Source organism: Rhinoderma darwinii, chromosome 4, assembly GCF_050947455.1.
Source record: "Rhinoderma darwinii isolate aRhiDar2 chromosome 4, aRhiDar2.hap1, whole genome shotgun sequence".
Taxonomy (NCBI): domain Eukaryota; kingdom Metazoa; phylum Chordata; class Amphibia; order Anura; family Rhinodermatidae; genus Rhinoderma; species Rhinoderma darwinii.
The window spans coordinates 378527262-378599350 of NC_134690.1; the positions used below are offsets into that span (position 1 = coordinate 378527262).

General features: G+C 42.8%; 1 protein-coding gene across 4 annotated transcripts; it reads right to left on the reverse strand.

Moving 5' to 3' along the window:
- Positions 1 to 1424: 1424 nt before the first annotated feature.
- FOXN2 (forkhead box N2) lies at positions 1425 to 44212 on the reverse strand. 4 transcript variants are annotated; one of them, XM_075863196.1, is made up of 6 exons: positions 43855 to 44212; positions 16497 to 17032; positions 10398 to 10522; positions 9451 to 9509; positions 6144 to 6212; positions 1425 to 5339 (listed from the first exon to the last, which is right to left on the reverse strand). In XM_075863196.1, exons 2-6 carry the CDS (start codon positions 17016 to 17018, stop codon positions 4819 to 4821), a joined length of 1296 nt encoding a protein of 431 aa, XP_075719311.1. In that variant the 5' UTR covers positions 17019 to 17032; positions 43855 to 44212; the 3' UTR covers positions 1425 to 4818. The 4 variants fall into 4 exon arrangements, with proteins under 4 accessions (XP_075719311.1, XP_075719310.1, XP_075719312.1 ...); XM_075863195.1 differs by lacking the exon at positions 43855 to 44212 and adding an exon at positions 43517 to 43784; XM_075863197.1 differs by lacking the exon at positions 43855 to 44212 and adding an exon at positions 21076 to 21123.
- Positions 44213 to 72089: the final 27877 nt, after the last annotated feature.

The window sequence follows — 72089 nt, forward strand, 5'->3', positions numbered from 1 at the left end:
TGTCATCCAAAACGACACCAGTCACAGACCAACCATGAACGACAAGTCATTCAGAAAATGCAGGAAAACCACTGATGTATGGCCAATTTAAGTTCTTAGCATCACCGCCATTATCACGTGTATATGTACTACCGCACAGGTGACAAATGATATGTGGGGCAATGCACAAGAACAAATTCCCCCACGTAAATACTGTTCCAATCTTTTCAAATATCTCAACCTGTATGTTCTCTCACCCACAGGCGGGGAAGAAGTGATGAAAAACCATTAAATAGCCATTAAAAATTAGCAATTTATAAAAAAAAAAAAAAAAAAAACCTTTTCACCAAGAAAGATTTTAGGATTAATGTATCAGGAGCCTACAGTATAATACCTAAAAAGTGATATTGCATGTCCTAAACAAGGACACCCATATGGGGGGAGCTGGGGGTAGAAAAATCCTTTGATTTGACGTTATGCCAGCAAACACAAAATGTAAAGCTAAGCCTATGACAGGGACGTATGATATTTAAAAAATTATTTTGCCACATTTTTATTTTTTGGTCGCCGCAGGGGTGCGGACGACTATCAGTGTGTTTGAAATGTTTCTTTATTGCAATGATTTCAGCATGTAAATGATGATTGTACAGAAGACCCCCAATATGGGAATAGAACGGCATTAAAGAGGCTCTGTCACCAGATTTTGCAACCCCTATCTGCTATTGCAGCAGATCGGCGCTGCAATGTAGATAAGAGTAACGTTGTTGTTTTTTTAAAAACGAGCATTTTTGGCCAAGTTATGGCCATTTTTATATTTATGTAAATGAGGCTTTCTAAAGTACAACTGGGCGTGTATTATGTGTGTTACATCTGGGCGTGTTTACTTCTTTTACTAGCTGGGCGTTCTGACGAGAAGTATCATCCACTTCAGAACGCCCAGCTTCTGGCAGTGCAGACACAGAGCGTGTTCTCGAGAGATCACGCTGTGTCTTCACTCACTTCCTGCCCCAGGTCCTGCATCGTGTCGGCCACATCGGCACCAGAGGCTACAGTTGATTCTGAAGCAGCATCAGCGTTTGCAGGTAAGTAGCTACATCGACTTACCTGCAAACGCTGATGCTGCTGCAGAATCAACTGTAGCCTCTGGTGCCGACACAGGATGCAGGACCTGGGGCAGGAAGTGAGTGACGTCACAGCGTGATCTCTCGAGAACACGCTGTGTGTCTGCACTGCCAGAAGCTGGGTGTTAACGAACAGAAGTGGATGATGCGGATTCGTCAGCATCATACGCTCCCATTCCCAACGCCCAGCTAGTAAAAAGAATTAAAAACGCCCCGATGTACGCACATAATACACGCCCAGTTGTACTTTTGCAAGCCTCATTTGCATAAATATAAAAATGGTCATATCTTGGCCAAAAATGCTCGTTTTTAAAAAATAAAAACGTTACTGTAATCTCCATTGCAGCGCCGATCTGCTGCAATAGGAGATAGGGGCTGCAAAATCTGGTGACAGAGCCTCTTTAAGCCTTGTTTACATCAATTTCTTGCCCCATGTTAGACATAAGTCTGTATACCAATTAGGTCACATCTGCATCTATTGTGCAGACATATGGCAAAATTGTATCCATACATTTTTTGATAGGTTCAGTTTAGGACTTTTTTTTTTTTTTTTTGTGGAAACCTTTTCCTTATCAAAAAAAATAAGAAAGAATTATATGTCTGACGTAGGGCACACACGGTGTAATTCATGTACTCTGTAAGCAAGGTTTACACGTAATGTTTTTACCTGCACACAAAGAATGTCCACCTTCAATCGGAATAGGTCTAAAAGATGTGTTCGTACATTTCTTAATGAACATCTATAGAGGTTGGCGCTGTGTTTCTCATAAATAGTTCCAAATTGCTTGAATTAATCTAAAATTATTTAAAAAAAATGCTGGTTGACTACAGCCAGCACTAGAGGGAGCATAGGAGCTTACTGAATACGGTTATACATTGAACTAAACACAGTATGCAGTAATCTCCTGAGCTCCCTCTAGTGGTGGCTGCAGGCAGACATAATTTTATTATGTAACTGTGTATACACTTGAGAACTGGAGCTCTGTATCAGAAATAAATAAATAAATCAGCTTTGTCTGCTATAAAGATATATTAAGAAATTTATTGGCACAGAATTTTTAGACCTAAAAATGGCCTGGTGTTAAAAGGTAGATATTTTAGAAAGTGAATGGGGCAGTGGCGGGGCGTGCGTAGTACTCACATACAGCACCTTGGGACCCCCGTTCTCGGTGGGGTTCTGAGCGATTAGACATCACCTATCCTGTGGATATGTGATAAATGCAGATTATGGAAAACCCCTGTAAGAGCACAACAAGTATTTGAGTCATAAAACTGAAATCATAAATAGTTGATCTGCTTTTTACATGTAATGGGCAGTGGTGAAAAAATAACATACAGACTGAATGCAAAGAACATAGTCTCACTTAATATTTACATGTATACATGGATTTAAGGAAGCACCCAAAACAGATAGTTTATAAACGGCAGCCACTAATATGATGATTATCACGGTGATGAATATACATAATGTTATTCTATATGCTGCTTAAGCTAGAACACAGTTTATTGTAAAGTATCACGTTAAACACCAACATGGCATCATGCATGCAAATAATTCCCCCCAAAAAAAAAAAAAAGGAGGACTAAATGCTGAGAGGTTTGGGGAATAGGCCACAGCTAAAATCTGAGAAAAAAATCCTACAATAGTTCATTTGGAAGCATCTTTTACAATATTTTAGTGGGTCACTCACAATTACAACCAAATTACACAGTGGAGGGGTTATGTTGGAGATGATGCAATGATGGGATGTGAGATTTTCCCAGTGGTATTGTGAAGCTATTGTACATTTTATCAAGGTAAACCCGGTTACGAATGATGAGCTATGAGAGTCGAGCTAGTGGGCATAAAAGGATTCCTTAATTGGCTCCTGAAGTGCCAACCAGGGGTCAGAAAAAGTGTACCCTGTGCCTAGCTCCTTACAAACTGGGTTCTTCCTTTGAGGAGTCATGACTCCAAGTGTGTAAGTGTCACCCCTCTAGTTTCTGCTGAATGTGTGCAGAATTATTTCTACATAATCCTAATTGGCACTTCGGAAGACTGTTTAGTGGTCATAATTTCTGGGCATCTGTAAGATAAAAAGGGACCTGGTCCTGGTGATAGGTTTCCTTTAAAGTCAGCCACAGTATGCGCACGCACGCACGCACACCTATCCATACAATCTTGTGGGATCAAAAATCAGATGCCCATGACTTATAAGGACGGAGATGGTACTACTGCCATCACATATAAAATTCAAAAGTGTCAATTAACCGATTCCTCCAACTTCTCCAGGAACACATTGCAGATTCTGAGCATTTTCGGTGCTTCCATAGAATAGTGAACGATGAAAACTAGCAATATTACCTGATCAACAAAACACTAGGATTGTGGAATCAGCTTGATTCTACCCATATATACAGAACTTACAAAAATAAAGCCACTACAGATGATTATTAGAAACCAAGTACATAAACGTATATCAAAGGCTTCAACTGTTCACAAATGTTGGATTTATGGTTAATGCTGCAAAGCAATAGTTCACCAGTATCTACATAGCACGCATTATTGTGTACTCGATTATACGATGTGTATCTTAAGATTCATGCAAGGAGGTGGATCTCTGTTACATATACAATGACCAGTATCACAAGGCGGCCGGATTAAAGCCCATCTCCACTTCTCTACAAAGTGATTTTACTAACATACGGCTTAGAAGATTTCCTGCTCCTGTACCTTTTACCCCTTTGCTTGCTTGTTTTCCTCTTGAAGCTGCACAATTTCTTCTGCCATCTTCTTGTGCTTTAAGCTTGCAATGCATTGTTCTAGAAGACCAAACTTCATGTGACCACTTCTGCACACGTAGATGTAATGAAATGGTGGTCACCCAATCAGGAAGTCAAATGGTTGCCAGGGTAACCTGAAGTACAGCTGCCTGTAGAGGACACTAAGGGGAGGCTGCAAGAAGAGATAAAGATTCTGCAAAGGTCAGTGATGCTAATGAACGTATGTGTATTTAGTGGAGTTAGGCTTTAACCCTGTTTAGGAAACAAAACGTATGGGATGCAGGAGGATGGGTATGGTAGTATAACTTTAAAGTTTCAAGGGACCATTTTAATATTAGCAGAGAACGTTCTAATTGGGTCACAAAAGTTGAAGACTCCTTGTCTCAAACCCACATGTAAAGCACAAGAAAGGGGCAATATATTACTCATGTGCATTATGCACCAGTTTTAACCGACTCTACATATAAATAGTTGGCAATAAAGTGTCACTAATACTGCAATGTTTTATCACTTCGTTGCACAGTGGCCAAAATAAAAGCACGTACAGCAGTCCATGTTGCGCCAGCAGCCTTTTGGTGAAGTTTTTGCAATTCGAGGAATCCTTGCAGTCACTAAATTTATTTTTCCCCCAAAAAAATTAAATAGCTTATTTTTGTTGTTGCAGGGAGTTTGCATGTCATGCGTTTCTGGTATGGTATAAAAAAAAAATAATAATCTAAGGCAGTAATTTTGGGGAAAAAGGAAAAAAATAAAATAGCTTAATAAAAATAAAAGCTTGCAAAAATCAAAAACAAGCGGGGGGAAAAAAAAGCCTCACGTCTTTTATGGCTTTGATCTCCTAAAGAACAAATAAAAGCTGAAGAATATTGCCACACTAAGTGGATCAAGGCAGAAGGAAAACAAAAAAAAGGTGAAACCAGGTAAAGCAAAAGAAAAAACGAGACTGGCAGAATCACTATTTTCTATGCTTTTGTGACTGGGCTTTTGCAGTTTTCAAAAGGGAATCCAGACAAGTGCGAATCCCGGCCAAATGGAGCAGAGAGCCGGCCGCTTCTTTCAACTCGTCGTCAATATCTTGGCATGCTTCTTTTCGGAGCTTCTTGCTTTGCAAATCTTTGCCCGAGGAATTCACGCAGGGTTGGGAAGCATAACCACTATCACCAAGTGCATCTTCTTCATAGTCAATATCAGTCTCATCCTCACTGTGAAACCCTTCGCTGCCGTCACTTCCGGCCCGACTGTTCTTTGGGATGAACTCGTAGACCTCATCTACAGACGACAAGGAAGACACACTGGATCGGGATTCACATCGCTGAGAGTCGGTGCCGCTCGCACTGTAGTTGTGATCCTCCTTGGGATCGATGTTGATGACAGTAGAATCGTTTTCATGAAGACTCAGAGAAGTACAATGCTTGAATGCGCTGGTATAATTGCGTTTCTTAGGTAACGCCACCTTGAGAGGCTGAGGTTTCTGGTCTAAATAAAAACAGGGGCAAAAAATGACATTGAAATTAACCAGTTGAAAGGCCATTATATCAAATTTTTCCTAATTTTAAAGTGCACACCAGGAACGTTCCCTACATACATGCTAATCATGTCCATTGGGTAACATAAGCCTGACAGAAACCAAAAGAGTGTTCTTCTGTCCTCAGTCAGCCCGGTATACCGCAAATAATAAAAGTATAGAATAGCTTCGTAGACTAGGTTATGCCATACACCGGCATCCCGTAAATAAATTTATACTGCACGGCATCAGTGTTTTGATAGGGAGGGGAGCCTTTGGATGATGGATGCCACTGTAAAGCATATATCACAGACCTCCGTTAAACCTAGCCTATAAGTGACACTGTTAGACCTCCGTCCAAGCCTACATTTAATGTATACGTCAGCAACTGTTCCAGTGTAGAAGTTAAAAGGTAGCCATAAACGTGTGAACAGGGACTAACCTGGGTGGAACACCTAACAAGTGACACACATGAAGAGAAGGAAGGGTTATTAACATAAAGCATAGAATTTATGGTCACCATTTCCAACCTAAATATCTAAGTGTGTTGGTGGAAAGGATGGGAAGGTGGTGTGTATGCAAGATATGTTCATGGCATATGGAATTCCAAGTGTTAATATTAGTGGGTGCAAATAACACCCACGTGTGAAGGATGTTCTTATTTAGAAAGTCCCGTTAGTGACAAGGTCCCATTAAATAATACAGATAAAATAACATGAAATTTTATGAATGAAAAAGAAAAGAAAAATAAATAAAAATAAAAAAGCTATTCTTACAATCCAAAGCTTCCTGCTTGATAGAGCTGTTTAAGAGCATCATTGCAGTGGCAGCGTCAATATCAGAATCTGCAAGACACGAAGAAAAGCTCTGGAGGTCAGAAAGTCCTTTTCTCTATGATCCCATTTATAACGTGAAATATGTGGTGCGCATTCCTTATCCCGATTCCAGGCAACACAAAATTAGGGATAGTAAAATAAAGAATCTCGAATTTACAGTGAGATTACGGCATGGTCTACATACAAAATAAAGATAACTTGTTACCCAAAGAGTCTAAAATACAGCATGCCCCATCATTGAGCAGCCTTAGCCAAATTATCAACATAAGAGACTATGCATGGCAGTCCCAGGCATCCGGGAGAATGTCATACGAGCAGTCTCATTTGACCGGTCAAGAGGGCTCATGGTTTGGAGCGGAGTTGCGCCATATATAAGCTCATACGCAGACTTTAGTGAACCGTCTATGCTGATTGAGCATGTGAAGGACCTCACTATTAAGATACTGTGGATGGGTCAACATTGCACCGCTCAGCCAATCAGCAGAGGAGAACGGTCAATTAGCATAGAAGGCGTGCTTCTTTGTGAAGTCTTAATCATGGGGCCACTTGACAGGAGCTCAAGGAGTTGTATAAAGTGGGATTGTCAGATTCAGATTTCCAGTTCTCCTCACATCAAGACCTATCTAACTAGGTAAGCATACTAATATCAATAGCATACTCGTAGGCTCAGTTCACACTTGCGTTGAAGGGTTGTCTCAGCGGCAGCACTCCTATTTAAAGAGGCTCTGTCACTACATTATAAGTGGCCTATGTTCTACATAATGTGATCGGCGCTGTAATGTACAGTAGATTACAGCAGCGTTTTTTATTTAGAAAAACAATCATTTTTGACGGAGTTATGACCTATTTTAGCTTTATGCTAAGGAGTTTCTCAATGGACAACTGTGCGTGTTTTACTATTGACCAAGTGGGCATTGTACAGAGGAGTGTATGACGCTGACTAATCAGTGACCAATCAGCGTCATACACTTCTCCCCATTCATTTACTATAGCTATATCGCTATGTGCAGCCACATACACAAACATTACTGCAGTGTCCTGACAATGAATATACATTACCTCCAGCCGGGACGTTAGGTGTATTCAGAATCCTGACCACTTCTCTGCACGTCTCTGATTTACAGCACAGCAGGCGTAGTCTCACGAGATTACACTGTAAGCGGTCATTCACAGCGATATCTCGATGTGCTCTGCTGTAAATCAGAGACGCTACAGAAGTGGTCAGGATTCTGAATACACATCATGTCCTGGCTGGAGGTAATGTATATTCATTGTCAGGACACTGCAGTAACGTTATAGTGTGTGTATGTAGCTGCACATAGTGATATAGCTATATCAATATCTGCAGAGTAAATGAATAGGGAGAAGTGTATGACGCCGATTGGTCACTGATTGGTCAGCGACATACACTTCTCTCCACAACGCCCACTTGGTCAAAAAGTAAAAAACACGTCCAGTTGTCCATTGAGAAACTCATTAGCATAAAGCTAAAATAGGTCATAACACACTGCTGTAATCTACATTACAGCGCCGATCACATCATGTACAATATAGGCCACTTCTAATGTGGTGACAGAGTCTATTTAAGGCTCTATTCACTTGACAGGGTCCGAGTGTCGGCCGATTAAAACGGCCGTTCCGGGCCGTGTTGCGGTTTTGAACGGCCGATTTTGACCCATTTTGCATCCGTTTTTTTCCCTGTCCGTTTTAAAATCGGATGGATTTAATTTGTAAATTTTTTGCCACACACTTGCCTCTGTAGATACTGCCACACACAGCTCCCCTCTAGGTAATGCCACACAGACCCCCTGCAGGTAGTGCCACACAGACGCCCTGCAGGTAATGCCACACAGACGCCCTGCAGGTAATGCCACACAGACGCCCTGCAGGTAGTTCTACACAGGAACCTTTTACATAGCACCCCCAGCCCCCCGTTCCAGGAGAAGTCACTGACTTCAATGTCCATATATGGACAGTGTCAGGAACTTCTCCTGGAGCGGAAACACCGGCCACAGGGTCAGGGATTCCGCTTCAGAAGTGCCTGACGTCGCTGTGTCCATATATGGACAGTGAAGTCAGGGACTTCTCCTGAAGCGGAATCCCCGGCCACAGCGTTGCCAAAGCTGTGGCCGGGGATCGGGGATTCCGTTCCTACAGGGAGCAAAAAAATACCACCCTCCTCCTCACATGCACTTCGCACTGTGTGGAGAAGGAGAGAGAGCGAGCGACGGAAGACACTGCCGTCACTTGGGACACATTCCAGTGATGGCCATGTAATACCTGGCCCCATAGACTTCTATGGGAACCGGGCGGCCGGGAGAACGGCCGAAAATAGGGCATGTCCCATTTTTCGATGGCCGGGTTTCCCGGGCCGTCAAAAAAATAAATAAAACAACGGTCGTGTGAATAGACCCATTTGGGGCCTATTGTTCCCACTCTGGCCGTGCAGCCGGGAAACCCTGTCGTGTGAATAGGGCCTTAGGGAATGTCTGTGAGCAATATTTAGAAAGTCCTGTTAACTTTATTATTGACCGCAAGAGATGCGCTGTCTGCAGTCGATGGGGTCAGTCAGGATTCGCAGATATTGAAAACTAATGGAAGATAATGTAAACCCTAACGATAATGTGAACACATCCGTATCCACGATTTTGTGTTGCCTTGAATATTACTATCACCTTATGGGAGGTTTTTGTAGTCCCAATCCCTTTAATACTGAAGAAACATGAAGATAACAAAAATATGAAGACAAATGAGTAAATATGATTATTAAAAGTACCAGTACAAAAACATAATGGTCTAAAATTTAGGGGCAATACAAAAACATACTGGCTTCACCTCAAATATAATGGAGAAGCATATGAATGTGTCCTGTAATACACAGTTACAAGTAATGTGCACAAGGTTAGGGAAGTTCGCGGATAGCAATGTAGCTAGGAGTTGTCACACCGCCTTTTGCTAAATTCTAGCTGAAGTTTAAGGGCCAATAAAGGGATCGTCTAACCACTAACTGGGTATATGGCCAGAGTGGAGCGCCTCTCAGCTCAAAGAACAGCTCTTGCTTTGGCAAGCTTGGTCCATCCATGTATTACATGGTTCACCATTCATTTCAATGCATGTAATAATAAATCTCCTGTACTGCCAAACGCAAATCCCGCCAACAATATCAGTTGTTCTACGAGGTCTCAGAAGCCAAAACATGCAACAGTCAGCGGATCACCCGGAATAAATCCTGTAAAAATCAACATACCTTTCACAGAGTGCCCTTGAGTCTGTTTCAATGCAGACGATAAACAAAGAGGTGATGCCCTGAAAGAAAGAAAAATATATTAACGTATTATAGAGAGAGGACCACACACACACCTTGGTGTTTTGCATCTCCAAGAATTAGGGGGGTGGGGGGGGGCCTGCATTGATGTAATTCCCCTCCTTTACACTATACGGTCAAAAGTATTGGGACAACTCTTAATCATTGAATTCAGGTGTCTCATTCAGTCCCATTGCCACAGGTGTATAAAATCCACACCTTGCCATGAAGTCTACTTTACAACGACCCATTCTTTCACAAATCTTTGTAAAGAGCTCATTAAATTCCAGCGCGGTCCTGTAATAGGACGCCATGGTTGTAAAGTCAGTTTGTTAAATTTTTCCCTCCTAGATATTCCACCATCAGCTGTGAGTGGTATTATTTCAAAGAGAAAGCGTTTAGCAGCCTCAGCAACGCGGTGAACTTGACTGACGGCATAGAGCCCTGACCTCAACCCCATCCAAGACCTTTGGGATGAACTAGAACGGAGATTGCAAGCCAGGCCCCCTCCCCCAACAACAGTGTCTGACCTCACAAATGTTCTTCTGGATGGACAAAAATTCCCACAGACCCGCTCCAAAATCCTTCCCAGAAAAGTAGAGGGTGTTTTACGGCAAAAGGCGAACCAAATCCACAATAATGCCTATGGATTTATATGGACTTTTAGATAGATATACACAGGTGTGCTTCTTGTCTGGGGCACTTTTCATACCGATTGTGGACAACCCCTTTAATGCATCATTACTGGTGTACAGAAGGCATGGCAGTATATTGGATTTCCCTGGCAGGTTAAAAAGTTGAACTTCTCGGCTTTAATAAATACTACTTCGAAGATATCTAACCAGAGACACCAAGTATGTCACTTATGACAAGTCTCCAAGTTAGCTTACCTCGTAGGGGAGTCAGGAGGGGTGTACGAAGCAAGTGCTGCAGAAAACGGCTGCTTCTTCAGAGCTTGTACAAGATTGGGTTTATACTCCGGGTCAACACACCATAAGGAGCCTTTTCCATTTACCTAGAAAAAAAAAAAAATGAAAAAAATATATATAGGAGATGTCCATTTTAAGTATAAATGTAATTAAAAAAAACAGCGAGTACCCCCTTTAAAACACAGAGAGAATCCCCTGGAGATCATGTACCACAAGCTGAGAACTCTAAAAAGATACCAAAAGACCTTTGGCAAAAGCAGACAACAATCTTCAGACCTCTAACCTCAGGCGGGTTCATTAGAGAATATGAATCAGAGTTGCACTTTTTATATTAAGTTATTGTTTCTGTTTGATGGAGAAGACAAAGCTATGCTTCCTAAACCTAGTTAGAACACGTTTCGGTATATACGTTAAATACTCGACGGAACATCGATCCATTTAAAGCGGATCTGTGACACTAGGCTGCCCTATGTATCGTGTACCATATATGTACCGGGTGTTATTTTCCCCTGATTGCTCCTATTAGCGAAACGGCACAATATTTCGTCCCCGTACTATGCTGCTGTTACATAGGGCAGAATTTTCTGATGACAGATCCATTTTAAAGTCCTGTTTTGACCAGGAGAACATTGAACTTGACGTTCTTCTCATCTCCAATGTCATGACCATGGAAAAGGGTTACGGAAACCTTTGGAGACATGTTTTTGGATGGTAATGTATGTATATGTTAATTACAAATCGCTTTCCAAATATACATTAACAATGTTGCTTTGTTTCAGCGCTGCAATTTCTATGTATCTACTTTACATAAAAGCTGCAGAACGCCGCTATAAGCCGAAACTATCAGTGAGCTGGACTGACGGCTCGGCTGATAGCGGCTCCCATGTGCCTAAAATTTAAAAAAAACCGCAAACTAATCCGAATACAAATTAGATCTAAGGGATATGCAAGGTGGATACATGAAAGCTGCAGCACGAACACAAAGCTACAATTTTATTTAAAGGTGCAATAATTTAGTAACAAAAAAAATAAAAATAAATCTATAATATATATATACATAATATAGATTTTATTTTTTTTTGGTTACAAAATTATTACACCTTAAAAAAAAAAAATATTGAAAACAAAAAAAAATATATATATATATATATATATATATATATATATATATATATATATATATATATATATATATAGAGTTTATGCTGTTCCACTCGGGATTGGATCCAAAAGAGAAGTCCTTCCTTTACACACATCGTGTTTAGGATCCACTCCTGTTTCTTTAGCTTAGAAAAAAAATAACGAAAAACAGCAGTACTGACTAGACTACCAAATGACAGAATAAAGAAAGGGGTACAATGACACCCACTTTCCACAGACGAATTAAACTCCAGATGTTTGCCATTGAACGCTGTTAGATCACACAAAGCTTTGACACAATTTCGCTTTTTAGACAGCAAATATTTGAAAAAACAACAAAGTGGAAATTACAACGTAAAGAGATTACAGCAAACATAGAAATAATTAAGCTTTTCACTAGACAAAGTACAATTGTGTTATATGGTAGAAATGTGAATTTAGAGGTAATCTGTCACTGGGACAGACTCCTTTAACTTGCGACTGAATTCATAAGAGTAGATTACATTTTGCTGTTGATCAGATTTTGACATCCATGTTTGTGCCTAAAAAAAAAAAACAAAAAAAAAAAAAAAAAAGCCATGGATGCAGCACTGGGAGGGCTGACACTATAAATTAGACTGCATTTTAAGCAGGTGTTTAGGGTACGCCTCAACAATTACTTGGCACCCGCTAAATGGTTTCTTATATAGGAGGTTCTAATAAATAGGACTGTCCTCGAGCCGAATTCGCTTTAAAGCACAGTTAACTTTTTTTTTTTCTTTAAACACAAAAGATTTAACAATATCAGTTTCAATCTCAAGGAAAAGATAATTTAAAAAAAAAAAAAAAAAAGAAGGATTAGGCAAGGCTACATTTATGGATAGTGGCGGATCTTTCGCATGACGGACAGAAGCAGCCCCCTGATGGACCTCATTATAGGTCAATCGAGTTATGTCAAGGTGCCCGTTGTTTGGACAGGTAAGACTCCACTGCATGGAGCAATATTTTTTCTGTCAAGATCAACACAGATGTGAACATGGCCTAGTCAGCTACTTCCTCCCTTAAGGAGTTCACCATGGAACTACACTTAACTGAATTCCTTGTTTTTTTCTAATTGGACAAAAACTGAAGAAAAAAAGAAACAAAACCACAAAACAGATTTTAGCTTTATGGCCTGTAAATGAAGTTGAAGGCAAGGATCAGGCCAGAAAAACGTGTTGTAAATGGGGCCTATGTTTGACATATGCGCCAGGAAAAACTCTTGACTTAAGCATTTGTCACAGCCTACGTCTAACGTTTAACAGTGGCATCAGTCACCATAGGCTACATCTCTGACAAGCAGGATCGAGCGGTTACCGATCACATCTAAGTTCATAACTTAGATATGATCAATAACATGTGGATCCTGTGTGTCATGGACATGCATGACCCGCTGCCACTGAACCAATCAGTGCAGCGGACCTGACGTATAACGGTCTCAGCGCAAGATAAAGCTGCTCTGTACACAGGATACAAAGTAGCTGTATCTCAAAAATGTTCATGATTTTTAATAGAAAAACTATTTAGAAAGTTGCAAACGCACCCATGTATAGTGTGAGGTAATCGGCGCTTGCGCAATACAGCTGATAAAACTTCAGGGATGTACTGCGCACGCGCCAATTCAGAAGAAGAGACGCGGTCGCGCTCAGTAGAACATGGTCAGGTGTGAACACTGCTTTTACACTGCCTGGCCCCTGTTAAATCAAAGCAAGAAGGGAGGGAGGGACGGACAGATGGCCTGGGGATAAAGTCAGAGCGGTTTGGAGCAACGGTGACACCCTCGATGCTCCAAAAAGCTAAATTTGCATATATTGAATAAAGTGATTTTTGCTGCACAGGAGGCAAAAAGCGTTAGATTTAGGTGAGGCTACACTAGATTACTCTTTTGCTGGTTTGATAGGCAAACTTCTGGTGACAAACTCCCTTTAAAACTTAATTAGGCACCCAGTATGCTATGACAACCATCAGCATCCTGAGATAATGGTGGGGGGGGGGGGGTGGAGTGACAGAGGGACCCACGGCATCTATGTGGTTAAACAGTCGGGATCAGAGTTATTTCTGAGCCCCGTGGTTAGTGCAGGGTGTCCACTTTAATACACAGCTAAGCCCTTGAGTTGCTCCGTACTTTCCCTTCCAACTACTGCAGTACATGTACGGCGAATGTCAGGAAGGGGTAACGATCTTTTCATGATGTAACCATTAAACCAATACCATTGTAGCCTATGGGTGACAGATGCCACTGTTCGTGTAGAAGATATATGTGATATATGCTATTAAACAGATGCCTGTAATGACAAAAACAAAAAACAAAAAACACAGCGAATGTGCGGTATAGGCCAAAAGGACACTTTTAGCCTCCATCGGGCTATTGGAACCTTATGGACAAGTTTATCATGTACGTCAGGATCTTTCCTAATGTACATACTAAATGTAGGGCAAAAAGGTGATGTGAACAGGGTCTCAGTCTGACATCTTTATTCAACATTTGGTCATGGATATCAGATCAGGTTTTACTCAATCATATACATGCACAGTAAGATGGATAAATGGGGGTTCCCTTAATGTATATGATTGCCAGGCAGACCTGAGAGGAGAGGGGGATAGAGCCCACTGGGTGACCAGATGACAGAAAAAGCAGCTTGTTAAAAGCGAACATGGCTAACAATGGTATTTGTCAGACCGTTACTTCCTGAAACTGAAAGCTGGAGCAGACAGAAGACAAGTTTACATGAACGGCTGGAGGTAAACTTAATCGTGAAGTTTATCGCAAAAAAACGTTTTTCCTTTGGTTGGCATTACACATTAGCAATCAGGCCGTTGTCCTAATAATTTGCTATTGAGAGAGATTGTCTGAGCTAATCATTTAAAAAAATGGAAGTATTTTAAATTTTGAAAAAAAATAAAATAAATCTAGCCTGCAATCTCCTGGAGCTATGGTTGGAAAAGAAGACGACCTGCAGTATTGCATATAATTATTGGGAGCGATTCCAGTAAAATTGCTCTTGATGCATTTCTCCAATATATTCTTCAACGTAACCCTGCGTTATAATGCGCATACAAGTTTAAGGTATTTGGGACATCAGAGGGTGTTCATCTTTTTAATCTGTGATAAAAGAACACAGCTTTAAGTTTAGCAAGGACAGAGTATGGTCTCGCATTACGAAGAGCTGAAGAATAGCGCCAGGAGAAGGAAGTGCTACCATGACAACCCAAACCAGACGGTTATCCGAGACCACAGCAAGACGTGCAAGTGTACAGTGACTGGTTACGTGCAGCTGGTGGGGAACACTTCCAAATATACCCTTACCTTTATAGTGACAAGCCTGATTTTTCTTTTCGATGACACACATTTGAACAATTAAAAATGTATTTTTGCCAGTATGACCGGAGCTATTCTTTTCCCCCCAAAAAAGCGGCACTCTTATCCATGGGCTGTGTCTAGCACAGCAGCTCAGCCTCATTCATTTCAATGGGGATGAGCTGCAATACAATAAACCACCAGCAAGCAAGAGTGGCACTGTTCCTGAGAAAAACAAATAAAAAAACAAAAACAAAAAAAAAAGAGACCAAACGAAAAACAGAAACCGCACCTTTTTCCTAATCTAAGAAAACCCCTTTAAAAGCTGCAGCATGAAATCCACACGCTCAGGCACTTTTTGGAAATATCAATGGTTATGGTAGACTGTATTCTGTGAGTTTACTGCTCAGAGGAGCCGTTATGATTATGTTTCCCGACTGGCATTTCAAATGCCCACCTGTCCTATGGATTATCATCAGGATTCTACCATGGCTACAGAGAGCAACTCTTATAACATTAAGGTGAAGACCATTTATGAAACGCAACCTTAAACGTTTGCCAATTGTGTAGATCGGTGTTTCTCAACCAGATCCTCTGGAACCTACCTGGTCATGGGTTCCCCCAAAAGACAGCAGAAGCAAGACCGGTCGCTTTTACAGCAGGGAGGTAAAAGGATTTAAAAAGGGATTTTCCGGTTTAAGCAAATTAATGTTATTGTTTTGTATTATTAAAAGTTAGACAATTTTCCAATCTACTTTCTGTAATAATTCCTCCCGGTTTTCAAGATCTCTTCAGTAGTAACATTCCTGGTTTTCTACCAGTGGATACAAGTTTGTCCACGGTCATGTGATTGACACACAGGTGCACAGCTCGTTACAGTTAGAGTATATGTATCAGAGCTGTGTCATCTAACGAGCCATGCACCTGTGTGTACATCACATGACCATGTAACGAGCCGTGCACCTGTGTGTACATCACATGACCATGTAACGAGCCGTGCACCTGTGTGTACATCACATGACCATGTAACGAGCCGTGCACCTGTGTGTACATCACATGACCATGTAACGAGCCGTGCACCTGTGTGTACATCACATGACCATGTAACGAGCCGTGCACCTGTGTGTACATCACATGACCATGTAACGAGCCGTGCACCTGTGTGTACATCACATGACCAGGGCAGCATTGCATCCACCGGGAATAAACAATGAATGTTACATAACAACAAGCAGAGACCTTGAAAACCGTGACGAATTAATACAAATGGTATATTAGAAAATTGGATATATTTCAAGTATAAAATCTGCTCAGTGATGCTTGGTACAGGGGCAGGCAAAGCAGCCAACAAATCTTGGCCAGAATATATACTATAGGAGACTTTACCTGCCAAGCTCCTTTAAGAGGAGTATGGGAATATGGGTTTCCTGATAGTTTCAGGAGTTCCCTTATGGTATAATATTGGGCACCACTGGTTTAGATCAATACCAAAATACATTCATATAATTGCAGGTTTATGTACAATCTATCAGGCTTGGCGTTTTAAATTTGGCATTACTTTAGTGCATCTGGTATTACTTTTGTAGTGTGAATTGTACACTTACTTTCCCATGGCTGCGTTCAACTTTCCGAAAGCATTTATTTAATGACAGGTTGTGTCTGACGGAGTTCTTCCAGCCAGTTGGGGCAGTAGCAAAGTACGGAAACCTGTCAAGGATCCAGCTGTATATTTCTTTCACTGGCAGACATTTGTTGGGAGAGTGTTCAATAGCCATATAAATTAAGAGGCTGAACGAATATGGAGGTTTTGAGGAGGCAGATTTCTCTGGGTTTCGACAACCGGTTGGTGAACTGTCACCTTCAATGTCATATAGTGGATTATTTGCTGCCTGCCCCTCACTTCCGAGGCTGAAGTTGTTCAGTAAATTTGTACTCTCATGAAGCCAGTTTAAGTTTGTAAGTTCTTCGTCCGCAGAACCACAGTCCACTGCAGAGGCCTTTGGTCGATCTGCTCCAACCTCTTCCGGTAGACTACCCATCGTGTCAAGCGGACTTAATCCTGCAACTTTCTCTCCCCCAGGGGTTTCTACGTTCTTATCTGGAGTCATTCCTGTAACCGGACCCATTCAACCTGATCTCTCTGCAGAAGAGAAAAGAAAAAAGAAAGAAACATGAATATATATGCATCTTAAAATTTCTCACAAGATACGGTTTAAATACCTTTAAATCACTCAATGTAGCTTTTCAAGCTGGGCCATTGTGTATTTTTTATTCTTTTTTTTCTTACTATTTTTACCCATTTGGCTTCCATTGGAGTGTTAGCCGTTCACAACGACGTAAATATTCTCCCCTGATCCCGCAAGTGTACTGATATGTTTGCGATCGCAATATTTGTTGGTAAAGGGGCATACACACAGATATATCCCATGATCTAAACAACTGGAAATCATTCATATTGTGGCACTGCCCATTATATTATTCTGTGATGATCAAAGTAAAATTCTAGAATCATTGAAATTTTTCTATGACATTTTTGGCAAATTCTAAGGACATGAACTCTTTTGCAACAATTTTTCAAAAGCTTTAAAAATAAATAAATAAAAGCAACTTTGCAAATAGTCTTGATTATAATTCTACTACTATCTTGTGTATACAGCTCCTATGTGTCTCCATGTGTAGAAAGACTGATCATGCAGTCGTGTTACTCTCTTCTACTGTCTGTAGGTTAGCAAAACTGGGACAGAGAGGAGTAAAACATGACTGCAGGATCTGACCAACCATGGAGGCACATGGGTCTGCATAGGAGCTGTATACCTTAAATGGTAGGATATTTTTAATACTGTTTGCAAACTTGCTCCATTGTTTATTTCAGATGTAAAAAAGAAAAAAAATAATTTTATATATATATATATATATATATATATATATTATTATGAGAAAAAGAATAAAACAGCACAGCGACAGCAGTGGGTGCAGGCCTTCTAGGTTCCTACCCTTGTTAATGAAATCCCATAAAAATGAAGAGGCAGCACTCCAAGCTTGAGAAAGGTTCCAGATTAGGAACCGAAACGTAGCGCATGGAATAAACCCACTAGATTTATTTTCATTTTTTGGCGTTCTGCCTCTTTTTAACGTATAAGACTTTCTCCTATGGATAAAATAAAGGATTTAGATATTTTTCCACAGCCCGTGAACCTTTAAATATCTATCTATGTACGTCATCCCAAACTTTAGCTGTTGCTCTAACTTTTGCCATTTTAATATTTTGGGTGGAAATCCTATGTAATGGTTCTTAAACTACAACATAAATGTATAATTCTTTTTGTAAAGCGCAATAAGAATATCCTGTTTTTTTTGTCATAAAGATATTATATCAATTTCCCGCTGATGTCAATCTGTAGAAGCTTTGTCACTGTATATATACATATACACAAGTCTGTTTTGAATGATTGCTGCTGCTCCAATCTGTGGATTCCATGGAAACAGTGACAGAAATAAATGCCACCCCTCACATTCGTGTAAAAAACAAAAACAAGGAGGGAGTCAGACATTTGCCACCAGACGCTGTCTCAAAGAACATTTGCATTTATCCCCCCATGAACAAAAATGCACAGCCATATGGTCACTGCGCTGACCTGCCCGACAGACAGTTGGGAAATGTGAAATGGACACAATACCCTAGACTCACAAAAACAATCTCCACTATGTCTAAAATGATGACACGAATAAATGCATATGAAACGCTACTCGCCTTTTTGTTACCATGAAAAAAAAAAGACACCAACTATTACATATGTATCACTGCTACAACCCAGCACCAGCCAAGAGGTAACATTTACTAAACAAGGCGAAAGTCAAATAGGAGTATAATACAGGGTTAACACCCTAAACAATTTCTTCTTACTAAATTGACCGACAACCCCCAGCAACTTGTGACACATAAGCGAGGAAATGGAATGGCAGGATATAGTATAAAGAAGGAAACCAAACATGTAAAAAAGGAATAAAACCAAAAATCTTCCACTAAAAGCTACAGGACCAACGTCATCTCATAGCACCTGTGTATTTCAGAAGTTTTGATTGGCAGTCGTCCGGGTACAGAAATCCTCACCCCTTGCTATAACAGAGGGGGACTGCTCAGTGCTGTGCTCCGCACTTCTCTGTATCTCCTCGGAGAACCATGGACAGACTAAACTTTCTACTTTAAAAGCTCAATGTTTCACCAACGGACATTGGAAAAAAGTTCAACACCAGCACCAAGTGCTTGTCCACCAAATATTTTGTCACTGCCCCAGATCGTCCAGCACCTGCAATAGCCACATTCAAAAGTCCTCCACCTTTGACAGTGCCCCACGTAACCTTAGTCTACCAACACTCCTGTTTAACAGAACAGTCGCACAAAGCGTAACAGCTTGTACCACACGTTGAAGCACCTGGACCTCCACCAATCCAAACATCTGGTATGTCTCTAAGAAGTTTTATGAAAGGACAAATTAAAAATCAGGCTGATCTTCTACTGGCCATCCTTATCAGGGGTTTTCCCCATAATCATTATTTGTCACCTATCCATTAAATAGGTGATCAGTATTTGATCGGTGGGGGTCAGACCACTGGGACCCCCCACCGATCAGACGAGCAAGGGCTTACCATGCCGTTTTTGGGAACCCCAAAGGAATGGAGCAGTAGTGCGCATGCTCAGCCACCGCTGAATTCCTTTCTATGATGCTGCAGCCCTGCTATCTTCTGAAGTCCCAGAGAAATTAATGGAGTGGTGGCCAAGCATGTGCACTATCGCTCCATTCAATGGGACTACCAGGAACGGCAAGGTAAGCCTGTTCTAGTGATCGGTGGGGGTGCCAGCGGTCAGACCCCCACCAATCATTTATCACTTATTTAATGGATAGGTGATAAATATTGATTATGGGAAAACCCCTTTAAGATAGACTGCCCCATAAAACATGCATTCTTGTGTCAGTTATTTCCAGTGATAAAGAATTGGGTCGGGTAAAATCCAACACGCCCAATCCTTGTTTAAGCCAACAGAATTAAGGGACAGTCATGATGCCCCTATAAACATTAGATAGTGGTAGACCTCACAAAAATTGTCCAAAACTTATCTAGCATGTATGGCCAAGCTTTACTATACCAAGGTCGTCATGTAGAATATTAGTTGGCATTTCTGCTTTAATAATACCTTTCATGTACTTCATATGCTGCACAGTATTATAATTGTTAAAGCAGCAGGCAGTTGCACCCACTGAGAACCATTTTGTACAGAGTGAAATCTTCTGGTCACTCGGTCACCCACCAGCATCTGTATGCGGATTCTACTCCGTTCAATAGGAGCTGATGCGTGTGAGGGAGAATGGAGTAGGGAAAATGACCATCTAATCAGTAGTTTAGTAACTACACCATCATAATGGGGTCAAGACCCGTGCGGCTCTGCTAAATGGTTGAGAGTGCTCATAGGGAAGATAAGTCTCTAGTTAGGTAGCGATCCTCTCATTAAACTTTGTTGGGGCATCTTACCAATATCTCTACTTTAACCAAAAAGCACAATGCAAGTCTAAAGGCCCTGTTCAGTTTTTTTGAAGGCGGAAAAACCTGCCTCAAGATTTTGACCTGCCTGCACTCTTCGCCATGTTTTTTGCAGCGTTTTTCGTCTGCGGCCATTGAGCGTCGCAGGCAAAAAACTTTGCGAAAACAGTTTTCTTTGCCTTCCATTGATGTCAATGGGAGGGTAGAGACAGAAATGCCTAAAGGGCATGTCACTTCTTTTTCCCGCTCGCAGGAAAAACAGCCTCCACCTCCCATTGAAATCAATGGGAAGCAATTTCAAGCGTTTTTTTTTGCGGTTTCAGATGCGGTTTTCAAATAAAAAACAGCGCTAAAATACTACTTTTGAACTAGCCCTAAAAAAGCCAAAGAAAATTATTTGGTTCCATAGTTCTCATACATAAGGATACTGCATGAACGCCTACAAGCATAACAACCCCATAACTCAGTCCATGCTCTTCACCTCCACCATCAATGGCCCCAGAGACCCCCATTCACATTTTACTTGTAATATTATGCAGGATAAGCATTTCTAGTAATTTTTTTTTGCCTTTTCTAAAATCCTAGAAAACCCCTTTAAGATGTTATATTGAGGAAATAATGATATTGTGCAATGAAGCTTCAGACCCTTTTGTGTACATTTCCCCCACAGCAGGGCATTGTCCATCGTTCTAGAGCAGCTGCTAAGATTGGAGGTCAGATCTGAATCCCCAAACACCCAACAAAAAGCTGAGATTTGATTACAATGCAGCATGATGTCAGTATCCAGGACAACTGAGGCATTAGTGTCTTTCACTGCTCGGGCTGCTCCGTGGTAAAAGCTTTAGGCCACACCAAAGTGCAGCTGCCGTTTTTTTTATCAAAGCATGACAGAAGGGAAAACAGATCTGGTTTTATGTACTTAACTTTTACATTAAAAATAACACTATTAGCCTTTATCTATGTGCAATCTATATGTTAAATTCTACTGAACTATATAAAAGGAGTATTTATTTTGTAATGACCATATTTCATACACAAAAAAAAAAAAAATGGGACCCGTCGGCTCTCCTGAAAAGATTGCTCAGGCAGCACTCTCATTAGTGATGCTTTTAAAGCTTTTTTGGGTGCCAAGCCCTAATTCTTAGCCTTCCTACCACCAAGAAATGCTCCAACGAAAAGAAATGGTTTAGCACTCCAATCTGTAGGTGCAACTAAATCATATAAGGTTTATTGATCCACGTCGGATAGAACACCACTGTGGGACTTGTAGCAACGTATATGGCATATGCCCTTTATCAGGCTTGAACTTGAGGAATCATGTGGCACTGTACAGGAGAGCTCACAGGTCCTCTTTACTGCGCCACACAGGAGAGCTCACTGGTCCTCTTTACTATGCCATACCGGAGAGCTCACTGGTCCTCTTTACTGCGCCATACAGGAGAGCTCATAGGTCCTCTTTATTGCGCCATACAGGAGAGTTCACAGATCCTCTTTACTGCGCCATACAGGAGAGCTCACTGGTTCTCTTTACTGCGTCATCCCGGAGAGCTCACAGGTCTTCTTTACTGCGCCATCCCGGAGAGCTCACAGGTCCTCTTTACTGCGCCATCCCGGAGAGCTCACAGGTCCTCTTTACTGCGCCATACAGGAGAGCTCACAGGTCCTCTTTACTGCGCCATACAGGAGAGCTCACAGGTCCTCTTTACTGCGCCATACAGGAGAGCTCACAGGTCCTCTTTACTGCGCCATACAGGAGAGCTGACCAGTTCTCTTTAATGAAAAACATTGCTAGCACAGGACTTATTCAATCCCAGGGTCCAAGTAATCAATCAGACTAGAAATCTGTTAACAGGCCCTAATGTACCATTTTGTGTTATTTTTTTCTCTATTGCTGGAAAAGATCTTCTTCGCCACTAAAAATTTCAAATTGGCCCTTGGTGGGATCTAATTTGCTCCTCTTCAGTAAGCTAAAATACGATTTACGTCTATAAAAGGGGTCTGTACTGTTCTAGATTGATGGCTTACAAAGTAGAACACGCCACAGATCATGAGACCGTTGCTGCACCAGATATTGTCCGATCCTCCCACACAAAACACACTGACTGTGTGTGCCATCAATATTTAAAAGTTCAGAACCCCTTTAACGACTGCGTACATATAAACTTGTGTCCCAGCAGCTGTTTTAGAAGTTTAGTGTGAAAACAAACTGCTAGTGTCTAGAAGACATCTGTCGATATTTTACATTTGTTCATTTGGTTACCAGCTAGTTATTTACTTTAGGAGTATCAATACAACATTGCGAGTATGAGTTCTCAAGTGGAGTTATTAGAAAGCCAAAATATGTACTATATAACTAATATTTATATATATACACACACACATATATATATATATATATATATATATATAACACACAACAGAAAGCAGCAGCACTCGCTAAGTATAGATGTATAGGTGCCAAGCAAGTCGTCCCGATCCAAGGACAGAGCAATATACAAAAGTAGATATCTTGCAGCACTCCAAATGTGAAAAAAAAATTGTGGTTTTATTCAGCCAACAAACAGAGACGTTTCTGTCCAACAATAGGACCTTTATCAAGCATGATAAAGGTCCTATTGTTGGACAGAAACGTCGCTGTTTGTTGGCTGAATAAAACCACAATTTTTTTACATTTGGAGTGCTGCAAGATTTCTACTTATATATATATATATGTCTGTGGCCGCGGACCGTCGTCATGACTTACTCCGACGGCCGCGGCCATGGACTTCTCTCTCCTGGGAGACGTCGGCACTCACTTCCGCGTTCTGAGACTGGCTCCCGCAGGGTGCGCGCACCCATGTGTGCTCGGTCTTAAAGAGCCAGTACACAAACATGCAGAATAGCTGCAATTTTAGCCCAGAATGCCTCTGGACTATAAAAGGGGCTATGCCCTCCCAATCATTGCCTGAGCATTGTTGCGTTACCCTAGTTTGTCTTTGCAAATGGTCTCCTAAGTTTTTCCCAGTTCCCAGTGTTTCCCGTTCCTGCTGCCTGTACTCTCCGCTGCATCTATTGTGTCACACTCCACCGGGTGTCTGTCTACTGCCGGAGCCTCATCTTAGCCTGAAACCACCGCTACGGTCTACATTGCCTCAGGTGTCCTTTCCATAACTATAGACATTGAATATACCTGTTGGGCCAGCTGCTATCCCGCTACGCGGTACGGCCCAGTGGGTCCACACCCCGCACAGTGACAGTGTGTGTGACTATCTATTTATCCATCTATCAGCTGTGTGTTGACTGAATAAACCACGTCTTTTTGCTACATCGGAATGCTGTGAGATTTCTTCTACAATATTCTAAAAATCCTTGGATCAGGATTACCCGCTACCATTTTGTGTTTTGACTATCTGACCAAATGGAGCACTGGCCAGTAAACTCATCCATGGTCTTTTAAGCACGTAAAAAAATTAGTTTTGAGGTTGATTTGCTGCTACAAATAACTGCAGAATTTGACTAGTCCAGAGTCTACAGATCAATGTAAGAACATGAGGCCACTATAGCTTAGTTTGGCAATTATTTAGTATTGTATTACCCCTCCCTACTGAAGATATGGGCTACCATCAAATAAGTAGCACTCACTGGAAATTATTCTTAGTTATTAAAGTGGTTTCAGCAAGTGGATGTTATTTTTTGTAGAATTAAAAGTTATACAAATTTTCTAATATACTTTCTGTATTAATTGCTCACGGTTTTCAAGATCTCTGCTTGTTGTTATTCAGTAGTAACATTCATGGTTTACTACCAGTGGAGAAAATTCTGTTCATGGTCATGTGATTGATCACGATGTGTTAACAGAGCTTAAAAGGGCCTTTAACGCCTGACGATATTTGGTCGGTGCAGCAAGCGCCGATCAACGAGACATAGTTGATCGGCGCTCGTTTGCTCCTGTCACACAGAGCTATGTATGGGGACGAGCTGTCGTTACTCTGATCGCTCCTCCCGATACGTTATGTCGGCAGCGCGTCTCCCTTTACACAGGGAGATGTGCTGCCGATAACGATAATATTTCAGTTTTAAAACTATACAATCAGCAGATGATCGAGCATTTGCTCGTTAATCTGCTGATCGCTGCTGCGTTTACACAGGGCAATTATCGGGAACGAGCATTATATGAACGCTTGTCCGCCCGATAATAGCCCAGTGTAAAAGGGACTTTACAGTTCTGAGTGAGGGACCCTCCTCAATTAACTCATTTGTTAGAGGTCGTACATGATTCTAATACATGACTTATGACTGTAACCTGTGATATGTGGAGGGCTCGTGTACAAGCAACTCACTGTTGTTGACATGCATCACATTTCTAAATTTAGATACATATTGGAATTTTTTTTTCTCCGGCTTTAAAATTTAATTCCAGAGAGAATAGTGATACCTGTAGATTATGACATATTAATGCACTACTTTGCCTGCACACATATCCAGCCTTTTAACATCCATTAAAAAAACTATGCATTGGATCACTGCATTTTCTTTTAGTTCATTGTATTTCTATTAGGCCGGATTCACACAAGCGTGTTCGGTCCGTGATATCTCTGAAAAAAGGACTACAGTACAGGACAGTTTTCCTGCACAAGGCAGGGACTCCTGGCGTCATTGATAACGGACGCTAGGAGCTCGGCTCCCTGAAGTGTGTTCGGTACGGGAAATCCTGCCGACATATGGTCCATATATCATGGACCGAACAAGCTTACGTGAATCTAGCCTTAAAATAGGCAAAAAAGACAAAACAAACAAATTAAAAAAATAGGCTACACAAAGTGACTAGGGTGCATAGTGTATTTATAACAGACCAATCACTGGCTACATCAGGTGTATTTAGTGCAGTATTCTCTAGATCTTGTCATTTTTAAGAGGGGAACGGGATCCCAGTCATGAGTCATCTCCTTGTCGGTCATCAGATGAAAGTACGGGTCCTCTTACACGGTCCGACATTCACAAGGAGCAACGAATGGGGACGAGCAAACGTTAATTCGATCACTCGACACCATACATATTTCCATGTCGGCAGCGCATCTCCGTTTACACAGAGAGATGTGCTGCCGACAACGATAATATTTCATGCCGCATAAACGATACGATCAGCCTACAAACGAGCGTTGGCTCATTCATCGGTTGATCAATGCCCTGTTTACACCATTTTTCGTGAAGAAGTTTTTCCATGCAGTTTTAAGTGCGGCCAGATGTGACATTAACGTCTATAGTAAAAAAATCAAATATACACAACTGCGTTTTGATTTGTGGCAATTTTGTGGTCAGTGACATTTTTATTTCCTATACGCAGCATGCTCCAGGTATGGTGGTTTTTGTTTCTTTTCAGACATTTTTTTCCATAGGTTTCACTATAGGATTTAAAAAACACCAGGAAACTGCGGTTTTCTAAAATACGCACCACGGGTCAATTTACGTCCTGAAAAATACTGCAGCGTAGACCTGGATTCTCAGACTTTGCTGGTACTGTATTACGCTAAAACGTAATACGAAAAGTGCGCATTCGGCCTAAAGCTGTGGTAGGGAAGCAGTGGTGGAAATCATTCTCTCAGTAGGAAATGCAAATTTAAAAAACTATTCACTGCTCTAATCACAGCAGTCCACAGGACCCAGATGTTACCAATATCAACATTTGTTGCGTGTTACACTCGATATTCCCTTTTTACTTACCTTGTGGGGGAATTCTGAGTTAAAGGGGATATTTCAAGAACACAACCCCCTCTTTGTATAGAAACCAGCAGATCGTCGCAGGTCCAGCTTTTACAGCTGGAAGAAGCCACGTCTGGCCATACATTTTCCATGCAGCGGATGCCCCAATGTAGCTCTGCATTCTGGCTCATAGAAGGGGGTCCCAAATGGGGGCCCCCACTAATCACTAAAATATTGGGGCAGGGGGTGTCATCTTCATGAGACAACCCCTTAAAGGGGGACATTCCTATTAAAGGCCCCCCCCCCCCATTTATAATGCAGAGTGGAATGTCGCTCACATATCAATGTAAATCCGCATGTGTTTTTGTATGTGGATCCAGCAGAAATTTTTCTCGTTTAACTAAAATTCGTTAAATCTGCAAAACATACACAATTGTTGACATGACGTGGACTTTAAAATCTCTACCGGTTAACGGTAAATGTTGCGCGCAACGGTATTTATTTCTGTTGCCTATAGAACGCCAATATATTCAGCAGCGGTGTATAGAGATTGTCATTATTCACATCAGCCCCTGTCCCCAATGGAGCGCACAATTTTCCATAACACACAAATGGGGTTAATTTCATAGAAATTCAATCACTATGTTTTTGGAGTCACCATAACCAAGATATTAAATAGTAAAAAATGTGTAGCCATTCACATAGTAACACAGGTAGCCAGGTGACAAGATGTGACTGTAAGAGGCTGATGGGATTGTGGTGAGGTAACTGCTAGTGATAATTATATCTATCAATGAATGATCAGGTACAGAGCTTCTTAACCAGTGCAGCGCCCCCTAGTTGTGGGGGAGGCAGTATTGACAGAAGTGGTCACAAGCTGCACAGTCCATTCTAAGGCGGCAGCAATCTGTGGTCTTGTGCTTATTTTAATGTTATTCCTGGTTGAGGAGACAAATGAAAGATTAACTGAGCAACATTTTTAATTTTGCCATGGACTTCGACCGATGGTGGTGAGGCCCAGGCATCACCATGTTTAGGCAGGTATAGCCCCAATAGATTGAGATTGAAAATCCTGTTCTAGTAATTAGCACTGAGCATGGCCAGTCTAAGAAGGGAATCACGTGCACTGCAAAACAAAGGATGTGTTTTCCGGTAATAGAAAAACAGAGATTTAGGCTGGCCATACACATTAGATCGCTGTTGGTAGATAGCAAATCCTCCAGCTGCCCCCCCCCCCCCCCCCCCCATGGCCAACATTATTCAAATGTGAATGGCCACCTTAAAGAGGACCTGACGGGGGCGTGGCTTGGCTATGGCGGAGTGAGCACGCATCTCGGGGGAGCTCTGTGCAGCCGAGTCCTCAATAGCAGATGGAGCCCGTTTAGAACCGGCGGGAGATGCCGGGGAAACATCGGGGACAAAGCTCTACACCCTCCCGATCCTTACCTCGCTCCTTGACACGCAGCGCCAGCATGGACCGGTTCCTCTCAGCACCACAAGCCGCTCCGGTGCCTCCAGGTGTCATGGCGGATCTTGTGCAGTCCTCAGCCACGTGGGGACCCGACAGTCTCTCGAGCTCACGCGTGCGCTCCAACTTGCAGGGACAGACGACCGCTCCACTACCTGGGATCAACAGCACAGAGGTACCGTCTGTATCCCCTGCCCTCCCCCCGTCTGTATTGCCATCAGCCATTTTACCCCTGCCAAGAAGCTCAGATGAGTTGCCCTTGCAGCCTGCTCTGCATGCAGACTTACACCTACTCAGGGAATTGATTCAGGCTCTCCCTACCAGACAGGATTTAGACTCCCTGGTTACTAGGATTGAACAATCCCGTCAACAAGATATTGGTGACTTACGACAAGAAGTGGATAGGGTGGACACTAGGATTACTACCACTGATCACACGGCTTCCTCTATTGATACCAGAGTACTAGCTTTTCACGTTGGTCACTAAGGGGCCTTAGGCTAGGCCGTCGCCTTTTCACGTTGGCCCAGTCTAAGTCCTGCATGGGTGTCCCGTGCAGGCTGGAGCCGGGGCTCTGCTGTCTGATGACAGCTGGGCTCCGGCTCCAACACCCGCGATCGAAGTTTACTTCGATCGCGGCCATTTAACCTGTTAAATACCACCAACAATAGCGACCGAGGCATTTAACTTGTTTACAGAAGGAGTGAGCTCCCCGTCACCCATCGGCGGCTCGCAAATGCAATCGCGGGTCTCCGATGGGGTGTCATGGCAGCCGGGGGCTTGATAAAAGCATTATAGCAGCAATCTGAAGATCGCACAGTAAAGTCCCCTAGTGGGCCTAATAAAAGTAGTAATAAATGTGAAAGATTAATAAAAAAATATTTTTTTTTAGTAAAAGTGTAAAAAATAAATAAAAGTACACATATATGGTATCGCCGCGACCGTAATGACTCAATTAATAAAGTTAATATGCAATTTAAACTGCAAGGTGAACACCGTAAAAAAAAGGGCGAAATTGCAATTTTTTCCGATTGCCCCCCAAAAAAGTCATAATAAAAATGAATCAATAAGTTCCATGCACCCCAAAACAAGCCCAAAAAAATCACTACATTGATGGAAAAATAAAAAAATTACGGCTCTTGGAAAGCGACGATGCAAAGACAAATAATTTTAGTTCAAATGTGTTTTTATTGTGCAAAAGTCGTAAAACAGAAAAAACCTCCACATATGTGGTATCGCCGTAATCGTACCGACCCATAGAAGCAAGGTAACGTGTTATTTACGTCGCACAGTGAACGGCGTCAATTTAAAACGCATATAACAATGGTGGAATTACAGGGTTTTTTTTATAATCCCCCCAAAAAAAAGTTAATAAAAGTTCATAAAAATAAAAAAAATGATATGTACCCTAAAATGGTGCTATTAAAAAGTACAACTATCCCGCAAAAAAAAAAAAAGTTCTCATACAGCTATGTCGACGGAAAAATAAAAAAAGTTATAGCTCTTTGTATGCGACTATAGAAAAACAAATACAATAGCTTGGTCATTAGGGCCTAAAATGGGTTGGTCACTAAGGGGTTAATGCCCAAGTGGGCGTATTTTTACTTTAGACCAAGTGGGTGTTGTACAGAGGAGTGTATGACGCTGACCAATCAGCGTCATGCACTCCTCTCCATTCATTTAGTTAGCGTATAGGGATCCTTTTAGATCTCTATGCGCTGTCTTATACGAACACATTGACGATACTGAAGTGTGTAGACAGTGAATAGACGTTCCACGGGATGTCTATTCACAATCTTTGCACTTAGTTACTGTTTCTGTGGTAGTTACAGCAGAGGAAGCGTAATCTCACGAGATTCCACCATAAACTTCCTCCACAATCCTGCTGGACTGACTAGAATGGGAATGTTATTTCTGTGGTCAGAGTGAGAGAAGTAGCCAGACAACTCTGCTGGTCACTTGACCGCTTATCTTGAGGGGGCTGGACCACAATATGATTGGAGGGGTTCATTTGATGGCAGACTGTCGGGCACAATACACCAGACACTAGATGAGTGGTTCACAAACTTTGAGGCTTGTACCCGCTTTTGGCCGAGACTTGTTTGGGAGCCCCCCACACACTACCGTACTTAGAATGATGTAGACGAAACGAGGCTAAGTTAGATACCGGTACTTCGCTCCATTAGAAGAATAAGTCCCTGCAACATCGAAAACAAAGCCAAATGTGCGGGCGGGGGATGGGGCGGGCTCAAGGTATCCTGCTGCTGTGCATCGCTTAGGCCCGATTATGGGTCATGTGACCTGACCCGTCCATTAGTGGCCATAAGAGGCTTAGCTAATGGTTTAGCACATGTGGTTGAAACACAGCTGAGTGGGCCCCAACCCGGTGGGCCTCCCACACAGTAGAATGCCCATATAGCAGCCGCCACACCGTAGAATACCACTAGAGCTGCCCCACTCCGTATAATGTCCCACAGCCCCAATAGTGCCTAATAAAAATAACAAAATACATACACCCCTGTGCCCATTAACATGACAGGTGTAAGAAATCCTTCTGCTCCTCCGGTCTGTGCAGTGTGTGGCTCAGCGCAGATAGGCGCGATGACATCACTATATCGCGCCTGTCTGCACTGAGCCTCTCGCGGCAAAGTGAATGTTGGAGCAAGGATCAGTCAGCTCCTTGCTCCAGCATTGATTTCAACTGTATCTGCTTCCTGAGAACGCAGATACAGTTGAACTGGGACATCAGTGAGTGGCTTGCAACCCCCCCGGAGGTCTTCACACGACCCCCCCAGGGGGTCAAGACCCACAGTTTGAGAATCCATGCTCTAGACATTAAATCTGTCGAAACATAAAAATTTAGGTCAAAGATTAAAATATTTCAAGAAATCCTACAATAAGAAGGAACCTTCTTTCTAGTCAGAGGACAACAATGGAGAAAGTACACATTCAATTAATTCCTCACAAGTAGCAAAGAGTTGAATGAGAATGAAAATGTTAAACTCCACCAGTCACTCGCCCCTTTGCAAAACAAAGAACGTCCTTTCAGAGTGGAGACTACTTTGACTCGCCTGTGGCCTGCACCCATTTGGAAGATTTGTAAATTTGATGAACGGGTAACAAAGGCCGCTCTTTCATCCTACTCCAAGTATACGACAGTTATGCAAATCTTGTGCAATCTGAATGTGAATAGCGGTGAGCCCTGGCCCTAAAAGTCTCAACAACAGGGTATTATGAGGATCCCTGAAGATCATTCCTCTGGCTATGTAAGGTGTGAAAAGGAAAAGTGGGACATTACCATGCGGCTGGGTCATTCGACACAAGAAATCACTTCAGGAGAATCAAAGCCTGAGCTCACTACATTGCACCCATTGTTTTTCACAAAAAGGACACACACGACCAATTCCACATGCTGCCAGCCCTTCAAGACACCACATCTCTCTTTACGACTGTAGTTTTTCTTAGGTCTGTTCAGATCTGCATCAGGTTGTTTCGTTCTGCTCCGACAAAGCAGCAGAAGGGAAAAAACGTAAGCGCCGGATCCGTCGCATAACTGATACCAACGGCAACAGACAGAGCCCATTGACTTAAATGGATTCCCTCTGGTGTCCATCGTTTTGCTGCACAATATAGCACTGCATATTGCGCTATTTTTGTCTGGCAAAACCGACGGAAATGTAGCAAAAGCTTTACGCCAGTTTTGTGGTGTACAAAAAAGTTGCAAATTTTGTGTATAGGTTGTGCTAAAATTTGCAGGATTTAGCCAGAGGGCCTAAGCTACGGCGCAAATCTATACCTGCTCAAAGCAGATAATGCAGAGATAAGTGGCGCTACATAGACGCTTATTATCTCGTCCATCAGAACCAGTATGTCACAGGTCATTTTTGTAGTAAATATCTTCCCTGTGTCAACCACTGATTGACTGATGTTTAGTGTATAGAGGTTCTGCAGCAGCTGTGGTGTGTATTAGAAGGAATAATGTACCAACTACTATAAATTATACAGAATATTAGAAGTCATCAGCGATCAAAGACCTGTACAAAACCTCAGCCTCCGGCCTCTTGCTTCTTCTATATGGTCGTGAAACGCTTTGGAGACTTCGAATATTCTTATAATTTAGTGTAGAGGGGGGGGGGGGGCATTATCCCATATATTTTATTTATATAATATTCTTAGAAGGAAATTAGTCCCTTTATTTTTTTAAGGGTATGTACACAACGCATTTTTTTGCCACGTATTTCTGTTTTGTTTTTTTTTATTTAGTAAAAGCAAAAACAGGCAATTAGTTAAAAAAAAAAAAAAGGAAATGGAAAAAAATGTAAAAATGCCCCAAGCAAACATTTTTTTTTCTGCCTTCGAAGATATGGCGGAGAAAAAAAACACCTCTACCTCCCCGTGAAGTCAATAGAGGGAGATTTGGACAGTTTTTTGGCGCGGAGTCAGACACTGTTCACGCATCATTATCAGTGCTAACAAACGCTGTATGAACTGGGCCTTACTTGATGGTAAAACTGTTCTGCAACGTGGGTTTATTTTCTTTACCTATTTCAATATTACACAAGTTATTGCAAGTGATCTAAATAACAGCAGCGACACCTTTATAAAGCACACTAGCTATACATATGTAAAGGCCTTTTGTAAGCACAATGTAATATTAAAAGAAAAAAAAAAACGAAAAAAAAATATTGTCTGTTACCTTGACAACATCAAAATATTTGAGGTGTTGCCTAGCAACTAGCTCAGCAGGAAGCTGGAGACAACACTGGTGCACGTCACTGTTACTGGATGGATTCTGCAGTAGTAGTGGTGAAGGTTTATTGATGACGCTCCACCAGCATTTGCACACATACAAAACTGCCAATATCCAGAAATAAAGTAACATGAAGTTGGGAAAAAGATAATAAAACTGACCTGTATAGTGACAGCCTCATCTGGGGCAGCAGAAAACTTAGTGTGTTGCTTGAGTTTTCCTATAATATTAATATTTTTGACTGTGGCCCAATAAAAAGATAAACTAAAGAACAATGTAAGCAGTTATTATTTCTGTGTAGTTTCCGGACCATTGTAAGGGCTAATGGACAAGGTGTTAATGATACTGACCAACTATGCATTACTCGGCATGATCTTGTTGTGAATGAAGGGAAGGACGTATACAACACAGGAATTAACTGCTTACTACTGTAAAAGGTGCATGACGTGCACTGCCAAGCATGTATACAGCATAGAACGAGAGAAATATACTGTACACACAATGTATAACAATCACAGAACAAGACCTCATCCAGAACATATTTACAATAAGAGATCAGAAGGGAACTAGAAAACAGCATTTGTGCCCCTTTTTATTTATACATTGATCAAACCAGGATCCATGTTAGGCTAGGGCTCCTCCAACCTGGGGTCAATGTTTGTCGTATAAGTCAGGAAATTCTCCTGACACATCTAAAGTGTCCATAGGCCGTCATTAGCCAGATGTATGTCAACCAAAACAATGCCAAATAGCTGGGTTATTATTTTTTTTTCAGGAAAAGTTACCATTACCTGCTCATTTCCCTTGTAGCGGTCACTACAGGTGATATGTAGTATTACATGTGACCATTTAAATGAATGTACACCCATAAAATACATTGATGAACCAAATCCGACAGAACCAATGCTAGAAGGCAACTTTCTCCGCTCTGGCGGGTTCCTGAGACCAGCCTCTGACGTACAAAGGACTAAAATTATACATGGGGGGGGGGGGGGTTTAAAAGTGAAAAAAAAGAAAGGCACTCAGCATAATGGTATCTCCACACGTAGTGTAAACACTGCAGATTTTCCACAACAAAATTTTGTTGCAGAAAATCTGCAGTGTAATACAGTAGCAGCAGAGTGGATGGGATCTAAACAGATCTCATCCACGCGCTGCGTAAAAAAACAGACAAAAACCAGCTGAAAAAGCGTTCATTGACTTGCGGTGTGTTTATTTTTTTTGGTTTTTTGATCCGCAGGATGTCAATTCAAGTTGCGGAATCGCTGGTTTTCCCCATTGAAATTAGGAAGGTAAAACCCGCAAACCAATTGCAGATGTTGCAGTGCAAAAAAAAAAAAAAAACGATACTTACCCAGATATCTATGCTCCTGCGTTCAGCCCGGCCTCCAGAGATGACGTTTCATCCCATGTGACTGCTACAGCCAATCACAGTTTGCAGCAGTCATGAAACATCGTCCCAGGAGGCCAGGCTGCAGGACGTCAGAGAGGCGCGTCGCCATGGCTAAGTCTAGTTTGTTTCTTTTTTTAAATATATTTACGTTTTTTTTGCAGTGGACATTCCGGCCAAAAAAACTGCACCACAATTTGGTGTGGTTTTTCAGCCGGAATTCCCTGCAGGCTCCAGGGCAGATACACTGTACTTTTACACAGCGTATATGATGTTTATTATGTTTTCCATATTTCAGCTCAAAAGAAGTAAAGCTATAATAAAAATAATTTTAGGCCATGTTCACACAAAGTTTTTTTGCAGGCAGAAAAATCTGCCTCAAAATGCCATCTGGAATTTTAAGGAATATTTTGACCTGCCTGCACACCGTTTGCCGCATATTTCGGCCACTGCCATTGAGCGCCGTGGGCAAAAACTGTAAATTTTTGCACATTCTTTGATGACAATACGACTCTCCGTCACGTGACCGGCCACGCTGTACTCCATGTACAAGCAGTAGTACATGGAGTACAGCAGGTCTGGTCACATGACGAAGAGTCGTGTCGTCATGAAGGAAGCCTGTGCAGTTAAGCTTCCGGTCGCCTGCCAGTGCTAGAATTCGTAATCTGTGTGGCGGGGGACCACAATGTATATTAGCATCTGTACTCACATACTGCAGTGACTACACCACCAATACATTTCAGTCCCCACATAACCCCTTTAAATAAATATAAAATTTGGTAAATAATTTTTTAACCCAAATATGGAACAAATTTTAAAAGTCATGAGAATGTCAGACTTAAGTACTGTGGCTATTTAGAGAGGAAAAAAAAATCTATCTATCTTCTGGCGGTGATCCACTTCATTCCATTGTGCTCTATTATTATTATTATGAGAATGACAAGTAAACACTAGAAACTGCTGTTGCTTTCAGTATTAGATTTTTTTTTTTTTTAAATATTATTGTGCAAACTTATTGAATGTCACGTTTGTTTGTTTATTTTTCTTCAGTTGTGAACACCCTCTAAATAAATAAACCATTAAAAAAAAAAAAGACTTTTTAGAGGAAGGATAATTAAAATTGATCTGTAAAACAGCGTGGACACATGAAGCTCTCGTCTGTGAATGTTTCTTGCTGAAGAACTGAGACAAAATATGTACATAGTTTGATGGATGAGAGTTCACTTTATCAAAAGGCCCTAAAGCACTGCAGCCAGACAAGGTCATTAGACATTCACTGAGCACATGTAGAACATGAAACGCTTATCTCCAGGAGAACAGGTTGTCCCAGAACAGAGGAAATACACTATTACATGATACTTCACAAGACAATATGAGGCAAATAGAATAGCGATAGACACGGCTTCTCACATGAGATACCTAGGAAAGTGAAGAAAGCTAGGAGAGCAGTGACTGGCACTAAAGGCGATCTCCAACTAATTATTTCTGCAAAGTTTTGCACATAAACCTAAAAAATTAAAATTATATTGCAATAATAGTCAAGCAAAACACCAAAAATGCCAGTAAATGCGGTGCGTGAATCCAGCCTAGGCTGGCTTCACACTAAGGCCCCTTACACACGAACGTGCTTTTGCGGCCATAATTCCCCCGAAAATCCACTGGAGAATTGCGACCCCATTCATTTCTATGGGGCCATGCACACGACCGTAATTTTTACTGTCTATGCATGGCCCAGGAGCCCGCACCACAGAAAGCACGGACATGCCTTTTTACGGCCGTCTTCTGCGGTCCAGGCTCATTGAAAATAATGGCCGCGGCCATGGGCATGGCCCGCGATTTGCGGGCGGCTCGCGGCTGACAGTCCGCAGCCGGCCGACCCGAAAATCACGGCCGTGCACATGGCTACGGTCGTGTGCATGAGGCCTAAGCATTTACCCGCATTTTTGGTGTCTTTTTTTTATTATTATTTTTGCAGTCGATCCCCCACCAAAAGAAAACGTAAAAAATATAGAATTGCTGCACCCTAGTTCACACCGTGCCTTTTTTTTTAGCCAAAACAAGAATTGAATCCAGGGCAGCAGACCTATAAGGTCTTCCTTTATATATTTCTTATGTAACGGTCCAGAGTCCCGATTTTGGCTTGAAAAAATACAAGCAAAATCTGCACTGTATGAACAAGACCTGAGGATGGTTGTACATGGGACAGAAACGCTGCGGATTTTGATGCAGATCCGGTTGAAAATTTATGCCACTAAAATTCAGTTCCATGCATCTGAAGAAATCCATGCACCTGCTGGAGAAAGGACCCCAATTTTATGAATGGAACTGATTTTCAGTCAATGAAACTTCAGCAACAAACTCTGCTGCATGTAAATGTAAGTATATTATAAAATATACGAGAGTCTACATAGACAGCATTTTTGGTTTGTAGAGTTTCTGGGGTTTGCCGCATTTTTTTCATAATGCTCTAGGTATGCAGTTTTTACCATAAGCTTCTCTGTATAGGACTCTAAAAACACCAGAAAATCACATGTACAAAGTGTCATGAAATAAAAACGCAATAAACACTGAAGAAAAAAAAAAAACAAGAAGTGTGAGATGGAGGCCATTGCCTGGATTCACATGGAACGGAAATGCGGCAGATTTTTTCTAAGCAAAATACACACGTTTTATATGTGTATTTTGCTTTTGATTAAATCTCTTCTACATTGAAAAGGCTGAAATCCACAGTGAACATCCAGAACAGAATGATTTTCCACCCGGAAAATGTTCAGCAGCATGTGGATGAGATTTGTTAAAATCTGATCCATACAGCTGGGACTGTAAGGCCTCATGCACATGACCGTAGTGGTGGGCACGGCCCGTCATTTGCAGCTCGGACGGCCGCGGAGTGTCATAGGTGGGCCGCCCGCAAATCACGGACTGTGCACACATTCATGTCAATGAGAACGGACTGCAAAATGCAGCCCATATAGGACATGTCCTATCTTTTTGCGGTCCAGGCTCGTGGCCAATGCATGGACCGTGGAAACCACGGGCGTGTCAACAGGCCCATAGAAACCAATGGGAGCACAATTTACCCGCAGATTTGCGGGTGAATTGCGGCCGCAAAAACACGTACGTGTGCACGAGGCTTTAAGCTCTACAAATCTTCCGCACTAATTCTGCAGCATTTCGATCCCATGTGAATTCAGTCTTAGGGCTTGCCCACACGTAACGGAATTGCTGCAGAAAGTTTCTGCAGCAATTTTGTTGAAAGTAGCAGACTTTCCCCTGAGGGAAAAAACGCACCATTTCCATTTCGTTTTTTACTGCAGAAAATGGTGCATATTTTGCCGCGTTTGTTCTCAATGCTGGGAGATGTTGACATCTCCTCTGAAAAACGCAGAAATTCTGTCCTCTGTCCGCAGCAGAAACGGACATGCTGCGATATGAAAAGTACGCAACGCAGGTCAATTTTTGCTAGTAAGTTTAACGCAGCGTGTGGATGAGATTTGTTAAATCTCACCCACTTTGCTGCTACTGTATTCTGCTGTGTATTTTCCGTCCGCAATTCCGGATAGAAGATACGCAGCAATTCCGCTACGTGTGGACAAGCCCTTAGACACAATATCAATTTCTAGCTGCCAACTGAAAAGTTAATTTCAATTGGACATTGAAAGTACAGGTAGAATAGTACGCAGCAAAAATCCAGAGGAAACCTGCATCAGTTAGCAAGAGAGCCACATCAGATCTCGTACACACAACTGCACCTCTGACATCACGTAGACTCCATCGGATGACGCATTACGGGGATATTCTCCCCTACAAGCATTGCTGCAAGGCACAATGAAAGGCACTCAAGACACCCACAGCTCCGTAACAGACCAGTCAAGAATCCATGTGCCACCTTACAAGTTTTGCCATGTGCATGAGGCTTTATTTAGTAGATTTATCTTTAAGTAAGACAACAACCCCAAAAATACAGACAAGGCCTCATTCACATAATCGTCTGGTTCCGTTTGGGATTTCCGTTCATACATTCCGTCAGAGGAACAGATGAATAGAAAAGCAAATGGTTTCAATGATAATGCTAATGTTTCAATTGGTTTCCGCTTTGTACGGCTTCCATTTTTTTCGCGGAAACAATTGGGTGGTCAACTACGCTATTGTTTCCGTTAAAAAAACAAACAAACAAACAAAAAAAAACAAACCTGACACCAACTGCAACGGAAGGTATTATCATTGAAGTCAGTGGTAATGCAAACGGAAGCTAGTTTCCGTTTGGCTTTCCATTTATCGGTTTCTCTGACTAAATGGATGAACGGAAACCCCAAACGGAACCCGACGCGGATGTGAACTAGGCCTAAACTTACACAGTGATGGTTAAAAAACACAATGATAACATCCCAGAGTAGAGATCTCAATCCAGGTGAGACTTTAGGACTAGAGTTGAATAGTGTTTTTTACGTCTAGTCCCCATGAAACAAAACTTGACCAATTTTATAAAGGATACGGAAAAACCGCTGGATCTATGCACAGTGTCGAGGATAGGTTTGCCCCTACTAAATACGGTCTTGAAGGGGGGGGAATGCTTATACATTCAGTAATCATGTGCAATAAATGTAGATGGATCTATTTCTGTTTATTACCGTAGTCTCTAAAAAAGCCTAAAGAAATAGTCTCTGGTTCAATATTATAGAATCAAACATAAGAGTCCAAGTGTTGGATAATACAGCGCCTATAAAAAGTATATGACCTTACAGTCCAATTACATTTCACTACAGCAATAATATACGGGGATCTATAAATAAATGTAAAAATGTTTCAGCGCAGCATTTATACGGCACCCGATATCAATCAACGCCATGCTTTGCTTTCCATTTTCTGTATCTTCACCTGATGGTCTCATAATTATATTACACATATCCAGGGTTTACACAAGCTCAGTGAGTAAATAAGTATTATCAAGGACATTATACAATATAGGCAGCGGTAACAAGCGCCCAGGATTATGTTATCAGTAATGGATTACTGCTTCTCAAGTATTGAATGAACTGCAATACTCTACAAGTGCTTTCATAGGTACAACACTTTTATAGTTGGGCGATTGGCCAATTCAATCATTTTCTGCTAAAAGATCAAGTGACTTCTTTGATCCTTATATCCAAATTAAAGGGGATGTCCATATAACCAATTAGGTTATAAGAACAGAGGTAGACACAAACCATCCATTTAAAGAGGCTCTGTCACCAGATTTTGCAACCCCCATCTCGTATTGCAGCAGATCGGCGCTGCAATGTAGATTACAGTAACCTTTTTATTTTTTAAAAACGAGCATTTTTGGCCAAGTTATGACCATTTTTGTATTTATGCAAATGAGGCTTGCAAAAGTACAACTGGGCGTGTTGAAAAGTAAAAGTCCAAGTGGGCGTGTTTAAAGTAAAAGTACAACTGGGCGTGTATTATGTGCGTACATCGGGGGGCGTGTTTACTACTTTTACTAGCTGGGCGTTGTGTATAGAAGTATCATCCACTTCTCTTCAGAACGCCCAGCTTCTGGCAGTGCAGACAGCGTGTTCTCGAGAGATCACGCTGTGTCGTCACTCACAGGTCCTGCATCGTGTCGGCCACATCGGCACCAGAGGCTACAGTTGATTCTGCAGCAGCATCGGCGTTTGCAGGTAAGTCGATGTAGCTTACCTGCAAACGCTGATGCTGCTGCAGAATCAACTGTAGCCTCTGGTGCCGATGTGGCTGACACGATGCAGGACCTGGGGCAGGAAGTGAGTGACGTCACAGCGTGATCTCTCGAGAACACGCTGTGTGTCTGCACTGCCAGAAGCTGGGCATTCTGAAGAGAAGTGGATGATACTTCTCGTCAGAACGCCCAGCTAGTAAAAGTAGTAAAAACGCCCCGATGTACGCACATAATACACATCCACTTGGACTTTTGCGAGCCTCATTTGCAGAAATACAAAAATGGTCATAACTTGGCCAAAAATGCTCGTTTTCTAAAAATAAAAACGTTACTGTAATCTACATTGCAGCGCCGATCTGCTGCAATAGCAGATAGGGGCTGCAAAATCTGGTGACAGAGCCTCTTTAATACTACCTGGCCAGTCGTATATTTATAAAAAGTTAGCACCACCAGCTAATTATTGCCGGAAAAGGGGATTCATGAGACAGCCCTTTTAAAAACTTTTTTTTATTTTTTACTAAAACAATAGTATTTAGTGTAACTTTGTAATTGTTAGCAAGGTTTACTTTTTCAGATACAGCTTCTACGTATTCTGGATACAGAGTAGCTGTATCTTGCGCTGAAACCCGAATCAGTTAGGTCAGTGGAACTGACTGCTTCCGTGACAGCGGGTCCTGTATGTCTGACACGCAGGATCCGCCTATTGTCGATAACATCTAAGTTATTAACCTAGATGTGATCGATAAGAAGTGGATACTGCGTGTCAAAGACACACAGGACCCGCTGTCACCAAACCCATTAGTCCCGCTGGCCTGACGGATTCAGGTTTCAGTGAAAGATACAGCTGCTCTGTATCCAGAATACATAGTATCTGAAAAACGTAAACAAAAATCTGAACTTGTACTGTATGTTAAGCAAACTACAGGGTTCCAGACTCAACATAAAGAAAGGCTTGTAGGAGATTTGAAAAACATGGCTTTCTTCTAGAAACAGCGCCACTCTTGTCCACCGATCCAGTCTGGTATTACAGTTCCACTCTATATAAGAGAATGAGGTTGAGCCTACAATACCAGATACAACCCATGGACAAGAATGGCACAGTTTCTGGAAGTTTCATACAAAACCTTGAACTTTTCTACTGACTTCAAACCATAATCTTTATTATTTTGATATAATGGGGGAGATTTAGCAATAGAGTGGGTTGAAGGGAATGTGGCTTGACAAATTTAGCACAGCTCGCTAGTCATATTAGACACTTCATGGCCATCATACAGACGCGTTTACAGTCAGCTTTTCTTGAATTACGTTAAGTTAAACAATTTGTCATGATACCAATTCAATACAATCTTGCACCATCCAGTAAAAAAAATACTAATTAATTAACTGGCATCTGTCGAGGCATACGTTTTTTTTTTAAATTAATAATATGTTCATGCGTGTATAACAGGTGAGACATAGGAACAGAATAGAAATAGCTCAAGCGGTAAACAAACCAATATCGGTAAAATCCCAATATGACTGTTCGAGAATAGAAAAAAAGAAGTTGACTTATTTTTTTACATTTGCTTAACATCTTGGGATGTGTGAAGTTTAGAGATAAGTTAAGGGAGGACACATCTGTACCTTCACACCAAAAGATAGCTCACACCTTTATAGAACTTGTTGCACTTTAGGATTCCTCTTAGCCCCGACCCTTTACAAAGCTGTCGAGGGAGGCACAGAGTGTCTAAAACACATAATAAAGTTTGAGCACGTCAAGTACATCTTTTTTTGCCCACTTTGCCTAGCAATAGTCCCACCGATCAAATACAAAGGCTTGTGTTACTGGTCCTATTGCATGAAAAAAAAAAAATAATAATCCATCTATGTCAAGCTTATAAATATTGCCCAATTTTTCCCATTTTACAGAAGTTCCTCTCTACCGTAGAGAACTAAGAGACTGTGTTAATACAAAAAGGAAAGAACCCATTGGCACAAAATATGGCACTTTACCCAGCTGTCCGATCACGTGTGTTCACACAGGAAACCTCAACCACAAGGGACAATCATAATAGGAAGGAAAACACATAGGAATGTCGAAATAGGCAAGAGGATGAGAACTAGTGGGTGGAGGAACCGGCTCGGCCTGTGACCAGCGACTACAAGCTACTGCTGGCTCAGCTTTCTGCTCACCACGTGTCTGTCACAACCCTTAGCAAAATGGGAGTCCTCACAACTAGCAATACCGCTTCTGCCCCATAGAAAACAGCTGGAAGGAGCTTTAATGTAGGACCGTAAACCAACCACAGCTACTAGGTCTGCAAAAGCAGTATGGAGCTTCCAGCAGAATGACAACCTTAATACAGTTTATGGATAGAAGGACTATAAAAACCGCCACAGTCCCTGCGTCTGAGGACAAAGAGCACACAGCAAGCAAAACTAAACACCCCGTGCCATTTACACACATGCGGCAGTTCATTAAATCAGTTGGGAATGAAGACAATAGAGCCTAATCATCCTGCATAGCGGCCCACATCTGTAGAAGAAGACTTGACGTGAAAGCCTGATCTGCTTATACACGCCAACTGGAAACTAAACACCACGCAAACCCAATATAAATAAGAAAAAAATGTTCATATGAAATGTTGTTATTTTTAACTAATTTGCTATTTGTTTTCATTTTTTTTCTTTTATGCATGTATTTTATTTTACTTTTTTTTTTGTTTGTTTTTTTTGCACTGTTTATTTGTCTCATTTTCTCACCTTAGGAGAAAAATACATAAATAAATAAAAGGAATTCCAATACATACAGTAGCACCAGCCTATAGGTTAAAACTAATTCAATGTAGAAATTACAGAAGTTTAACTAGCCAGAAGGCAAAGTGGCACCCAACTTGTAATGACAGGGTAAAACAATACTAGAACCACAAGAATATAGAAAAGACTAGAAAGCAAATATAGCCCATGGATACAGTGACATGAATAGAAAGTGATCCTAAAAAAAAAAAAAGATAAAAATAAAAAGGCATTCCTCATCACAGTAGCATGAGCCTCCCCACTAGATATGTCTCATACAGATGTACCCGCTTACAGAACAGCATAGTATTCCAGCAGGGATGTAGTTATATAGGACTTATCTAATAGAATCCACATAGGGCGTGAAGCAAGAATCTATTGGAAAGGCGACCATTCACCTTAGTCATTTTTAGGGCACGTTATCGCTGTATTAGTCTAGAACGTCAATCTAAAAAATAAAAAAACAACACACAAATGTGACAAAATAGTAAAACAGCCACACAGCCATAGGAAATAGTCCACAGCGAATTGGCCACTGCAAGCCACAGAGCACTGCAACTTTATGTGGCACAATGCATTACAATAACACACCCAAAAAATGATTGCTACTATTGCACAAGGCAATAAAGTTGCATGAAAGTCAAAGTGCAGGGCATCACATGGCATCAGTGGCCGGGTACATACAGGATTACAACACATCTGCCTGCATTAACCCCAAGAAGAGAGAAAACAGGAAATGGGTGTAATCTACAACAACCCCGACAAGGAGAGGAAGGAAAGGGTTAATAGACTAAATGTGCTTAGTAACCGAGCAAGGAAGTGAGAAGACAGACGTGGCATTACTTCGGTGGAGCACAACCAGCAGTGAAGAGGTTAAGTGGAAACAAAGCCTGCGCTGCCATATCACCCAGCAGCACCCGCCTGCTCCCTGCCCTGATCACGGTGCACAGCCAGCCTATTGTAGGGCAAAAGTACATGTGCCCCTCAGTGCCAGGCTCTACCCTCCACCACCTCGTATATAACGCCACACACAACTGTATACAGTCACATGCCACGCTGATATGGTACACAGAGTGCATGTGGTAAAACGCATCTGCATGTACAGCAATGTGCACATGACCCACACCCTGATCACAACCATGGATGTGTTACAGCGGATTATATATATATATATATATATATATATATATATACACACACACACACACACATCTGTACGTACAATACATGGAACAAGGGAAGACTAATCAAGCACAGAACCCCATGGTTACATATGGTTACCGCGGTCACCTTCCAGGCCTACATACAGGATAAGGCGCAAGGACGTAGAGCGGGAAGCTACTCACCGGCATTAAACGTGTCCCGGTACAATATGGCAGTGTGGCGGTGCTGCTCGGGCTGAGGGGGGGAAGGATGTGTCAGAGATCAGCAGCTGCTCCCTCCATCCGCGTACAAGCAACGCCACCAAATCCCCCACCGAGTCGCCATGGCAACGCGGCGCCCAATGGAACCTCCTCCCACCTCTCTTGCCCCTCCTAGAGCGTGAGGCACGCACGTCTAGACACGCCTTCACCATCCACCCATTCCCTTTCATTTCATTTCTCCCTCACAGTTCCTATCTTGCTCGGTAGCCATGCCTTTTCTTCCGTAACCCCTCCTACCCTGAGTAATTCTTTCGTTTTACCTCAGTTTCTATTTTCAGCGTTACATGACGCGCAGCTGCAATGTATGCTCGACTGAGGCGGCTTTCGAAGAGGTTTATTGAATAAATTATGTCATTACGGGCTTTGTGAATTAACCGCACACCTTACAACCCCGTAGTCGCTTCAACCACGACTCCCGGTTTTTCGCGGGTGTTTTTTTTTTTTTGTTTTTGTTCCTTTGTGGAAAATGTGGGTGGAGCTATCATGTTGACGTAAATGGTAGACTCGGCCGCCTGCTCGCCACGTGACATGGTTTTGAGGCTGATGACGTGTATTAACCCTTTCAGAGGGCGGAGCTACAAGGGGAAAAAAAACTTGTGACGCGGGAAATCTGCTGCAGTCAGGCGATGCGTTTCCATGGAAACACATCCCGCTCGGCTTCGACATGCGCCGAACACTGAGGAGGAATGTAGAGCGCGCAGGCTGGTCACGTGTCTGGCTAGTCACATGCCGCCGCTGGATGTGCAGCTGTTGTGAGGGTGTAGAATGGGTTGTCTCGGGACTTGTAGTTCTACTGCAGCACAGGTTTGCGATACTGATTACATCCCATCCACATATAGCGGAAATCAGGACATGCTGTGGAATTACAAATCCTCAACATACTCATACTTGTGCGGAAATGTTGCAGATACGGTCAACGACGGCAAAATCAGCGTGTAACATGCGGTTTTGCAGCGGAATTGTTGGTGAAAAAAGTCTGCTATGTGTTAGGGCTTGTCCACACGTTACAGAATTGTTGCAGAATTTCCGCCGCGGACAAACCGCACCATTTCCTGCGCTTTTTTACTGCAGAAAATGCGGCAGATTTTGCTGCGTTTTTCTCAATGTTGGGAGATGGTGACAGCTCTGAAAAACGCAGTCCACTTTCCGCCACAGGAATTGACTTGCTGCGGTACAAAAAATACGCATCGCAGGTCAATTTCTGGTCGGAATTTTTACGCAGCGTGTGGATGAGATTTGTTAAATCTCATGCACTGTGCTGCTACTGTATTCTGCAATTCTGGACGGAAGATATGCAGCAATTCCGCTATGTGTGGACAAGCGCTTACGTGTGGATTTTGTTGCAGTTTTTTTCACCATAGGAAGTGATGTCATATCACCAGGCTATGTCATCATTTCCTTATCAGTGGAGGACTACCGGGACCTCCACTGGTCCTCAGAATGAAGGGGCCACATCACTAGTGCAGGAGACTTCAACATATTCATGTGAACGGAGCGCCGCTGCAGGAGAAATTCACGAGGGACCTCAGTATCTTAGTATTTAGGATGAATGGGTGTCACAGAGGTCGGACCCTCAGTCAATCAGGATGTAATAGCATATCCTCGTGATATGATCCTATTTTAAGGATATGTGAAATAGCAGGCTTGTATTACAGTTCCCTGCAGAGAGTGGACAGGAGTGCCCATGTGCAAGAGTAATAACAAAAGGACCTCGGCCTCAAGGTCTGTGAGCAGATCCGGAGCCTAGTGGCTGAAACAATCAAGGAGAAGGAGGATAATAAACAAGAGTAGTAAAGTAACAGGTTTGGTACACAGATAAGCGGCAACAGATCGTAGTGTAAAGCATAGACATGGTCAGGAAATAATGCAAGTTTGGTACACGGATAGGCGGCAACATTTTGAAGAATAAGGCAGAGATGTGGTAAGGAAACAATCCTAGTTTGGTACACATGTAAGCAGCAACAGTTTGTAGAGTAAGGCATCAATGAATTAGACTACAGGCAGGAAGTTCAATAGTCTGACAAGGATGAAGAGCAAGGGCCAGGCCTCCACTAATAATAATGTTATGGCGTATCCTAATGAAATCTGCAACACGGGAAAATAACCTGAAAGCGCAAGTTTAAAAATGAAAAAGCGATACTCTGCCTATGGATTTCTTTTTACAACCATTTGGACACCGTAGGCAAGCTGCTGACAATGTTGTCATTTCCAGGACCTGCTGAGCGCTCCTCAATTAAATGAATGATTAAAAAACTATCATGCTGAACTTCACAGACCGAGGTTGGGGGGGCACATTTTAAAACCCATGCTTTGGGCACCAAGAGAACTTGTCCGGCCCCTTTTTGTGGCCACCGCTTCATCTCTAACCCCTTACTATTATAAATGAATCTTCCTGCGTACTGGGCACATATTGTTATAGCAGGATTATGCTATCTGACAACTTTTATTTCTATTAATTGTCAGTAGAAATGTTCAAAAATTACAAAAAGCTTAAAGGTTCCCGAAAATTGGGGAAATGATCAGGAGAAAATCCTCAACAAAATTAGTTTCAGTATCTAATTCTGATTGCACATCCAGATGTTCAGTGACTAGGATTAGCTCAGAGCAGTCCAAGATCTGCCAAGGTACAGTGTCCTAGATTATTTTATCACATGCCTGTCAGCCTGCAGAAAGCTAAAAAGGAAGAGTTTAAAGGATCTCAACCAGAGACAGATCAGAGATTGATGAGATATCTGATGAATTATGGAGAAACCACAGCAGATTCCTATTTATTTTCCCGTCCCTGAGATTTACATATCAGTAACAAAAATGCAAGTCGCCATAGGAATAATCTCAGTATTTGTGTTGTAAAAAAAGATTGCGTCTGACCTATGTAACACTGTTGATGACATGTTCAGATGCTTCTTATTTGGTGCATATTTTAACCCCTTCGCGCTCAGTGACGTACTATTCCGTCATATTAACCATAGCGTTCGCGCTCCATGACGGAATAGTATGTCACGGGAGGAACGGCCATTTCGGCCATCTTCCCGACACATACAGGAGCTGTGACAGCTGCTGTATCGTACAGCAGTTGCCGCAGCTCCTATAGAGGGGACCGATCGCTGTCTCCCCGCTGATTAACCCCTTAAAAGCCGCATTCAATAGCGATCGCAGCTTCTTAGGGGTTAAACCACCATCAACGGCCCGCTACTTGATAGCGGGCAGCGATGGTTGCTATGGCAACTGGACGCCTAACAATGGCGTCCGTCTATGCCATCTACAGAAGCCTAGTGGGTCCTGACAAAGTCAGGACCCACTATGCTTGCTGTCAGCGAGCAGCTGACAGCTCTAATACACTGCACTACGCATGTAGTGCAGTGTATTAGAATTGCAATTAGGGCCTCCTGCCCTCAAGTCCCCTAGTGGGACAAAGTAATAAAGTAAAAAACAGTTGTGTAAAAATAAGAAAATAAAAGTAATAAAAGTAAAAAAAAAGTAATAAAATAAAAATCCCCCTTTTTCCCTTATCAGTCCTTTATTATTAATAAAAATAAACAAATAAACGATACATAATTGGTATCGCCGCGTCCATAACGGCCTGAACTACACAATTATTTTGTGCTTTATCCCGCGCGGTGAACGCCATAAAAGAAAATAATAATAAACCGTACCAGAATCACAATTGTTTGGTCACTTCACCTCCCAAAAAATGGAATAAAAAGAGATCAAAAACTCGCATGTACCTAAAAATGGTACTGATGGAAACTACAGTTCGCAAAAAAAGTCCTCGCACGGCTTTCCTGATGGAAAAATAAAAGAGTTCTGGCTCTTAGAATAAGGCAACACAAAAAGTAAATGATGTTTTACAAAAAGTATTTTATTGTGCAAACGCCATAAGACATAAAATGAACTATAAACATCTGGTATCGCCGTAATCGTATCGCCCGGCAGAATAAAGTGAATGTCATTTATAGCGCACGGTGAACGCTGTAAAAAAAATTGAATAAAAAAACAATAGTAGAATTTCTGTATTTTAGTCACCACGCCTCTTAAAAATAGAATAAAAACAGTCGCATGCACCCCAAGAAAACTACAATGAATTCCTCAAGGGGTCTAGTTTCCAAAATGGGGTCACTTTTGGGGGTTTTCCACTGTTTTGGCACCACAAGACCTTCAAACCGGACATGGTGCCTAATAAAAACGAGGGCTCAAAATCCTCTAGGTGTTCCTTTGCTTCTGAGGCCGATGCTTCAGTCCATTATCACACTAGGGCCACATGTGGGATATTTCTCAAAACTGCAGAATATGGGCAATAAGTATTGAGTTGCGTTTCTCGGGTAAAACCTTCTGTTTTGCAGAAAAAAATGGAATAAAAAGGATTTTCTGACAAAAAAAATAAATATGTAAATGTCACCTCTACTTTGCTCTAAATTCCTGTGAAACACCTAAAGAGTTCATAAACTTTCTATATGCTGTTGTGAATACTTTGAGGGGTCTAGTTTCTAAAATGGGGTGTTTGATAGGGGTTTCTAATATATAGGCCCCTCAAAGCAACTTCAGAACTGAACTGGAACCAAAAATAAATAAAAATGAAGCAATACTTCGCTTCTTACATTATACTGATAATGAGCAGTGCCCACCCAGAGATGACCCCAGTTTTGACCGTTTGTATAATCGGAGACCCCTATTAGACCGTTTCAATGCCCAGTTTTCCCAATCATACACCCCCGAGAATTGTATTTCTGTTGAGGAGTCCCTGGTACATTTTAAAGGGAAGCTTCAATTCCGCCAGTACCTGCCGAGTAAGAGGGCACGGTATGGTGTGAAGATTTATAAACTGTGCGAGAGTGCATCAGGCTATACCTTCAAATTTAGGCTATATGAAGGGAAGGACACCAGTATTCAGCCCCCGGAATGCCCCCCCCCCTTTACTGGGAGTTATGCAAAAATTGTGTGGGATTTGGTGCAGCCACTGCTGGACCAGGGTTACCACCTCTACCTGGATAATTTTTTGACCAGCGTCCCACTCTTCAAGTGCCTCGCTTTCAGAAGTACTGCGGCATGCGGCACTGCTAGAAGAAATCTGAGAGGCCTCCCTAAGACTCTGCTTGGGCAAACAAGAAGGGGTGAGAGCAGGGCACAATCTAGCAGCAATATATTGTGTGTCAAGTTCAAGACAAGAGAGATGTCCTTGTATTGACAACAATACATGCCCACACCAGTACCCATGTACCTGTACAAGGTACCAGTACAGAGACCCCCAAACCAGACTGCATCCTGGACTACAATAGGTACATGGGAGGGGTGGACTTGTCAGATCAAGTCCTGAAGCCCTACAGCGCCATGCGGTGTGGTATAAGAAGCTGGCCGTGCACATCATACAGATGGCATTGTGCAATGCGTACGTGCTACGTCGATGTACAGGCCAGAGGGGAACTTTCCTGGAATTTCAAGAGGTGGTTATCGAGAACCTAATCTTTAGGGTCCATGAAGAGGGAGCACCCAGTACTTCTGGAAGAGAGGCCACACGCATCGTACCAGGGCAAAACTTTCCAGGAGAAGTTCCCCAAACTGGTAAGAAGGGTGTTAGGGATCTGCCAGGTACTTCATCTAGGTATACTCCTGGGATTAATCAATCCACACCTGAGGTCAGACCTGTTCGACTGACACCATCTCCCACCAACCAGGGTGGCAAGCTCAGGAGTGGGAGAGCCTATCGCGGCCTGGTCTGTCGGAGTTAGCTCCGCCCCCTGTCCTTTATTACCTGCCCTGTTCTCTCCCTCAGTGCTTGTAATTCTTTTGGATTCCTGGCCCCACTGCTGCTTGCTCCAGCCTGCTTCTGCCGTGCTTCTGCCTTGCTGCAATTCTGCTTGACCTGCTTTGCTTTGCCCCTGGCTTGCTTCTGTCTCCGTGCCCGCTCGGGTGTACTCACTTCGTCCTGGTCCTGACTGTTCGTTCGCCGCTCCGTTTCCTCGTGGCGTTCTGTGGCTACTGCCCCTTCCCTTGCGTGTTCCCTGTTTGTTTTCCCGTGCACTTAGACAGCGTAGGGACCGCCGCCCAGTTGTACCTCGTCGCCTAGGGCGGGTCGTTGCAAGTAGGCAGGGACAGGGCGGTGGGTAGATTAGGGCTCACTTTCCCTTCACCTCCTTCCTGCCATTACATAATTACAAGCCCTTACCTAGTCTACCATTTCTCCTACGCTGACGCTATCATGGACCCCCTTGAGACCCTGACCCAGCAGATGCAGGGCCTCTCCCTACAGGTCCAGGCCCTGGCCCAAAGGGTCAATCAGGGTGACGCTGCTTTAGTAGTACCCCTCACCTCACCTCTAGAACCCGACCTCAAGTTACCTGACCGGTTCTCAGGGGACCGTAAGACGTTTCTCTCCTTCCGGGAGAGTTGCAGACTGTATTTCCGCCTAAAGCCCCACTCCTCAGGTTCCGAGAACCAGCGGGTGGGTATCATCATATCCCGACTCCAGGAAGGGCCCCAAGAGTGGGCCTTCTCCTTGGCTCCTGACGCCCCTGAACTTTCCTCTGTTGATCGTTTTTTCTCTGCCCTCGGACTCATTTACGACGAGACTGACAGGACTGCTTTAGCCGAGAGTCAGCTGGTGACCTTACGTCAGGGTAGGAGACCGGTTGAGGAATACTGTTCTGATTTTAGGAAGTGGTGCGTAGCTTCTCAGTGGAACGATCCGGCCCTAAGGTGCCAGTTTAGGTTAGGATTATCTGACGCCCTGAAGGATCTGCTGGTTAGCTACCCCTCGTCTGACTCCCTTGACCAGGTTATGGCCCTAGCAGTACGACTTGACCGACGTCTCAGGGAACGTCAGCTAGAACGCTTCAGTGTGCTCCCCTCTGACTTTTCTGCGATCCCCCCGAGGTCCCGTCTCCTCGCCCCTCTACGGAGGACTCGGAGGTACCTATGCAACTCGGGGTCTCCATGTCCCCTCGATAACGTAGGTAGATTCGCAGAATGAATGGTCTCTGCTTCTACTGTGGGGACGACAAGCATCTACTGAACACCTGTCCCAGGCGCAAGAATAAGAAGCCGGAAAACTTCCGCGCCTAAGTGATCATCGGGGAGGTCACTTGGGCGCACAGGTATTTCCCGTTAATGTGAAACGCAATAAAATTTTGCTTCCCTTTCAGGTCTCGTTTGCTGGCCGGTCTGCCACGGGCAGTGCTTTCGTGGATTCTGGCTCATCTGCTAATATCATGTCTGTGGAATTTGCTATGTCTCTAAAGATGCCTTGTATTGATTTACCTTATCCTATCCCTGTAGTAGGAATCGACTCAACTCCCCTTGCTAATGGTTATTTTACTCAGTATACTCCTGTTTTTGAACTCCTGGTTGGCTCCATGCATTTGGAGCAGTGCTCTGTACTGGTGATGCAGGGATTATCGTCTGATCTGGTATTAGGTCTTCCCTGGTTGCAGTTGCATAATCCCACGTTTGATTGGAATACTGGGGATCTCACCAAATGGGGTAATGAATGTCTTATGTCATGTCTTTCTGTTAACTCTATTTCTCCCCGGGAGGAGGTAAACACGCTTCCTGAGTTTGTTCAGGACTTCGCCGATGTGTTTTCGAAGGAGGCCTCCGAGGTGTTGCCCCCCCATAGAGATTACGATTGCGCTATCGATTTGGTGCCTGGTGCGAAGCTTCCTAAGGGTAGGATATTTAATCTTTCATGTCCTGAACGTGAAGCTATGAGGGTGTATATCCAAGAATGCCTGGCCAAGGGTTTCATTCGCCCCTCGACTTCTCCTGTAGGTGCTGGCTTCTTCTTCGTGGGGAAGAAGGATGGTGGTCTTAGGCCGTGCATTGATTATCGTAACCTGAATAAGGTCACCGTAAGGAACCAGTACCCACTTCCTTTGATTCCGGATCTTTTTAATCAGGTTCAGGGAGCCCAATGGTTTTCTAAGTTCGATCTACGGGGGGCATATAACCTTATCCGCATCAAAGAGGGGGATGAGTGGAAAACTGCGTTCAACACACCCGAGGGTCATTTCGAATACCTGGTCATGCCCTTTGGGTTGTGTAATGCCCCTGCTGTCTTCCAGAATTTTATTAATGAAATCCTGAGAGAGTACCTGGGTAATTTTCTTGTTGTGTACCTTGATGACATACTGGTGTTTTCCAAGGACTGGTCCTCCCACGTGGAGCATGTCAGGAAGGTGCTCCAGATCCTTCGGGAGAATAATCTGTTTGCTAAGACTGAAAAATGTGTCTTTGGGGTACAGGAGATACCATTTTTAGGGCAAATCCTCACTCCTCATGAATTCCGCATGGACCCTGCCAAGGTTCAGGCTGTGGCGGAATGGGTCCAACCTGCCTCCCTTAAGGCGTTACAGTGTTTTTTAGGGTTCGCCAACTATTACAGGAGATTTATTGCCAACTTCTCGGTCGTCGCTAAGCCTCTTACGGACCTTACCCGCAAGGGTGCTGATGTCCTCCATTGGCCCCCTGAGGCCGTCCAGGCCTTTGAGACTCTCAAGAAGTGCTTTATCTCGGCCCCCGTGCTGATTCAGCCCAACCAAGAGGAGCCATTTATTGTGGAGGTTGACGCTTCCGAGGTGGGAGTGGGGGCCGTCTTGTCCCAGGGTACCAGCTCCCTCACCCATCTCCGCCCCTGTGCTTACTTCTCTAGGAAGTTTTCGCCCACGGAGAGTAACTATGATATTGGCAACCGCGAACTTCTAGCCATTAAATGGGCTTTTGAGGAGTGGCGGCACTTCCTGGAGGGGGCCAGACACCAGGTAACGGTCCTTACGGATCACAAGAATCTGGTTTTCCTAGAATCGGCCCGGAGGCTTAATCCTAGACAAGCTCGGTGGGCACTATTCTTTACCAGATTTAATTTCTTGGTTACCAATAGGGCTGGGTCCAAGAATATTAAGGCTGATGCTCTGTCACGTAGTTTCATGGCCAATCCTCCTTCCGAGAAGGATCCTGCTTGTATTTTACCCCCTGGTATAATCGTCTCTGCCACGGATTCTGATTTAGCTTCTGATATCGCGGCTGATCAGGGTGCAGCTCCCGGGAACGTCCCTGGGGACAAACTGTTTGTTCCCCTGCAATACCGGCTGAGGGTACTCAGGGAAAACCATGACTCCGCTCTATCTGGTCATCCTGGCATCTTGGGCACCAAACACCTCATTACCAGAAACTATTGGTGGCCTGGGTTGCCTAAAGACGTTAGGGCTTACGTCGCCGCTTGTGAGGTTTGCGCTAGGTCCAAAACCCCTAGGTCCCGACCTGCGGGCCTACTACGTTCCTTGCCCATTCCCCAGAGACCTTGGACCCATATCTCCATGGATTTTATCACCGATTTGCCTCCATCTCAGGGCAAGTCGGTGGTGTGGGTGGTAGTCGACCGCTTCAGCAAGATGTGCCACTTTGTGCCCCTTAAGAAGCTACCTAACGCCAAGACGTTAGCTTCTTTGTTTGTGAAACACATCCTGCGTCTCCATGGGGCCCCAGTCAATATCGTTTCTGACAGAGGGGTACAATTTGTTTCCTTATTTTGGAGAGCTTTTTGTAAAAAGTTGGAGATTGATCTGTCCTTCTCCTCCGCCTTCCATCCCGAAACTAATGGCCAAACGGAAAGGACCAACCAATCCCTGGAACAATATTTAAGGTGTTTCATCTCTGACTGTCAATTCGATTGGGTCTCATTCCTTCCCCTTGCTGAATTTTCCCTGAATAACCGGGTCAGTAACTCGTCAGGGGTCTCCCCGTTTTTCTGTAATTTCGGGTTTAACCCAAGGTTCTCCTCCGTCTCCCCTGGTTGTTCCAATAATCCTGAGGTAGAGGATGTTCATCGGGAACTGTGCACTGTCTGGGCCCAGGTTCAGAAGAACCTAGAGGCGTCCCAGAGCGCACAAAAGATTCAGGCGGATAGTAGACGTTCTGCTAACTCCCGGTTTGTCGTCGGGGATTTGGTCTGGTTGTCGTCCAGGAACTTGCGCCTTAAGGTCCCGTCCAGGTAGTTTTCTCCCCGATTTATTGGACCTTATAAGATCATTGAAGTCCTCAACCCTGTTTCCTTCCGTCTGGAGCTCCCCCCATCCTTTCGCATACATGACGTCTTCCATGCCTCCCTCCTTAAACGCTGCTCCCCGTCCTGGTCCCCCTCGAGGATACCTCCTGTTCCCGTTCTCACCCCTGAGGGGGTGGAATTCGAGGTGGCCAAGATTATGGACAGTAGGATGATCCAGGGCTCCCTCCAGTACCTGGTCCATTGGAGAGGATACGGGCCGGAGGAGAGGACTTGGGTACCTGCCCGTGATGTTCACGCTGGGGTATTGATCAGGAGGTTCCACCTTCTCTTCCCCACTAAACCGGGTCCCCTTAGTAAGGGTCCGGTGGCCCCTCATAAAAGGGGGAGTACTGTTAGGGATCTGCCAGGTACTTCATCTAGGTATACTCCTGGGATTAATCAATCCACACCTGAGGTCAGACCTGTTCGACTGACACCATCTCCCACCAACCAGGGTGGCAGGCTCAGGAGTGGGAGAGCCTATCGCGGCCTGGTCTGTCGGAGTTAGCTCCGCCCCCTGTCCTTTATTACCTGCCCTGTTCTCTCCCTCAGTGCTTGTAATTCTTTTGGATTCCTGGCCCCACTGCTGCTTGCTCCAGCCTGCTTCTGCCGTGCTTCTGCCTTGCTGCAATTCTGCTTGACCTGCTTTGCTTTGCCCCTGGCTTGCTTCTGTCTCCGTGCCCGCTCGGGTGTACTCACTTCGTCCTGGTCCTGACTGTTCGTTCGCCGCTCCGTTTCCTCGTGGCGTTCCGTGGCTACTGCCCCTTCCCTTGCGTGTTCCCTGTTTGTTTTCCCGTGCACTTAGACAGCGTAGGGACCGCCGCCCAGTTGTACCTCGTCGCCTAGGGCGGGTCGTTGCAAGTAGGCAGGGACAGGGCGGTGGGTAGAATAGGGCACACTTTCCCTTCACCTCCTTCCTGCCATTACAAAGGGAAAAAGCCAAAAGAGGTGCAAAGTCTGCTATAAGAGGGGGATAAGGAAGGACACAATATACCAATGTGACACGTGACCCGGAAAACCAGGGCTCTGTATGAAAGAGTGTTTTAAAATTTATCATCCATCCCTTGATTTTTAATCTACCCCAGTTTCACTTACCCTGATGCACTCCGCACAGCTTATCCCCCGCATCTTTCCCTTCTGAGCCCTGCCATGTGCCCAGGCAACTGATAACCGCCACATTGAGGGTATTGCCTTACCCGGGAGAACCAACATTACAGTTTATGGGGTGTATGCCTCCGGTCAAAATGCTCACTTCACCTCTAGATGAATGCAATAAGGGTGTACTTTTTAAAACAGGGTCACTTCTCGGGGGTTTCAACTGTACTGGTACCTCAGGGGCTTCTGCATACATGACTTAGCACCAGAAAATCCCCAGTAGGCCAAATGGTGGTCCTTTCATTCTGACCCCTCCGATGGGCCCAAACGGCAGGGTCTAAATGGTCACAACACCCATAAATGAATTCCTTGAGGGGTGTAGTTTCAGTATTGCCGCACTCAGGATAAATTGGGCAACAAAATGGGGTATTTTATTCCATGTGAAAATAAGAAATTTTGATCCAAAACGACATCTTATTGGAAAAAATTACATTTGTTTTAATTCCCAGCCCAATTCAAATAAATTGTGTGAAAAAATTGTAGGGTCTAAATGGTCATAACACCCATAAATGAATTCCTTGAGGGGTGTCGTTTCCAAAATTGGGTCACTTCTGGTGGGTTTCCATTGCTTTGATACCTCTGGGGCTCTGCAAATGCGACATGGCACCCGAAAACCAATCCAGCAAAATCTGCACTCCAAAGAACATAAAGCGCTCCTTCTCTTCTGAGGCCTCCCATGGGCCCAAACAGCAGTTTATCGCCACAAATGGGGTATTGCTGCACTCAGGAGATGGGGTATTTTGTTCCCTGTGAAAATAAGAAATTTTGATGAAAAATTACATTTTATTGGAAATAATTTCTTTTTTTTAAATTTCACAGCCCAATTCAAATACATGCTGTGGGGTCAAAATGGTAACAACAACCATAAATGAATTCCTTGGGGGGTGTAGTTTCCAAAATGGGGTCACTTTTGGGGGATTCCTACTGTTTTGGCACCTCAACACCTCTTCAAACTTGGCATGCTGCCTAAAATATAGTCTAATAAAAAAGAGGCCCAAAAATGCACTAGGTGCTTCTTTGCTTCTGGGGCTAGTGTTTTAGTCCACGAGCGCACTAGAGGCACATGTGGGACATTTCTAAAAACTGCAGAATCTGGACAATACATATTTAGTAGTGTTTCTCTGGTAAAACCTTCTGTGTTACCGAAAAAAACGGAAAAAAATTTAAATTCAGCAAGAAAAATGAAATTTGTAAATTTGACCTCCACTTTCCTTTAATTCCTGTGAAATTCATAAAGGGTTAAAAAATACTTTTTAAATGCTGTTTTGAATACTTTGAGGGCTCTAGTTTTTAAAATGGGGTGTTTTATAGGGGTTTCTAATACATAGGCCCCTCAAAGCCACTTCAGAACTGAACAGGTACCTTAAAAAAAAGGCTTTTGAAATTTTCTTAAAAATATGAGAAATTGCTGTTTATGTTCTAAGCCTCGTAACATCCAAGAAAAATAAAAGAATGTTCAAAAAACGATGCCAATCTAAAGTAGACATATGGGAAATGTGAACTAGTAACTATTTTGTGTGCTATAACTATCTGTTTTACAAGCAAATGCATTTAAATTAAGAAAAATTCAATTTTGCAATTTTTCACAAATAATCACTGAATATATCGACCACATTTTACTACTAACATAAAGCCCAATGTCTCACGAGAAAACAATCTCAGAATCGCTTGGATAGGTTTAAGCATTCCGAAGTTATTACCACAGTGGTCACTGTGGTAATGTAACCTCATTGATTTATTCTGCAAATTTGGGGTGGACACACTCTCCTCTAGTGTCCTCACACAATCCCCCCTCCCTTCTTCTGGCTAGTTGCAGGAGAAGGAGGGGTTTGAAGGTCTTCAAACCTCCTACACTGTGTGCCGCCATTTTCTGAGTGACTGCACAGTGTAGGAGGATTAGATACAGTGCACAGCAGAGAGTATCATACGAACATAATACACACATCACATACACGAACAAAATTACCTGCTCCTGCCGCCTCCGCTGGTCTACGCTCCTTGCGCCTTCGCTTCGTTGAATATATGGCCGGAAGCCGCGGCCGGAAGTCGACATCTTATTGTCCGGCAGTGGCTTCCGGTCCACATGAAAATGGCGTCGGATTTCACTCTACGAACGAGCTTCGTTTTGGTCTGTGTGGGAGCGGCGCATGCGCCGTTCCCTCACAGACGGCGTACGCTCCTGAGAATGGAACGTTTGCATTCTCTATTGGGATGTATGTGCCGTATTCTATCTCTGTATGTGTCGTTAATCGACACATACAGAGATGGAAAAAAAATGGCAACCCCCATAGAGAAGTAAAAGTAAGAACACAGTAAAAAGTTTAACCCCTTCCCGCCGCAGCCCTTTTTCAGATTTTCATTATCGTTTTTTCCTCCCCACCTTCCAAAAGCCATAACGTCTTAATTTTTCTGTCGTTATAGTCCTATGAGGGCTTGATTTTCGCGGGACGAGTTGTAGTTTTTCGTAGCACCATTTATTTTGCCATATAATGTACTAGGAAACAAGAAAAAAATTATTTGTGGGGTAGAAAATGAAAAAACAGCGATTCCTCCATGGTTTTTTGCGTGCCGTATTTACGGAATTCACTGTGCAATTAAAACAACATGTTAACTTTATTCTCTGGGTCAATACGACTACGGCGATACCAAGTATATATAGTTTTTTCTATATTTAAGTGTAAAAAACAAAATTTATTTTGTGTCGCCAAATTCCGAGAGCCACAACTTTTTTATTTTTCCGTCGATTAAGTGGTATGAGGGCTTATTTTTTGCGGGATAAGCTGTACTTTTTAATAATACCATTTTGGTGTAAATGCGATGGTTTGATCACTTTTTATTTCATTTTTTTTTGGGAGATTAGGTGACCAAAAAATAGAGATTCTGGCGTTTACAATTTTATTTTTTTTACGGCGTTCACCGTGTGGGTTAAATAATGATATATTGTAATAGTTCAGACTTTTATGGACGCGGCGATACCAATTATGTTTATTTTTTATTTTTTTTACTATGCTCTAGGGGGAAATGGGAAAAGGGTTTTTTTTTTAACTTTTAATATTTATTTATTTATTTATTTATTATACAAAAAAAATACTTGATTTAACAAATTTTTACTTTTTTATTAGTCCCCCCAGGGGTCTTCAACCAGAGATCGTTAGATCGCTTGCACGATATACTGCAATACTAATGTATTGCAGTATATCGTGATTCTGACAGGCATCTATTAAGCCCTGCCAGAGGACCTGGGGGCCTTCATTAGGCCCCCAGGCAGCCGTAGCAACCATGGGGGCATGATGAGCTGTTAGAGGGGGTCGCCCCCCTCTTTCTAACGATTTAAATGCTGCGGTCTCTGTTGACCGTGGCATTTATCGAGTTAAACTAGCGGGATCGTTTTGGCATGTTTACTAAATCAAATCACTTTTTGGTTTTATTTGATTTTGAATGTAAATTATTATTATTATTTTTTACAAACTTTATTTAACTGCTTTAAATATTTTTTTTTTGTCCCGTCAGGGGACTTCAATATGCGATCTGCTGAATGCATATATAATGCTTTCGTATACTTAGTATGCCTCCGGCATGGCCTAACAGGCATTTGCTGAAGACAGACCTGGGGGTTTTTGTTAGGCCCCTGGCTGCCATGGAAACCCATCGGCGACCCGCGATTTCTTTGCGGGGGCGCCGATGGGGTGACAGAGGGAGCTCCCTCCCTTTGTCAAACACATTAGATGTCGCTATTGACAGCGGCATTTAATGGGTTAAACTGCCAGAATCGGGGCGCGCTTCGATTCCGGCAGTTGCAGCAGGAGCCAGGCTGTGTATAACAGCCGTGCACCTGCCGCTGATCGCGTGTGTACACTTCTGTACCCGTGCGATCACAGGACGGATATATCCGTCCTCCTGCGCGAACTAGCAGCTGCAGAGGATGGATATATCCGTCCTTCGGCGTTAACAGGTTAAAGTCACAACACTAATAAATAATTTTTTTTTATATATTTTATTAAAAGCAATATCATTTTTTTTAAAAATTACACCTTCCCTTTAAGGGGTTAAGGACACTTAGTTTTTTGGCCCAAAGGGCTTTTCCCATTTCAGACATGACATGAAACCTGTGTTTTACAGATAAAATTGGGTTGCACCAAAAATGCCTTAAAGAGGCTCTGTCACCAGATTATAAATTCCCTATCTCCTACATAATGTGATCGGCACTGTAATGGAGTTATGACCTATTTGAAATTTATGCTAATGACTTTCTTAATAGATAACTGGGCGTGTTTTCGCTTTTGACCAACTGGGCGTTGTAAAGAGAAGTGTATGACGCTGACCAATCAGTGACCAATTAGCGTCATACACTTCTCATCATTCCCGCCCAGCTTCTTTCACTACACACAGCGTGATGTCGCGAGATCACGCTGTGACTTCACTTCCTCCCACAGGTCCTTCACCACCGCGTCAGAAGATACATCGTCTCCAGGCGTCCAAGATCGCAGCAGCATCACAGTGTGCAGGTAAGCATAGTGAACTCCCTAGAGACTCTACCCTCTCGGACACCTGGAAACGATGTGTCTTCTTCCTTCCGACGCGGCGGTGAAGGACCTGTGGGAGGAAGTGACGTCACAGCGTGATCTCGCAAGATCACGCTGTGTGCAGTGAAAAGCTGGGCGGGAACGATGAGAAGTGTATGACGCGGATTGGTCAGAATTGTCATTCTCTTTACAACGTCCAGTTGGTTAAGAGCGAAAATACGGCCAGTTGTCTATTAAGATAGTCATTAGCATAATCTAAAATAGGTCATAACTCCGTCAAAATTGATCGTTTTTCAAAATAAAAACCACTGCTGTTATCTACATTTTAGCGCCGATCACATTATGTAGGAGATAGGGAACTTATAATGTAGTGACAGAGCCTCTGTAAGAAGTCATTAAAAAATATGCAAATATCCCAGTTTTCACACTGGCTCCTGGAGCACACACAATAGGCTGACATTTCCTGTTTTCTACAGCTCGTCTGAGTAGACTGGGACAGGGTCAGCAGAGGGCGGGGGATTTATTTGTAGATGTCACCTCTATTGTACTGCTGAAGGACTAGATGAAGCAGGATAGCAACATTATACACACAGATAAGGCTTCGTATGCATCTCCCTTGTCATTCCTGAGTTACTGGCTGTACCCCATCTCTTCTTGGAGACAGTATTAAGTTCCTCTTACATGGCCCGTCCTGGGCAGTGTAAACGAGCACTGGTCAACGAGACAGCTTGTTGAGCAGTGCTCATTTGCTCCTTTAACAAAGAGCTATATATGGGGATGAGCGATCGTTTCTCCGATCGCTCGTCCCCATACATTATTATAATGCCGACAATGATACGTTTGCTCGTTCATTTGCTGATTGCTGCCCTGTATACAAAGGGCAATTATCTGCAATGAGTGTTCTATGAACGAGTGTTTGCCCGATAATTGGCCTGTGCAAAAGGGCCTTTAGTCTATAGGCATTTTTCTGTCCATTGACTCCCATTCATTGCAGCAGTCATAAAGAACAAATGCCCTGATGCAAGAGTTTTTAGACATCAAAAAATAAATAGCTGCAACATTTAAAAAAAATAATTAACACATTATTTCACTTCTACAGACTTACATTTAACCCTTTCCCATCACAAACATTTTTTTCATTTTCATTTTTTCCTTCCCAAATTCCAAAAGCCATAACTCTTTTAAAGCCGTATAAGAGCTTGTTTTTTGTGGGACGAGTTTTTGTTTTTCACGGCACCATTTATTGTACCATATGATGTATTGGGAAACTGGAAAAAAAATCTTTGTGAGGTGGAATAGTAAAGAAACAGCGATTCCTCAATCTTTTGAGGGGTTTCGTTTTTACGGCTTTCGCCATATGGTAAAAATGCCACGTTAACTTTATTCTACTGGTCAATATCATTATGGCAATATCTAATTTATATCTTTTTTTATGTTTTACAAGGAAGAAACTAATTGTTAAAAATAAGATTTGTGATTTGTCACCACATTCTGAGAGCCATCACTTTTGTTTATTTTTCTGCCGATTGAGCGGTATAAGGGCTTATTTTTTTGCATTTCTATTGGTACCATTTTGGGCTACATGAGACTTTTTGATCACTTTTTCTGGGATATGAAGAGACCAAAAAATAGCGATTCTGGCATTTTATATTTTTTTCTTTTTACGGTGTTCACTTTGCACGTTAAATAATGCTATATTGTAATAATTCAGACTTTTACAGATGCAGCGATACCAATTTTGTATATTTTTTATATTTCTGTTAAGATCTGCCAGGCACAGCTTCTGTATCCACGCCCATAGGTAATCAGTCTGCACCTGCTTCTATGTCTGTGAGACTGACTCCATCTTCCACCACTCAGGATGGCAGGCTTAGGAGTGGGAGAGCCTATCACAGCCTGGCCAGACGGAGCTAGCTCCCGCCCTCTGTCTATTTATACCTGCCTTTCCTGTTCCTCCTTGCTTGTGATTCTTCTCTGTTGGTTTCCTGGCCCTGCTGCAGCTTCTTGTACTACTTGTCCCTGCTTCGTATTGACCCTGGCTTACTGACTACTCTTCTGCTCTGCGTTTGGTACCTCGTACACTCCTGGTTTGACTCGGCTTGTTTACTACTCTTGTTGCTCACGGTGTTGCCGTGGGCAACTGCCCCGTTTCCCTTTGTTCTGTGTTTCCTTGTCTGGTTGTCTGTCGTGCACTTACTGAGTGTAGGGACCGTCGCCCAGTTGTACCCCGTCGCCTAGGGCGGGTCATTGCAAGTAGGCAGGGACTGAGTGGCGGGTAGATTAGGGCTCACTTGCCTGTTTCCCTATCCCTGTCATTACAATGTCTTTCATTACTTCAGAGGAAAAATGGGAAAAAGGGCGTTTTTTTTTAACTTTTAGTATATATATATATATATATATATATATATATATATATATATATATTATTTTTTTTTACTCTACTAAAAATCTTATCAAACTTTTTGTTTTACACATTTTATTAATCTCCCTATGGGACTTGAACCAGCAATCGTTAGGTGGCTGGTACAATACACTGCAATACTAATTTACTACAGTATATTGTAATTTTTACAGGCTCCTGTTAACAGGAGATGAAGAAAGGCAGTCCTGGGGGCCTTCATTAGGCCCCAGGCCTGCCATAACAACCATCAGCACCCCCCAATTGCATTGTGGGGGCGCCGATGAGCTGTCAGAGTAAGGCTGGGTTCACACGACCTATTTTATGCCTGAAAACACGTCTCAAATACGTCTGCAAACATCTGCCCATTCATTTCAATTGGTTTGCCGATGTACTGTGCCGACGACCTGTAATTTTACGCGTCGCTGTCAAAATACGGCCCGTAAAATGACAGTGTCGTCAAAGAAGTGCAGGACACTTCTTGGGACGTAATTTGAGCCGTTTTTCATTGACTTCAATAAAGAACAGCTCCAAATTACGGCCGGAATTCACGCCTCGCAAAACGCAGGCTGCAGCGGTCACATGGACTGCCGCGTCATCCAGGGAGGTCGAGCTGGATGCCGAAAGAGGGACGCGTCACCAAGACAACGGCCGGTAAGTATGAAATTCTTTTACTTTCACTAGGGAAAGTGCTGTCCCTTCTCTCTATCCTGCACTGATAGAGAGAAGGGAAGTACTTTCACCTCAATACGCAACGGCTAATCCGCATCAATTTAATGCCCATTTTGGGCAGAGCCGCAACAGAATCTGCAACGCAGATTCTGTGCAACATTGATACGGACAGTTGCGGAAGAAAACGTCTGAAAATACGGAGCTGTTTTAAAGAGAAAACAGCTCCTGATTTTCAGACGTTTTCTGTGCCACTCGCGTTTTTCGAGGCGTTTTTCGCTGCGTATTTTACGGACGTTCTTGGAGCTTTTTTCACTAGAGTCTATGGAAAACGGCTCCAAAAACGTTCCAAGAAGTGTCCTGCATTTCTTTTTCACGGCCATTTTTTTACGCGTAAAAAAACGCAGCGAAAAACGCTCTGTCGGAACAGAACGCAGTTTTTCCATTGAAATCAATGGGCAGATGTTTGGCGGTGTTCTGCTTCCGATTTTTCGCCCGTTTTTCGGGCGTTTACGGCCTGAAAAACGGACGAAAATAGGTCGTGTGCACATACCTTTCAATTCTCACTGGAGAAGTGGATCTTTGAGCAACAATTAACTACGCGCTGGCTAAACTAAGGTGTGGAGTTTAAAGAATCTTTAAAGGGAAGGTGTCACGAAAAAAATTTTTTTTATGTTATTGCTTTTAGTATGTCATTAAAATAAATTTTATTTATTTGAGTTTTTGTGTTGTACTTTTTTATTTTTTCTTTCTTTTACTTCTCTTTGGGGGCTGCCATTTTTTTTTTCATCTCTTTATGTGTCGATTAACAACACATACAGAGATGGAATACGCCACATATATCCCCATAGAGAATGTGAACGGGAGCCGTTCCATTCACTATAGCGTACGCCATCTGTGTGGGAACGGCGCATGCGCCGCTCCCACACAGACCAAAAGGACGGTCTTCGGCAGAGCGACATCCGGCGCCATTTTCATGTGGACCGGAAGCCGCGGCCGGACAGTAAGACAACTAATTCCGGTCGCGGCTTCCGGCCATATGTTCAAACTAGGAGCGGAGGCAACAGCGGCAGGAGCAGGTAAGTTATGTTTGTGTATGTATGTTCGTGTTATGCTGTCTGATTACCACTGTATCTAATCCTTCTACACTGTGCATTCGCTCAAAAAATGGCGTCACAGAGTGTAGGAGGTTTGAACATTCAACCCCCTCCTTTCTCCTGGCACTAGCCAGGATAAAGGAGGGGGGATTGTTTGAGGACACTAGAGCGAGTGTGTCTTCTCCAATTTTGCAGCATAAAGCAATGAGGTTGCTTTACCACATGCCAATGCTGCAATTTTGGGAATTGCTCCCTCTAGTGACCAGCACATGGAAATGTTATAAATTAGAATCTAATTTATAATATTTCCTGACTTTTGAAAAAATAAAAAAAATTAGAACAATGTGTAATCATTTATATACGAACTGTTTAACTAAAAAAAAATAAAAAAAATTCTAGCGACACATTCCCTTTAAGGAGGTATGGATTTTCCCGGTCAGATTTCCAGGTATCGGTCCACAGAGTAGTCACCAAATGATGGCAGATACACTGCTAGAAATGTCTGGCGCAAGACAGAGGCGAAAATAGGAACAGAACCAGGAGTCGTAACAAGGAGGGTTTCCAAGATTAGACATACCAGAGGATGAGACGAAGAAGTAATCAGAAGAAAATCCAAAACCAGGTTAGACTACAACTTCCCGGTGACAAATCCAAGGAAGCAAGACAAGGGCAGAATCCAGAGGCAAGGTCAAGATTAGAGTCAAGATCAAACAAACTAGCTAAATAGAAGTATCTTAACCCCTTAATGACCAGCCTATTTTAGACCTTAATGACCAAGCCATTTTGTAAGTTTTTCCATCGTCTCATTCCAAGGGCGGATTCACACGAACGTGAATTGCGTCCGTGCAGGTCCCATGGACCAATAGAAGTATATGGGGCAGTACAGACAGAACGTGCTTTTTGCGCAGCGTTTATCCGCTGCGTAAAAAGCTCGACATGTTCAATATCTCGGCGTTTTTTGCGCATCACGCACCCATTGAAGTCAATGGGTGCGTGAAAACCACGCAGGTCGCACGGAAGCACTTCCGTGCGAACTGGCTGTTTCGCGCAACAGCTGTCAAAAGGATGAATGTAAACAGAAAAGCACCACGTGCTTTTCTGTTTACAAACATCCAAATGGCGTGTCATAATGATCGCGGCTGCGCGAAAACCACGCAGCCGCGCATCATATGCTGCTGCCACACGGAGCTGTCAAGTGGCTTTTGCGCAGGCAAAACGCCGCGTGTTTTGCATGCGCAAGAACGCCACGTTCGTCTGAATCAGCCCCAAGAGCTATAACTTTTTTATTTTTGCGTCGACATAGCTGTATAAGGCCTTATTTTTTGCGGGACAAGTTGTAATTTTTAATAGCACCATTTTGGGTTACATAGAATTTATTGATTAACTTTTATTAACTTTTTTGGGGGGGAATAGAAAAAAAACAGCAAATTCGCCACACTTTTTTGCATTCTAAATTTACACCGTTTACCGTGCGGTATAAATAACACAATAACTTTATTCAGCGGGTTGTTGCGATTGCAACAATACTAAATTTGTATAGACTTTGTATGTTTTACTATTACACAGTAAAAACACTTTTTTTCAAAATGATTTGTTTTTCTGTCTCCATATTTGAAGAGCCATAACTTTTAAATTTTTTTGCCGATGCAATTGTATGAAGGTTTTTTTTGCGGGACCACTTCTAGTTTTTATCGGTACCATTTTGGAGTATATGCGACTTTTTTATCACTTTTTATCACATTTATTTTAAGGCTGGATTCAAAGAAAACAGCAATTTTTGCATGTTTTTTTATTTTATTTTTTACAACGTTCACCACGTGGGTTAAATAATGTAATAGCTATATAGGAGGGGTCGTTACAAACGCGGTGATACCAAATATGTGTAACTTTTTTACTTTACTTTGTTTTTGAATAATAAAGCAGTTTGTAAGGGGGGAAAGTGTGTTTTTCATTATTTAAAAAAAAAAAAAAAAATTTTATTAAACTTTTTTTTTACTTTTTTACTAGTCCCACTAGGGAACTTCATTATGCGATTATATGATCGCATTTATACTACACTGCAATACTTCTGTATTGCATTGTATTATGCCTGTCCGTGTAAAGCGGACAGGCATCTGCTAGGTCATGCCTCTGGCATGACCTAGCAGGCATTCACTACAGGCCGACCTGGGGGCCTTTATTAGGACCCCGGCTGCCATTGGAGACACAGACACTCGGCGATCTTATTGCCGGGTGCTGGTGGGATGAGAGGGAGCTCCCTCCCTCTCTCCAAAACCACTCAGATGCGGCGCTCGCTATTGAGCGCTGCATCTGAGGGGTTAAACGGGTGAGATCGATACTAATATCGATCTCACCCGGTCGAGGAGGGATGCCCCCAGCCCTCAGCTAACTCTGGTAGCTGAGAGGAGGGAGATTTAACGTCTCCCTGCTCTGTTTATTTATTCCGATTCAGCGCGGTAAAAAGGCTATTGCATCGGAATAAAGCCCGTTAGTGGCAGCCCTAAAAACACTATGGGGCGGTCACTAACGGGTTATAGGAATTTCTCCAGAATTATTCTTTATTTAGCCCTTTTATTTGCAAAGAATTCCACTGTGTGGAAACATTTCACAAATGGTTTCAGTTCGGATTCCACTCTAAATAGGGCCCCAGGCCTGATGTCATTTGATGGTGCAGAATGCTGGAAGATAATTGCAGGATTGGGAGAAGTGAGTACTGGTGCCAGTTGCTATGGCAACCCAACACCACTGGGAGCTGGAAAGCCACTGCCATCAGTAGGACTTTACCACCGGATCATGGAGAGGTAAGAAACTTTATAAGAAGAAAATGCTTAAAATGAAAAGTGGCAGAATTGCATAGATAAAACTCCCCCAATGTACATTGACTGTACGAAAAGCTGAAGCCCAGGGTGTACAAAATGTAGAGGCAGCCCATGTGGTTTCTATTGGACCGAGCCGGGTTGACTGCATCCCTTATTTTAATGGGTGGTGAAAACCTTTGCACGTATTCCCTCTCCATAGACTCTACAACATTAGCAAACATGGATGTGAAATTAACCCGTTTCAAGGAAACAAGATGGGGCCCAACAAGCACCATGTCCCCCTGTCTCAGGTGGCTGGGGGTGTGGCGGTGTTTGCCAGCAGCAAACGGGGACCACATTTTAATATTTGCTATCTCCCTAGCTAAAGCTTATCATATAAGGAACAGTTATGTATTAGTAACTAATACCCATAATCAGAACTGACATTAAGCCACAACAAAGGCACAACTGCTCAGAATCAAGTAGCGTATTTCTCTGGGGACTCCACAAATGAATTCAATGAAGCAATACATTCCCTTAATTCCAATGACACTCTTCCTAATTGTTGTTTTGGAAATATTCATTATTTCAAATTGTCACTTTCCATAAGGCATTAAAATCAACCACAATCCTATTATCTCCCTCAAATAAACACAGATACATTTACTCCAATTATAATTATCAGTTTAATGTTAATGTGCACTTCATCAGGAAATCCATCAAGAAGTTAATCTAGCCATATACTGTAAACTCTATGTAAATACTGTAAATGTTACGGATATAGTTGAGTTGGGTAAATACATTGGCCCAACATTTATCAAAAGTGGCTTCATTTTAGGCAATTTCAAAGTTAAAGCTAAGTAAAAGACTAATTTACTGACATATTTTGTGACAAATTTTTGACTGCATGTACATCACTGACATTACCTTTCACACTGGCTAAAATGACGCCTCTTTTACTACTCCAGGGCCGGTGTGGTTTAAAGATACGCCTTTTATTACTCATTTGTATGTTTTTTTGCGACTTTGCGAAAAGTCGCAATTCATAGAACGTACAGTACTGTGCAAAAGTTTTAGGCAGTTGTGGAAAAATGCTGCAAAGTAAGGATGCTTTCAAAAATAGAAGTGTTAATAGTTTATTTTATCAATTAAAAAAATGCAAATTGTATGAACAGAAGACAAATCTAAATGAAATCAATATTTGGTGTGACCAGCCTTTGCCTTCAAAGCAGCATCAATTCTTCTAGGTACACTTGCACAAAATCATGTTTTTTGTAGGATTATAGTTAGGTGTATGATTAAGCAATTACCCCAAACAGGTGATAATGATCATCATTTTCATATGTAGGTTGAAACACAGTCATTAACTGTAACCGAAACAGCTGTTTTAGGAGGCTTAAAACTGGGTGACGAACAGCCAAACTCTGCTACAAAGGTGAGGTTGTGGAAGACAATTTTATGTTACAGGTGCACCATGGTAAGACTGAGCACAGCAACAAGACACAAGGTAGTTATACTGCATCAGCAAGGTCTCTCCCAGGCAAAGATTTCATAGCAGACTGGGGTTTCAAGATGTGCTGTTCAAGCTCTTTTGAAGAAGCACAAAGAAACAGGCAACGTTGAGGACCGTAGCAGATCAAAGATACATCTTGCTTACTTCCCTTCGAAATTTGAAGATGTCCAGCAGTGCCATCAGCTCAGAACTGGCTGAAATCAGTGGGACCAAGGTACACTCTTCTACTGTTCGGAGAAGTCTGGCCAGAAGTGGCCAGAAGTGGTCTTCATGAAGAATTGCGCACAAAAACCCATACCTTCGACGTGGAAACAAGACCAAGACCAAGAGACTCAACATCGCACGAAAACATAGAAACTGGGGTGCAGAAAAATGGCAGCATGTGCTCTAGACTAACGCGTCAAAATGTGAACTATTTGGCTGCATCAGAAGGCCGTTTGTTCTCCGAAGGACTAGAGATTGGTACCATAATGAGTGTCTGCAGGCAACAGTGATGCATGGTGGAAGTTCCTTGAAAGTTTAGGGGTTAATTTCAGTAAATGGATTTGGGGATTTGGTCAGGATTAATGGTGTTCCCGATGCTGAGGAATACAGACAGATATTTATCCATCATGATTGGCTCCAAATGTATTCTGTAGCAGGACAACGAGCCCAAACATACAGCCAATGTCATTACGAACTACCCTCAGCATAAAGAAGAACAAGGAGCGGTGGAAGTGATGATATGGCCCCCATACTTTCTCTACTGTTCACTCACTTTGCATTTTGTTAATTGATAAAAATATAACTAACACTACTATTTTTGAAAGCATTCTTACTTTGCAGCATTTTTCCACAACTGCCTAAAACTTTTGCACAGTACTGTGTGACACAAAGGAGGTTAGACACTATGAAAGAAACATGTCAGTCTTGAAAAAGTAATGAATTCAGTATGTGCTTAGAACACCTTCAATTATATATTTTCGAAATATCTAGTTACCAAACAAAATACAAGTGTTTGTAAAGGACAATCAAAACAGCAACATAAAAAGGTGGGGGCGGAAAGTCCATATCTGTGTGCTTAAAGAAAACCTTTTACCTCCCCATGTGCAGCTGAGTGCAGCATGTAATGGGAAGGGCTGCACAAACTCTGAGGCACTTTAAAAAAAAAAATCTATCTCCCTCCGTTATTTAGATATCGGTGCCGTTATATTTGGCGCCCGATATTTAAATAACCCCCTGAACAGTCAATGGGGCGTGTACTGTCAATGGGGCATGTTACTATGGCTGTGACACTGTTCAATCAGATATGGACAGTATTACATCAAAAGCGAGGAGAGAGAGAGTGTAAGCGCCCACGCACGCTCTCTCACTCTTCAGCTTTGAAGATCAGTCTTATGCCGAACTAGCAAGGGGGCGTGTCTCTGCTACGGACAGTGTAAGCGCTCCCCATCTCTTTTAACACTGTCCGTTGCAGTGACACGCCCCCTTGCCAATTCGGCAGACAAAGTACAAGACTGATCTCTCACAAGAGCTGAAGAGATGAGAGCGCGCATGCGCGCTCTCCTCTCCACAGCTCTTTACACTGTCCGAAGCAGTGACGCGCACCTTGCGAGTTCGGCAGAAGACTGATCTTCAAAGCTGAAGAGTGAGAGCGTGCGTAACACTGTCCATATCTGATTGGACAGTGTCACAGCCATAGTAACAGGCCCCCTTAACAGTACACGCCCATTTGGCTGTTCAGGGGGTTATTTAAATATCGGGCGCCAAATATAATGGCACCGATATCTAAATAACGGAGGGCGGCAGAGAAAAAAAAGAAAAGTGCCCCACAGTTTGAGCAGCCCTCCCCATTACATGCTGCACTCAGCTGCACATGTATGGGGAGGTGAAAGGTTCTCTTTAAGGCATCGTTCACATCTGTGTCAGGGCTCCGTTCCGTCGGAGCTTACCTATCCAAGCGATTCTGAGATTGTTTTCTCGTGACACATTGGACTTTAAGTTAGTGGTAAAATTTGGTCAATACATTCAGTATTTAATTGCGGAAAAACACAAAAATTAGCATTTTTCTAAATTTAAATGTATCATCTTGTAAGACAGGCAGTTATACCACACAAAATTGTTGCTAATTAACATCCCCCATATGTCTACTTTAGATTGTCATTGTTTTTTGAACATCCTTTTATTTTTTGGGGACTTTACAAGGCTTTGAACTTGAGCAGCAATTTCTCACATTTTCAAGAAAATTTCAAAAGGCTATTTTTACAGGGACCAGTTCAGTTGTGAAGTGGCTTTGAGGGGCCTATACAATAGAAACCCTCATAAGTCACTTCATTTTAAAAACTGCATCACTCATAGTGTTCAAAACAGCATTTAGAAAGTTTCTTAACGCTTTAGAATTAAACCGCAACATTTGTAAAGCAATTTCTCCCGAGTAAAACAATACCCCATATGTGGTCATAAACGGCTGTTTGGACACACGGCAGGGCTTAGAAGGGAAAGAGCGCCATTTGGCTTTTGGAGCTCAAATTTAGCAGGAATGGTTTGCCGAAGCCATGTCGCATTTGCAAAGCCCCTGAGAGGACAAAACAGTGGGAGCCCCCCACAAGTGACCCCATTTTCGAAACTACACCCCTTGAGGAAATTATTTAGGGGTATAGTGAGCATTTAAGGACTAAAGGAAAAAAAGCACCACAACATTTGTAAAGCAATTCCTCCCGAGTAAAACAATACTTCACATGTGGTCATAAACAGCTGCTTGCACACACGGCAGGGCTTAGAAGGGAAAGAGCACCATTTGGTGCTAAAATTTAACAGGAATGGTTTGGGTTTGGGGAGGCCATGTCATGGGTCCTCCCCTACCTGGTTCCCAAATAGAAGTGCCTTGATCACCACCTCTTGAAAGTTAAGGAATGTCCCTGTCCGGCCTGCACATCAGGATAGCACATAAGCGTTATACAATGTCATCTGTATAATGTGCACGGCCAGCTTTTTGTACCATACCTTTGTTTTCCGCAGGTCATTATACGGCTTCAATACTTGATCAGAGAGATCAACCCCGCCCATGTACTTATTGTAGCCCAGGATGCAATTTGGCTTGTGGGTCACTGTGGGGGTACCTCATACAGGGACAGAGGTGTTGCTGCTGCCGTCAATTGTGGTCAATATAAGGACATCTCTCTTGTCCTTATATTTGACGAATAACATGTTCTCGCTGCATAGTTCCCTGCTCTCACCCCTTCTGAGGCTTTGACCAAGCAGTGTTTTAGGAAGGCCTCTCTGATTTTTGCGCACAGTACCGCATGCTGCAGTACTTCTTACAGAAAGGCACCTAAATAGTGGGCTGCTGGTATAGAAGTTATCCACATAAAGCTGATAACCCTTGTCCAGCAATGGGTGTATTAAATCCCACACTATTTTCCCATTAACTTCCAGGACGGGGTGGCTTTCTTGGGGTTCAATAATAGAGTCCTTCCCTTCGTAAACCCTAGACCTGTGTGTATACCCAGATGTACTCTCACACAGTTTGTACAATTTAATTCCATACCTTGCCCTCTTATTGGTCAGGTATTGGCAGAATTTAAGCCTCCTCTTAAAATGAACAAGGAACTCGTCTATGGAAATATATTTATCGGGGGTATACACTTGTGAAAATTTGGTGCTGAAATGATCAATGACTGGCCTGATTTTAAATAGACGGTCAAATGTGGGGTTGCCCTGGGGCGGGCACTGTGCATTATCATTATAATGCAAGAATTTTAAAATCGCTTCGAAGCGTGTCCGGGTCATGGCCATGCGGTAAATTGGGGTGTTGTCTAATCAGTATTGCCTAATCTCTGGCTACCTCACTAGTCCCATATGCGGCCCAAGGCCCCAAAATGTCATTATCTCCGCTGCATCTACAGGGGTCCACCTAACAAATGATGTAGTGAGGTTTTGGGTTAAAAATTGTTGGGCGTACAGATTCTTCTGGGTTACCATTAAATTAACAAACTCCTCAGAGAAAAAGACCTTGAAAAAGTCAATTTCTGTGAGGCCTGCAGTCTCAAACCAAATTCCTGAGCTGCCTATAAAATCTGGAATTTGAGGCTCATAATTTTCGGAGCGTGGAGTCCACACGGAATCAATCATTGGGGTTGCCTCAGCTGCTCTCCTGGGTCGCCTTTGGGGGGGTTCCTCATCAGGAGGACGAAACAAAAAGGAGTGGGGCATATTCATCGTCTCCCTCGCTGGCCGTATCAGTGTCAGAGGCAATGATGGCGTATGCCTCCTCGACTGTATATGTCCTTCTGGATGATTGAGACATTGTGATTTATTACTGGGGGGTGTG

Bases quoted from the DNA above. Each gene is read 5' to 3' on its own strand.
- FOXN2 (XM_075863196.1), bottom strand. From the start codon at position 17,018: ATGGGTCCGGTTACAGGAATGACTCCAGATAAGAACGTAGAAACCCCT. The intron at 10,523-16,496 runs GTAAGTGTACAA...TTTTTTTTCTAG, and splicing joins TTGAACGCAGCCATGGGAAA to GTAAATGGAAAAGGCTCCTT. The intron at 5,340-6,143 runs GTAAGAATAGCT...GTTTTTATTTAG, and splicing joins CAAGCAGGAAGCTTTGGATT to ACCAGAAACCTCAGCCTCTC.